Raw genomic sequence first — 72,089 nt, 5'->3', positions numbered from 1 at the left:
TTGGTGATGACACTAACAATGTGCTAAACTGGGGGTATGAAACCATCAATTAGTGTTCCGTACTGCTTCAAAAACAGATTTTAAGAAGATCACATCTTAGTAAGATTGTAATCGGTGATTCCAGCTAAATATTCAGTGTAACAAAACACTATTCTGAAACAGGTGATTGTGGGGGCAGTGCAAACTGCCAAACCATAACAACTGCATGTTGAGATTGTTTGTACTGTAACCAAGATGCCGGTCGGCCCCCCCCATGTCGATGCAGAATGACTGCAGTCCAAGTGAGCTGAATTGCCAGTGACCTGGGAAAGAGTGCTCCGAATACACAGCTACAGTGCAGCTTTAAAGCACAAACCATCCCCGCAGCGAAGCCTTCCAATGAAAACAGTGGACAGCAGTCAAAGTGGCTTTGTGGAACTGGCCTGGCTTGAATGTGGTCATTGCGTTCAATCAGGAACTCTTTCAGGATGGGACCCATGCTGGTATAAATACTAGGTTTACGTTTGGATGGAATCCATCCTTTTACTTGTATCAACATTGGCAGCACATTGTTGATTCATTCCAGAAAATCCAAGTTTTCAGTAGCATCACAATTTAACTGTAAACCTTAACATAATCCTTACTTTAAAGGCACTATCACGCAGCAAAATTGCTGTTCAGTCTCCCAGCAGGACGGAAATATATTTTCTAAACAACAGCTAAGATATTCATAGAGTGGAGACTGAATTACCAGACACATTGTCAACTTGAGCATGGGACGTAATTGGCTAAACCACGCAGGGGAACAAGTGCAGGGATTCTGCTCTTACACTTATCCAAATACAGTGTGGGAGGCTTTTTCTGCCTGCTATATCCTCATGTTTAGCTACTCAAGAACAAAAAAAGACATTTATTGCAGTGAAAGTGGATCCAGGTTAATCCCAACATCATCGCCACACAATCAGTGCAGGGTTTTCCTGGGTTTACAGCATAATCAGTCACAAAGAGCATAATGGTTGTTTTGTTTAATTTATGAACATTCTCATTTGAGGCCATCCCTTAACGACAATGTGTACTTGAAGAGTTACCATATGCTGATGTTTGGATTAGCATTTGCTTAACAAGTGACTGAGAAGCAGTTTGTTGCCTTGATGTCTGCAATTTGCCATTGCTGTTTCAGCGCCAGATAGTTAACAGAGGTGATAATCTAAATAGTGGTGCTGGTAAATCAGTAGACAGTACTGGTAAAAGAAACGATTGGGCTGCACATGCCAATGATTTACAGCACAGATACTTTGCATCCAATAAATTAGCCAGTATATGAAATGAATTTAGGCAAGGCTAGGCTAAAATACTGTATTCAAATATAGGAGATGAGACCATATCCAGTCTGCTTGTGATAAACTGCTGAGCACTATGTCATATGGCTTTTTTTGTTCTTTTTGGAAGCTAGATAAATTTGCGACCTCAGTAATAGTTTGTGTTTTAGGGAAGCCAGGTTTGAATTGTTTTGTAAGAAGTGTCTTTCTTGGTAGGACTGCACACTTCTTAAAATGTGAGCCAGCTATTTACTAACCATAATCTATAGGCATTAAAAATGATATACATTGTAAACTGTGTACTGCAATCCAAAAAAGTATCTCTTTCTTCTTACAGTTTCCTCTTTATTTAGGACTTCATATTATGATATTTGTTTTATGGCCATTCTTTTGCAAATTAGATTGGTTTCCCACTATTGCACTGTCCTCCTCATTAACCTTTTTAACACATACATCTTCATCTCTGTTACCTAATCTTCCATCATCAGTGAAGTCCCTGCTCTCAGTTTGCTTGTGATAGAGGATGTAAAACACAGTGGTTGAAGAAAATGTAAATATTTACAGAAAGTGTTTTGCTTGAGGGGATTAGGTGATGGGACAGGATAAGGCATTGTCTCGGACCTCTCACCTCTTAGGACTTTGGTCTCGGTTGAATTAATTGTCAATACAACCTCAGGGTTGTGTGTTTCAGCAGCAGGGCATACAGAGGTGGATTGTTCTATTGGTGTTCACACCCTCTCAGCACAGGTCAGTGCCTGCAAAGTAAGAGATAGCAGGCAGAATGAGACAGTAAAACAGAAAAGCTGGGCCGATTCATATTTATCACTATATGTGTTTTATTTTTTTTATAAATTAACATGCAATAAAGAAATAAAGGCTTATGTATGAATGTTTTCTAGAACAAAAAAATTGCATGCAGATCTATTCAGTGATGTCAATTCTGTACAGTCCACTATTTCGAAGCAAGGGCAAAAGCACAAGGAATTTCAAACAGGAATGAAACAACAATCTTTAACGACTCATACCATTAATTTAACTACGCTTTCCTGCAACTATGTTTTTTGTGCTAGTTTTATATCTACACAACATTTTATTTCCTCTCAGATAATTTGTCTTCAATAAAAAAAAATTAAAAATCTTTAATTTCAATAATAAACACAAATCAACATGAAATTATGCTGCAAATACCAAGCGATCCTTTAAGAATCCTGCTTCGTAGACGGGCATCTATCAAGTGCTTAACTTATGAAGTAGAATACAGCTGCTGGGATTTAACTGGTATATAGAGGCCAAGTTTTTCAATCTCATGAAGCCCCAGACTCAAGTCTCAATAGCTCTGCCTTGGAAGACCTTTGTTTGAACTCGCCTCAGTCAGCATTTTGCACTTTACCCAACTGTGACACCTTAGATTGTGCATTCCATTGCCCAGATATACACTTTTTTAACTGAAATAAGAATTTAATATGGGAAAAACCGTACAGCTTCACTCTGTTTTCAATCATTTGTCACAGATTAACTAGGGAAGTAGTTAACTCATCCATACCAATTAATAAAAAAAACATCATCAACCGTAGTGGGTCTGGAATCTGTACTTTGAACTGAGTGTAAAAAAGTTTTTCCTTAAAAAAAAAACAAAAAAACTTCATTTTCATGGCAGATTGCAATGTAGAGGATGTCTATAAAGTGCATATAGGTCACTATATTAAATCAGTGCTTTCAAAAATGAAAGTAAACTTCAGACCAACAGCTGAAATAATCATGCTCTGCAAACCTAATTTAATTAATCTAAATGGGCTTTAAAAAAATATTCATTAAAACAACACGCACACATTTTGATGAACTGGGACCATAGTGGTTAAAGAATGAAAGATTACCAGTCCCACACTGCTCCCCCACCGTGAGTTAACGAGTTTACATGGTCACCCACTTCAAGAGTTTCAGTCTCGTACAATAATATAAAAAAAGATTAAACTTTTTGTATAATCTGTTTCAGAGTCTCACACAAACCGAGGATTACAATTACAGAAGAGACAGCTTTTTCATGTCACTTGACTGCAGTTCAGCCAGTTATCAATAAACTGAAACAGGAAAACAGTTTGTAAAGATTAAACTACTCAAGGAAAAAAATAAATCCTCAGCTACTTCAGGAAGGCAAGTTCTGAAGTTTTTATAATAAATAAAATGACAAAAATGCTCTTCAACAATGACTTTTGTGTTTTAGCCATCTAACTAATCCCTAATCCCCAGGGATAAATTCTGAGGCACGAAAACCTGGTCCCGCCCACTGTCCACCCTCCTCTGTTTCTATGGTTACTTTAGTAAAGGGGTCCGTGTATTTTTACTGCTACCTTACTTACACAAAACATATCCCTGTCAGCGAAATGAGCTGCAGCTCTCGGAGGACCAGTGAATTAAAACACTAGTCACGTCCTGTGCTGTAGGTCACATGACCCAATTGCAAATGTTTCAAATTGAGTGCATAAAAAAACTAAAATATCTTTAACAGAAGAAAAGGGGGACCAGCCATAATGTTGCTGTTCTAACAAGAGGTATGAAAATTGATTTGTAAGTCTGAGTTTAGTTAATTTAGGCCCTTGCCACTTTTCTCTGTGTTATTTGGTTCAAAGACATGCCTGCAGTGAGACCTCTACAGAAATTCATTTATTATTGTGGAATTTAAATACCTTTAAGGGTGTGGTTGCTACAAGTTATGAATCAATGAGCTTATTAAACCAATAATTACAACAACAAAAAAATCCTTAAATTAGCCTATTGTAGTCTCAGAAAAAAACCATGATGTCAGTTCAATCCGATAGACAAACTTCCTCTCTCTTTGAAAAAGACAAAAGAAAATAAATTAATTTTAGAATAATAGCCTGTTTATAAGATTAAGATCGCCCTACTGTTCAAACAGATAGCTAAACCAATGTAAATACAACAAATTACATATATACAATACATTATTAAATGTTGCAGTGTGATGTGCTGGATTTAAGCTGGTATCAACAATTGTTGAAGAAGTTAGCTACATATTGACATGCAAATCAGCACTGATGTATGAACACAGATCATGATTATAATATAATTGTATTATCCTGACTGCACTATATTGCCTAGTTCCTCTTATAAAGTGCTGCACATTTTCCTCTCTAGTATCAAAATGAACCTCACCCTGTAATAGTTATCCTTCTACATTTAGTGTTTGGCAATATTTTTACAGCTGTACAAAATTCTAGTTTTATCATTTAGTCAGTAACCTATTGTTTTTTCATTATTTATTGAAAGTATTTTGAAGTCATTACCATCTTAATAACAGCCCACAAGCCTTATTATTTTTGCCATATTATTGTTGTTATTATTATTTATTTCTTAGCAGACGCCCTTATCCAGGGCGACTTGCAGTCGTAAACAAAAATAGTGTGCACCTGGAAGATTATATGGTGTGCCACAAATCACAGTTCTTTAAAACTCAATATAGAATTACTCCTAGTAGAGACAACTTTTTTATGAGAAAAAGCAGAACATTTTAAGAGTCATTGTGATGGGATGTGTGATTTCACTATGTAACACAATTTTTGTTCCTGAGTAGTAAGTGTTATTTCCTAATTGCTTATGCCTCAAAAGTATAGAAAATGGCTATTATTCCCCACAAACTTTGCTTTTGTGACCAGGACAGTGATATTTTGAAATTTACCTATTTCCAATGAGAAAACGGGCGAATTTGTGTCTTTTCGTTCACATAAAGTCAGAAAAAAACAACATATGAATCCAAATTAACATGTATTTATACTAAAGTAATACAAAAATGACTACAAAAGATTTAGAAGTGAGTAGTTTTTCTTTTTGGTTGGGGTAGTATGGGTTTCTCTCCTCAGCTCCACCTCTGAAATTGTCATCTGGATCTACAACGTCTTCCTCGCTCTCTGACTTGCTGCTCTCTTCTAAAGACGGCTGCTCTCTCTCCGGAGGAGTGGGTACGGGGAGCTCATGGCAGTGTGGCACCGGGGTGATGGATAAAGGAAGGTCCGGATACGTGATAGCAGGTGCATTCTTGCCAGTCCGACGTTTGGAAGGGTCCACCATGCAGAAGTAGCAGTTGCTTGAGTGGTCAGTGGGTTCCCGCCAAATTCTTGGGATAGCGAACTTCATGGCTCTCTTTTCCCCTCTGTACCATCCTACAAAAATACATTTATTTCACCCATGACTAATCTGTAAGAGATTCTCGCAACATTTTTCATACATGATATATTTTTTCAATAACATTGAAAATTGAAAAATGCGTCTGCCGGATGCTTGCAGCCTCTTGATGCCATCTCAGAAAAATGCAGATATGTATCCACTTAGGCAGCTGGAACTAAACTGAACTGGTGGGCTTAAGGCCCCTGTATTTATACTACTATTTATATTACTGGAAAGTTCTAGAAAGTTCTAGAAGTTACTCCAAGTTTACTCAGCACTGAATCTATCTGGAATGTTCTGGAAAATAGGTACATTTCAAAATATCACTGTCCTGGTCACAAAAGCAAAGTTTGTGGGGAATAATAGCCATTTTCTATACTTTTGAGGCATAAGCAGTTAGGAAATAACACTTACTACCCAGGAACCAAAAAACAAAAAAAAATTTGTTACACGGTTTACGTGACTTTCAAAGGTGATTTTTAATCTCAGGGTTTGTTGCCTTTAAACTTTTTTTTATTGTTTTACTTTGTATAAAAGTTATGGGACCCTGTCAAATTACAAATGACATAAGTTTTGGTGTATGCTACATAGATTAACTATGAAATCCAAACATGTTTATTTAAAAGTGTTTATTTCACGATCCTGCTTACAACGAGCACTGAACCGTACAGCCCCACATAGTTTACACGTTGCCACTTCTTTTTCTTTATGTGGCACAGGTATGGACAAATCAGTTTAATATCATCCTTGGCACAGGTTAGTTCTGCATATTTTCCTGGGGGTACACTTTATAGAATGTGCTCACCCATTGTGTTGCTGCCAGAATCACCACAACATTATTACTTAACATGTAATTCATGTTTGTGAAGACTGGGGAGTGTGGGTGTAGGAATAAACCACTTCCAAGCAGATCACACAAAAATAAAGCCAGTGGGTGACTATTAGAGCCATATTACAAGTACATGCTGGAGCCTAGTGCTTATATTAAACACACAGGTCACAAGTTAGATGCACATGAAACCACTTTTAAGAGTGTCAGTAAGGAAAAATTCACATGCCCCTGTTTTTAAATCACTCACGATGACAGGGATATATTTAAAACAAGTGGATTATCCTTTCAAATTTTTAATTATGTCTGGAAGTTTAGTTCAAATATGAAAAATGTTGAAAGCAGCCATCAATCTGAATGCATTATAACAAACAGGTCTATAAATTGCAAATCCTCTTTTCAGTCGGGCTTTGAAGGAATGATGAATGTTGCTTTTAGAAAGCAACATTTTTTTTTTTACCATACATTGTGCCAAAAAGACATGCATATCTGTTCAATGCCTCCAGTATGTTCATATAGCTATCGACATGAGATGACAAGGCAGTTTTAGCAGTAAACGCACGCTGTTTTCATATTGTACCTTTATATACATGTGTGCACCATTTCTCATAATCCCTCTTCATCTCACAGGATCAGGGCCTGATCTATAAACCTGTGAACAGAGGATGATGCAGTTCTGGACTGAGCCACCTAAGTGGCTATATTTCAGTTGACAAATAATATATATAACACTGAAAATTACATTTTGGCGTTTGGGCAAAGGCAATATCTCAATAAAAAAAACTAAGCCTAGGATTAAACTGATGACCTTGGCACCATCACTATTTTTCACAGTATTGACTTTGTTCTCTAGAAGATTCCTATAACAATTTTGCATATTGGGTGACATACTGATTTCTACTGCCTTCCTTTCAAGCATCAGGTAATGCATGCACAGTCTTCTTGCACTGCGTAACTTTGAAACATCTCAACAAAGCAAAAAAGTGACATCCGCTGCCTTCTCTGTACTCTGTATGCTGCTGTTAACGGGATTAAAAAAGTACTTTTCACCTCCACATAAAGAAATCATGAAAGAGAGAAAAAGTGAAGAAAAAATAAATAAAAACATGAGTGACACCCCATTGTCTGCAAGATCGTGCAAGGCGAGAACCTATGATGGTGTTGAGAAAAGCAATTTCCCTTGTCTCTTTAATAAGAAGAGCTGTGTGTGCTTGCCTGCCTACCACTGAAACAGGATCCCCACAGCAATGAGCATTTGTTTGTCTTGAGATTGGCACTTACACTTATCTTTCCTTAAGTACCTATGTGATAGAGTGCTGAAGCATGAAACATTTCATTTCAAGGCCAGTGCCAAGCAGTCCCCAGGCAGGAATTATTTTGGCAATGTCAGTCCCGTACATCGCTGGCCTATCAATGTATCTCCACCATACCCAATGCAGAGCTCTCCCTCACCCTCCTAACTTTAACAAGACATTCCCATCATACATACCACTGGGTATGCAGACTCTCAGAGCTGAGCCTGTTCAATTAAAGCCTTTGAGGTCTGAGATGCCATGCGTCACAGTGTATAAACAATCCTGACAATGTCAGGTAACAATAAAATGGCCCTATGCTGAATATTTCTATATTAAACTGCCTACAACACAGTCTAACACACCATCCTTAGATTAATGCTCAACTGTTGTTTGTTCTACAGTGCCATGACCCTGCCCATTGTGTGCAGGTACTGAGTTATGTTTTTATACTAGATAAGGTAAGATATGTTTAGGGGCATCATTAGAGACAGTGGCATCGCTAGGATTTTGTTGGTGTTTCTTTTCTTTTTTAATACAAAAACACATCTAAAAATGTCTGTTTAGAAAGCAGTGAGGAGCCAGTAAATGGGTTGCACCTAGTTGCATGTTTATGAACACCTAATTATTTACAATGATTTTCAGGAGAATGCACCACCGGTACTGACTAGGTAGTTGTATTAATGCTTGCAGACTTCATTCTTTAAATGCATTTCAATGCATTCAAAGAGAGAGTTTAGACTAGAGCTTCCAATTAAAATGGAAATATTTTGATCTATAAAAAATGTTTCATAAGCAACGACTTTTGTTAAAACACACTGAATACGAATAACTTAAAACAAAACAAAGCAGAGAGGATTAGTAAAAAAAAAGGTTGGCAGCAGTGTATCACGCTTCATTATAAAAATCTTTATCAAACTATTCTGCAGCAGACGCCTATAGGAACCAGATGTTTGTTGATTAAATGTACAAACAGTGCCAATATGGGCAGCGCTCTTTGCTTTGTAACAATTGTTCTCTAATTGAAATAGCTTTTTAAATGCCGTCTTTAATTTCTTTTATTCAATGCTTACTTTTGTCAATCACAAGTTCAATACCAATCAAGGAATAACAGATTGGAAACTGGTGCCAAACCACTGGTTACTGTGGGGGATTGACTGTATAGTTTACAATGAAGCAAACCAAGTGGGATTCTAATATTACACCACATAATCATTGTTTTGAATAGTTTTCTGCTGGGTTTAGCAGGAGGTCAGTTGCAGTATGTTTATTCAGGAATACATGGTTTTTTTTGCAGATAACGCATTCTAACACTGGAACAGTACATTGTAAATGCTGTATTGTTTCTGAGAGTTAGTTTATTATTGAAAAGAGTGGACATGCATACACATAGTGCAGAATTGCTGTGTTCTCTATACAGAAAAAAGAACAGTTAACGCGAGTTCATTGTGAACAGGGACAATGCTACAGTGATCAGACCTAGGGTAGCTAATAGGAAAATCCTGCGTCATTACTTGTTGTTTACTTCTTATGAATTCCATATACAATTCATATTTTAGTAATAGTCATAGGTAATAAGGTAACACTTAAAATTCTAGGGTAAATCTAAGATTTCAGCCCCAGAGTTAGAGGTAACACAAGTTGTACACCCTGCAACAATATACTGTCTGGCTAATCCCTCTTCAAAGAACTAACCATATATTGAAGTTGAACACATATACAAACGTCATACAAACTGAAAACAACAGTACAAATGATTCATGCTGTTAAAATACTATATCTCAAAATGGCTGTTAGCTTTAGTATAGTTTAGTCTTGCATTTAACATGAAATTGATACACAGCACCGCATAGCGCTCATTTGGCTAGGAGGTAAGACATTGCGTTGCAAAAATAAGGCTATTGACACTATGAGAACATGCCGTCTCATTTGGAGGCTTGGAACGTTGGATTTAAATTACAGAACTGGAAGGACAAGGTTACATTTGTGCTTCAGATGTGTTTAGGACAGTGGCACAGAGGAACTGTGCTGGTCCTTTGTGTAATGAGGTCTAGCAGCTCCTAACTGGCACAGAAATCAGCCTCACAGAACCACAGTATTCAGTTACTGCCGCTTGGCTGGCAGTAACTGAATAAAATCTACAGTGTATCAGCAACACCTCTATCAAATTCGACATGCCAAATGAAAATAGGCAGACACGATGGTTGCGGTTCAGCTGAATCAACTTTAATAACCACTGCTGTCTGACCTGGGAAAAAGTATCAGGTGTAATGCGATTATGGTTTGCCAGGTTTCGCCAGGATTGCCCCAGGCTTTACGGATTCCAATATGCCTTCCTTCTGTAACAGGGTGGAGGCTGGGCGTGAACCGGTGGTCACTCACTCCGCAAGCGCAAGGCTTGACTGAAGGTGTGATTATTGAGCTTGTAGAACTGACTCACCAGCAGGGGTCTAAATCTGTAACGGCATGCATCACCCAACACCGGCTGTTCCACAAGCAGACAGACCCCAACAGATTTAATCTTCCTGCATGTAACATGTCCACATTCACATCCATGCATTGCTGACAGACAGCAACAACACAGAGACAGTGAAGGACTAGTTCTACTGACTAATTAGATAACCCAGCATCTCTGAATTTGACAAGCAATACCGTTGCTTGTCAGCACTAATAGTATGTAAATATCCACTTGGTTGAATGCAGATTTTTCTAATAAGCTTAATACTGCAAAACATCAACCACCCTTTAACTTTGGAGATTCTGTGTCTTGAGAATAGTCTTATAAAATAACTGTACCAGTGTCTATCGTTCCGTATAATTAACTTTAGCATAAACCTTAACTAAAATAAAAAAATATTATGTGTGGCACTGATTAATAACTTGACTTTAACACACATGCAAACATAACAGTGACTAAAGAAAAGTGTAGTAGTGTGAATATAATTGTGATTTTCTGTAACACAAACAACTCAGTAATAATCCAACATCCCTTAAGGTCGCTCATGTTTTAAGGTGCTTGGATGTTTTCTGTAGTGTTTTACTTTAAGGTCAGCCCTACAATGACCACATACAGTACTCTAAGTGGTGCCAATAGATTTTGTGAACCATTTGTTTATGGTGGTGATAAATGTCGACAACGTGAACGTCAATACATTTATGTGTACTGTCCTTTTTTAAAAACCATGACAACAGATAATGTACAGGAACACTTACGTATGTATAACACCTGGAAAGTTGAACACTCCTTGAACTGTGTATTCAAGAATCTTTCAGGAAATAAACACCTCCATAGTCATTGAAAGGGTCTGAAAAGTACAGTGGTACAGTGGCTTGATAACATCTAGCATAGTTTGATAAAGGGTGACATAGTTATTGATCTCACTTGACAGGAGGAAATTGTCAGGTTGTGTTGGGAGGTTAATGTAATTACAGCATCAGATTGCTGGGTCAGCTAGTGCCTGGAATAGATGTCAAACAGAATGGTGCCATGAGGATACATAATGTTGTGGGGGCATAAATAATTCATTCTTACATTTTGCAAGAAATGACTGTGCACTTCAGAGCACATTATTCATTTAATGGCACCTCAATATATATATATATATATATATATATATATATATATATATATATATATATATATATATATATATATATTTACAGTCATGTTTACCTTTTTTTACAGTTATATACACCTTTTTTTTTAATTTTTTTTTTTAAACGAGATTTTCTGAAGTGTCGCATTTGAAGTATGATTCCATGCAATTCTAGAAATTTATTGAACCGAAGATCACTTAGTAATTAGTAATTCAGTGCACAACATCGACATGGTCAGATTGACTGTTTGTGACGGGAATTGATTCTTATAAAAAGGGAGGCCCATAAAACAGCTTCCCTTAGTATTTATTATCATTGACTGTGTTCATGTTGACAATAAAAAGGTTATTTTAAAACAATATCAGTACAGAAAAATTGTATTGTGATGTGTTTCCATGATTGCTAATAATAATAATAATAATAATAATAATAATAATAATAATAATAATAATAATAAAATAAATAAAAAGCAACCCAGCCTCACACATTACATCAGAATAGCATAGGCCTGTTGCAAATTGCAAATACAGTATTAATTTCATTTGTAATTATTTATACAGGTACCAGCTTAATTAGAGAATAAGAAATGCTAAACTTTAAATTGGTCCATTCATTTTTAAACAAAACGTGCTCAAAAGTATCCGCTTGCAACCAAACTGACAACTGTGGCCCATTTAGGGTGCTGTAATGTACAGTCTATAAATAAGCGCAGTTTGATTATCAAGTTTACATATCCTTTCTTGATGCCAAACTGCTTTATGTACAGTATAATCAGCAAAAAATAAAAAATAAATAAACATATATAAACTTGTTTAAACTAAAAGGATTTTTTTTAAAAATATAATTTACTTTAAATGGTTCCAGTACCCATAAAGTTGCTTAAAACCTCATTACATCACATTTATTTACACTCCGTGTTGAGGAAAATACATAAACAAAAATCAGCATTGTTTGGTCTATTTTTGCGCAGATGTACACCACATACATTTGTCTTTAAAAGATTTCCATCTCTGGTTTGCTTGTTTTTATTTTTCTCTGGGAGATACCATTTATCATATCAACGAGGATACACAAAAATATGCTAGGGTGTTATCCTTATTCTTAGTATTGCTGAGTCGTGCTAATATTTAAATACTTTCTAAAGATGGGTTGACAATGAATAAATAAAATGGAACTGAATTGATGTTGATGTTTGTTTTTCTGCTGAAATATGTGTGTTTAATCCTAGGCCACAACAAGCAAAGCCACATTCCAGAAACCCAGATTAACAGTTTAATTAGATGTGTACAAGTAGTTTTCGATTTTTAATACAGATAATTCATACTTTTTGAGCAATGGTTTTCAATACCAGTAGATCATTAAGAGTCTGACAACTTTTATTTTATACATTAACTACTTTATTAAGAATGCACTTGTTGGCTGTCTCTCTCTCTCTCTCTCTCTCTCTCTCTCTCTCTCTCTCTCTCTGTCCCCTTTATTATTTTACAATTTACAAGCTACGTATAAAAGACCATAAATAAATGACATAAGTTACATTACCTAAAATTCATCTAGCTCATATGCCATCCAAATACAGCAAACAACAACGAGAACAAAAATAAAATGTTAGGATTTCCATAATAAACTAAATTAAAATGCATCGTACAGTACGTTCTATTGGTTTTTTCCACAGTCCTTGCATATTCCTATTAGGGCCTTTTAAGGGATCCAAAAAAACAGAAGCAATTTATTTTGATTTAATTGGCTTTCAAGACACAGGTCTTTGAAGAATGCGATAAAAATAAAAATAAAATATTCTAAAAACTATAATATAGGTCATGTTCGAAACAACAGACAACATTTGGTATAACAGAAACAAAAATGCATTATTTTTTTATTTTTTTCCCCCCTTTCTTAGCCAGGTTCCTGCAGTCAGACCATTTGAACACAGTTGTCTATCCACTGAGCTCTGCTTTTTGCTCTGGTGTAAATTAAAGTTTTATTAACTGGCTTCTCCGCCCTGAGGCAGGCTAACACTGGATTAAAGAATGCAGTCTTTGAGCTGTCATTGAAAACAGTTTTCACCCATTTCAATGAAGGTAATCTGAAGGCAGTTAAAGCACACTATGACACTGTACTTATCTGTACATCAAGCCTGTTGTCCTTGCGATTATAATAATGGCACATACTGACTTGAGAACTGTACCTATACAACTTAAGTGACAGCTAACGTTTCAGGTTCTGTTTTCTAAATAAATAGACCTGATACATTAATAACACCTACAGCACTCTGAACACACGCTTGTCACACACCGATGCAGCAGTGACATGCAAAGAAAAGAATCATAGGAGCAGCTGCTGGGTTAGCTTTCTTTTATATTACATTCCTCTGGTAATTTCTTCTAGAATAGTTGCTGAACTTTAAATCCTTTTTTTTTTTTAACATTGAATTGAGGCTCTTTGGGAATTCTTTGTTGCTAGCTTGCAAGCACAGTCCCAGGATCCAGGGTAAAGTGGAGCAGTGTCCTGTGGGAGTTCAAAATGCTTTTTACTTCACTGTTGATTCCCTTTTTTTCTGTTCTGGAAAAAAAAAGGACTCCAACGCTGATGGGCTGAGGCAGTTGGGTTACTGTAAGAAAAAAATAAAAACACATTCATTAGGGTCAGATGAAGTCCAATTAAATCATACAGCATATAAATAATAATGTGTGTAAATAACAGAACTCTGGCTAAAGAAATATTTCCCAACCTTATTTGAGGGAAAAACTTAAAAGTAGCCAAATATTTCTGCTTATTTGGGAGTCTGAGCCACTTGTTCATACTCCAGACATGCTGAGGCCATATATCTGGTGTGCAAATCTAAAATTAAAAAGCTAAAAGGCTTAACAGACTCACTGATCCACAAAACACGCCACTTCTGTACTTAAAAGTAATTTTTGTTTTGCAATCAACACACCAATTAGATTCTCCCACTTATATTCTGCAACACAGAATTATGACTGAGGCAACAATTCTGCTATTTAGCTCACAAGCGTTAAGCTTACAGACGTAAGAAGCTACCCTGCCTCTGGTTAATTGTTCCAATGTTTTCCTAAGATGTGCACAGGTCCTGCAGATTTACTTCAGTAGTAAAATAAGACAATGGGTTTGAAGCGGTCAAATCAGATGAAGGGGATTGCAGTCGTCACGTGATACTGTTTGTCTTCCCCTCTCAAATTATAACAGTTCAAGACTTTCATTTTTTGTTGTTATTCCTGTATTCTGAGCCTGAATGGATCTGATGTTTAGCAGTGTCCACTGTAATCCTTTCAGTTAGTTTGCACAGATGCATAGCTAGTCTATCTACTACTGCCTATCAGCGCAAAGTTAAGTTGTTTGTATAGTAATAAGCCCATTAAGCTAAAGAAAACCTTTTTTCAAACTGTTTGTCTACCGTTTTGTTTAATAATTACTGAAGGTATAACACAGCTTCCACTATCATAACAACAACAATAATAATAATAATAATAATAATAATAATAATAATAATAATAATAATATGTCCTTGTATTTCCAAAGAAATTTCAAGGATAGCTGTTAATAAGAAAAACCATCACATTTTTTATTTTTTTTTTATTTATTTTTTATTATTGATCATTTTAGAAAAACAAAAAAAGTATTTTTATACACAGTGGAATTAATTAAAAACTGCAGAATATTCTAAAATAAATTACATTATCTCTTTATACCTTTCTTTTAAGAAATAATACAAAACATATAAAAAAAAATAACTGCATATTAAGAAATTCATATACTGCACAGAAGTAGTGACTGGACTATCATTTTACAGAATTAACTAGAATATGAATAATTCATTTTATTTGAAAAGGCATTCCACTCTGTTGTATGAAACTAAATGGAGATGCTAGATAAATGAAAAAAAAGAAACAGAAATCTAAAAATAAAATGTAATCTGTTTGCAAAGTTAACATGCAAACTACTTTGACAAACTTAAGGAATTGAAATACCTAGTTTGAAACACTATGGACTTCTTAGCAGCAATAGCCCATATTTTCTATAGTGTCTGTATGGTGGTCTGCTGACACTTGAAAAATGCATCTTTTCAGAACATTAAAACACTTTGGGATTATTCAGTAGGATGGTCGCTGTACTGCACAGAAAAAAAAATATTTGCCACTTTTTGACAAGCACCATCGCATATTATTCAAAAGTAGATTACAATTATTAAATACGTACCAAAATATACATTAAAATAAATACAAGGGTGTATTTTTATTCGTACTTCATTCACGAACCGTTAGCTTGTAAACACATTTTTTTTTACCAATCATTGTTAAAAATAATAATAATAATCACACATTCTCCCTACCACTTTTTAACTACAGTTTAACTATAGAAACTATAGTCCCAGGTGTGCTGGTGACACACCAGGGAAGCAATTAGGTTAAGAACTATATAATTTAAAACAAAAACACATTATTTACAGTATTCAATAATGCACCTATCTAATGCTCACCTTTTAAGATTATGACACTGGTTGGTTTTTCAAATGTAAAAGGCAAGACATTGCCACCAACATGCAACAGCCCCCTTTTGAGGGGATTTTTAGCAGAATTTTCCAGGTGAAGAAAAGTTTTGTTGCAGAATGCTAATCACAGGTAGAAACAAAACACAGTTTTTATAGTCTTGAGGTCTGGTCAGTGGAAGTCCAGACAGCTCTCTGGGTTCATTCAGCAAGGTTGTAGAGACATACAAAAGCAAAGGCAGTTTCCAGTAACCAAGGTAATCCAACATAGAAAGGCTCCACTGTAAAAAATTGACAAAATACTTCAGGCCAGGTCTAAGACTTCTCGGAATATCCTGAGGAAATGCTTCTGTCCAGCCCAAAGCCGTATCTCTATGGTTGATCCCACAAACATTACAGTGTTCAGAGTTCGGTGGTTCAGCCAGACACAATGTATGGCAGCAAATCAGAAATAGACATCTACAAAAAAAAAGGTTCACGGTTTTTCAACAAAGCACAACATGGATTACATGAATGATCTTTCGGCTTCCACCATTACGCTGCAGGCACTCCCAGTAAGTCCCCTTCAGTTCCAAACATCAAGCAAAAGACAAAAATATCTTTATATCAAAGGGCAAGGATGAAGTCATAAAAGTGCCTTTTTTCTTTTCTTTTCAATTAAAGTGCATGGATGAGGTAAACTAATTTCTTTTTTTTTTTCCATATAGAATCTTGAGATTATATTGTAGTGGCTCAGACAGGAACCATTCTGTCTTGCATTTGTTGCATCTGGGTCCTCATTCTCTGAACGCTGCTCAGGATCTTGTTTTGATGTGCAGCCGCTGCAATTCCGATTCTGTCAAGGTCGCTGGGAAACAGAACATACAAACTAAAATTAGATTCACGCGCCGTTACGTTCCCGTTAAGACCAGACTTGAATGCTCCCCACTTGGCTTTAGCAATAATAAATAGGACTTAATTTCAGTTTCAACAATCTTCAGCTAGACTGAATGGTGGGCTTGCTTACTTACTCTTGGTTCATGTGTACCACAGCTTCCAGAGTGGCATAGCCGGCAGCTGTGAAGTTATCTTTATATTTTTCCATCTTGATGGCCTGGAGCCAGTCACCTACAGTGCCCAATGAGGAGAATTCAGGACTGCTGGGGTCCAAAAGGGTGGTGTTAGGCCTGTGAACACAAAGCATAGTCTAGGTTAGTATAGGAATCTAGGTTGGAATGCAGTGCTGTAGTACAGGTTACACAGCAACCATTACATTACACCCCGTATTATTTAATACGGATTTCACAGAATCAATTGAAAAAATAAAATGACTGATTAAATGACTCCTGGCACTTCAGCCCATAAACAAAGTGCTTAATATAGGGTCAAACATAATAAGAACGAAATGTATAAGAGTGGCAAGATCATTTATTTTCCACCCTAAGGAAATTCTAATGTTAATAAACATGTATAGCATATGTGCTGCAATGCAACTATTTACATACTGCAGAGGCATTTATTTAATTAGCTGAGCAAAATGCAGAAGGAAAGGTTTTCAGGGAACCATATGTTAACCATCTTAATGTTCATGCTTGCACAAGTGAATTGCAGCAATCAAGCCCTCGAAAAAGGTATTTCATCTGCTCATATAACATCTAATGCTTGCTACTGCATGTTTTATTGATGGGGTTCCCAATCGGAAAGTAACATTTCTAGGGTACCCAACGCGAACGAACACCCTTTACAATACATAATGTAACACGTCATTAAATATTTAGAATTAGCACAGTTAGGTGGAATGTGGACAGACTGCTGGGGTTAAGGGATATGATTTCCTCCTCAATAATTTAACGAGCTATGGATTTATTTGCCAGCCCGCAGCTACACCACAATTAAAATGGCACTTTGGAGGACGTGCAGGCAGTCTGGCTCGCCGTTACAATTACTTGTCTGTGGTGCAAATAGTCACACTGGGGCCTTTGTGAACCCGCGTATCATAAAAGGCTGTAAATCTGCAGTGTGACATTGGCAGAGGTGACAGTCCCCCTCAGATGTTTTTACACTAACATACAAACATAATTAGCTCGCCCTTCTGTGCCTTTACACATTGTTGTTAGTGAAGTACAATTTCACAGTGTCTTCTTTTGCAGGGCCAAAATGTGAAACCCTATTCCTTGAAGATGATTGTAACATCTATTAGCGATTTTTGTTGAAGAACAAAATTAAACACCTACAAAGGAGACATGTTGAAACGATGATTTTATAGTTCCAGGCTATGCTGCAAATTGTTTACAGATACGTAATTCTACACAAAGCTAATAATTCACATATTTTGTTTTATTTTATTTAGATACATAAACATAATCAGTTAAGATGCTTAGACATGAATAATCAAATACATAAACTGTCTTCAGGACGGGAATGAAACTGCTGAGTTTATAGATCCTTGGTTGGGGCTGCTCATCTGAATTCAGGGCCAGTACATGAAGCTCTGCAAGCTGGCAAGGATCGAGGCATACGATTTTGTAAATACAGCAATTTACAGGCGTTCAGGCTTGCTTGTCACATCCAATCTACTCTCTAATGCATCACAGTTAGCAAACTGTCCTGACAGTGACCTTGTGTTCTCGGCTCCCGTCCTCTTCAGGCTGTTGGGGTTGCGGATCAGTTTGTCCAGCATGTTGACGATCTGTCCGAACTTGGGCCTGTCGCTGCGTTCCTTCTGCCAGGAGTCGAGCATCAGCTGGTGCAGGGCGACAGGGCAGTCCATGGGGGGAGGCAAGCGGTAGCCTTCCTCAATCGCTTTAATTACCTTGAGAGGAAAAAGAATCGCGGTTAAGCTGCTGTGTACATCTCAGGGTAGAAGTAGAAATTACTTGTGGAAGCTTACTGAAAAGAAACAGTATGATATACTGTTTACAGTAACTAAAAGCTGTCTACAGCTACACATTACTGTGCTTTGCTCGTTATTTATTTAATCACCTTCTGGTCAAAACAAAAAAACGTTAAAAGACCAACACACTTGTACTCATCTAGCATTAATTTTGCACTTGTGAAAACTTACATCCTGATTGGACATATCCCAGTACGGCCTCTCTCCATATGACATCACTTCCCACATAACGATTCCGTAGCTCCACACGTCGCTTGCCGAAGTGAACTTCCGATAAGCGATTGCTTCAGGGGCCGTCCACCTGATTGGGATTTTACCCCCCTGTAAATTTAACACACACACACGTTATTTAGCCTATTAAAATAACATTCTTTGTGTATTGTTTCTGCAGGGCCAAGTGACTTAGGTTCATAGTCAGAAAGTCTCCAGCGATCTTACCCGAGTGGTGTAGGCTGCCTCTGGGTCATCTTCCAGCACTCTGGACATGCCAAAGTCTGACACTTTACACACTAAGTTGCTGTTAACCAAAATGTTTCTTGCAGCCAGATCCCGATGGACATAACTCATGTCAGAGAGATACTTCATTCCAGAGGCTATTCCACGCAGGATTCCAACCAGCTGGATCACTGTAAACCTTCCATCATTTTTCTATAGAACACACAAACACAACACTGGTTACAAAAGCTTATCTAAATAGCCCATTGCATTGTATATTCAGTCTCGTTTCTGTTTTTTTTTTTTTTTGCATAGTTCTTGTAGATTATAGAAAACGATTTATTTTTATATAGATTGAAGAAACTTTTAAGAGCATTCCCGTAATTTGCTTTCTTCGTGGGGAAATCGAATTAAAAATAAATAAATAAATAAAACTCACACCAGATACATTAGCTAGATGCCTGAGACCAGCTGCAGGGGAGCTATTTGAATCTATCATCAGTTTGATGGATGACTTACCCTGAGGAACGCATCCAAGGACCCGTTCTCCATGTATTCGGTTATGATCATTACAGGTTTACCTAGAGTTGGGAAAAGGAGACATAATTATATAGCACACAATTCAGCTAATGAAATGAAAATGGGCAATGCACTACATCACTCTTGCACAGTCTAATTTCATTACAAAATGCCAAACTTGCGCCTCTGTAGGAGATGAATTATTAAAGAGCAAGTTTGCCTCCACCTGGCAGATTAACCCTTCAGTGATTTAGTTTTCTGGGATTTCTTTAAATCGGACCCAGTCCCAATGAAATACACAATCCCCCTAATTATTATTCATGCACACTGAAATGGAACTTTTCAAATTCCAGTTTATATCCGTAAATGCGTCTTGTATTTGTAATTTCAGGAAGCTGCATTCAAACATGCATCCTGCTTCATCCACACCACGTTATTAAACGTTACTACTTCGGAAAGCAAAAGTGTTTTTATTTTGGCAAAGACACACACTTTAACATCAGATGGATGAGGCTTTATGTTCTCTTAATGTTTTTTCAGTCCCAGGCCTATTTTGGAACATGGAGTGCATCTAGAAGAAGCATTTCTGTAGGATGTTTTATATATAATTACCACCATGTAAATAAAACAACTCAGAACAGCTCTGGGAAAACAAATCAAATCCAGGAACACCGTTCCTGTGGTAGCTTAATTAACCCGCCTCCAGCAAACAAAAACATTGTCAAGTAAATGAGCATAGGTAATTGCATCTTTCCCCATTCCCCAGTATTGATATACAATGCCATTGCCATGATCCAGCTTTGTTTGTATTCAAAGATGCTCGCAAAAGTTACTGGAGTGACAGTTAGAAATTAAGTTTGAAAATGCATGCCCCATGCCCACAATATCTTATTTGCATTTTCATTTTTTGTTTACCGAATACGCCAATTTATCCGAGCTATCAAGAATCAGACAGAGAGAGAAGAGATGAATGCCTTATTACCTGCCTGTGATTGGGAAAACTAACAGCATGATGAACCAATGCCTATTACAGCAGAGTGCTGCCTGCTGGGATGCACACAATGGCACACAATAGGTCAGCTCCCTCATATTGGAAATTTAAATGTTCGTTTTAATTTAGCAGAAGCTACATTATGCAGATGACAAGCCATTTATCACCACCAACTCAAAACGGCATTAACAGACGTGAGTGTAATGGGAAAGCCTCCCCCTTCCTCCTCAGCCTTTTTAAAAAGGAGTGTATCAAACATATTAATAATGAAAAAATACTAACTTGCCCTGGTTTAATACTGAACAGTTTTTTTTTTTAAATTCAAGTAATGGACTACAGGAGTCGCTGGTTCACGGTGAGCCGAGGACACCCTGGCCGACTTAAACCCTCCCTACCCCAGGCGGCGCTCGGCCAATTGTGCACCACACCCTGGGAACTCCTGTCCAAGGTCGGCAATGGAATAACAAGGACTCGAACCGGTGACGTCCAGGCTATAGGGCGCATCCTGCACTCCACGCGGAGCGCCTTTACTGGATGCACCACTTGGGAGCAAGTAATGGATTCTTAACAGATTCTACCAACAGACCTGAACTAGAGGTCAACATCTCCCGCACACTTCCCAGGCAGACACTGAGGGCAGACACTGAGGTTGCTGACACTGTGAGCTAGCAGACATTGTGAACTTTCAAACACCGCTTGCTGCTGGAAGCATCTCCTTCATTCCTGCTTACAACAGTGCTAGTCTCTAAAAGCCACAACGAAGATAAAGATCAGAAGCCAGTATAAAAGACAGGGATGAATTTGGTTACGATACACTGCACTGTTTCATCCATCTGCTTCACAATCAACCCAGTATTTCACATATACACGCACTGCACTTGCATCGGGTATACATTTCACAAGCTGCCTTGGAGATAGGATACCGCTTTAAACCCTAAACTCATTTAAAGCTGACAACAAGATTAATGACTAGTACTACATACAGATTTCCACCTATTAGCTATCAATAGCTCTGCTCCATCTGTCGTTTCACAGGGAAAATGCTGCAGATTGTGTTTCAAGTTGGCATCACAGCAAGCCCTGCGTTGGCTGCCAGAGTTCGACTTACATTTCGTTACAACTCCCTCCAGGTGGATAATGTTCGGGTGGTCAAACTGTCCCATGATGCTCGCTTCACTCAGGAAGTCCCGCCTCTGCTTATCGGTGTAGCCGGCCTTCAGGGTCTTGATAGCTACACAGATCTCTCTCTTGCCCGGCATTTTTAGGCGGCCACTGCACACCTCTCCAAATTCTCCTGTTTAAAAAATAAATAAAAATGTCAACCAAAAACATTCAGAAAAACTAACAAAAGTAAAGAATACTCCGTTTTATAAACAGAAAATGTCCCCTTACCGACTCCAATTACTTTTTCAATCTTAATGCAGGAGGCGTCGATTTCTTTGGCAAACTCGTGGACAGCCTGGTTGGGGTCTTCGTAGGTAAAGGGATCTACATATGTTCGGACACCTGCCAAGCAAATTGACATCACAGTTAGACAACATGTTAAAATGTGCACAGGTATTTAACCTGGGGAAAATACTACTCAAATCAAATCTTATACAGCCAATAGTTTTACAGCATAAGTACTTGGGGATCAGTCCCTGCTCAGGTGACTACAAAATGACTACTACTGGGTCATTTCTCCTCCATGTCCATTCACTACAAACCTCTATGCTTCTGTTTATATATATATATATATATATACACACACACATACACATATACATACATACATACACTGTATATATATAGCAAAGCAATTAATCATTTACCTTGGTGTAAATGTTTCTCTTCATCTGCGTCTTGCTTTGCCTTGCTGTACTTGCTGTGCCTGGTAACGGAAAACAACAAAAATAAATTATAAGACAAGAAGATTACTAACAGAGAAAAGAAGCTGCTCAAGTCTGAAGGCACTGAAGAGACCACTCCCTTTAACAGCAGATGTATGAAGCAGTGAACCTAATGACACTGAATTAAGAACATGCCTCCTTACACTCCACTGAAAGTCTTTACAATGTACTGTTGAAGCATATTGGTTGAAACTACACCTAGCATCCTTTATCTTAATGGTTTACAACTCTAGTCCACAGGGAGCATGAACAGCCCCGGCTTTATTTTGTTAGGGCTTATTAATATTCATTTGAATTCTGCATTGCATTTCACTGCACTTCTTCAATTATTAAAAATCTCACGGAGGGTGATGTGTTACAGTACTAATGTGTATGCTCCTCAGCAATCTGAACAATATATTACGTTTCATGTGTAATCCCCTCCCCCTGATAAAAACAGTATGCAGATTTAAAAAAAAGAATGCAGGGCCACCTGCTTTGTGAAAAGAAACACACAGCTTACTGTTCAGACATTTAATTACAATCTTAAGTGCTGGCCCCTCTCCTGCCCTACCTTTCTGACTGTCACCTGTTGACCCCCATGGGGCCTAAGGCAGTAGTGCCATATTGTATGGGGCAGAAAAGGATTTTAAAAATCGCCCTCATTAGTTAGTCTTAGAGCACAGAGGAGTCCATTGAAAGAGGTGGCAGGGGGTCGGGACTAAGAGGGAGGGGTGAATGGACTTCCAGAAGGTGAGTCACCTGTTGGAACCATGGAAGCTCTTTTGAAGAAAGAGTTTTGAGTTCAGGTAATTAGGGATGTGGATTTGGGGGTCGGGGGTCCAGGTAAGAATCTGCGAAACCCCAGGGATCAGGAAGGCCTGCAGGCCTCAAGGTGAGACGCGCAGTTCTTTGTCTTTAAAAAGCTCCTCCACAATACACAAGGGACGCCAGCAGCAGAAGTAACACTTTGTTGCTGAAAGCCTTAAATTATTCTCAAAATAAAGGTTGACCGCACGCTCTCAAGCAAAGTCCAGAAATTGACTTACTCAACTTTTTCAACTTTAGAGAACAAGACAATGAAGTTTCAGTTGAAGATTCATGGTCTGATTTCTAAAGTTGAAGAGTGCAGTCAACCTTTATTTCATGAATATATCTGTTTTTTTGACTATGCACCTCACCAGTTGTTGATGAGCGCTACACCTTTTTGTGATTAATGAAGCCTTAAATTGGAATCAATGGGGCCGTTGCACACCTAAAGCTCTCTGTGGGTGTATACTCTTGGAAATGCCTGAAGGGTGATTGGCAGCATAAAATAAAATAATAAACTACTACTAAAAGAAGATTTCCAAGGTAACTATGTTGACAACGTCATAGCTTAACTTACCCTTTTTTGTTTTTTGCTTGAATAAAACATTTATTCAGTTTCAATTTATTTCCTTAATTTTTTTTTAATTATTATTATTACCAGAAGAAACATCTTCTGAACTAGATAAGGCTGTCTCGGTTTAATTTATTGTCTTTCTCAAGATTCTCTACCCAATCTATTTTATAAGAGCATAAAGAAAAAATTGAAAACCAAGCGTATCCCAGCAGATTTGTTAAGATATATGCATGGGGTGTAGATTTATGTGGAACTCAGCAGTGGATCTATGCAAACAGTGCATGTTCCCTGGCAAATGAAGAATTGTGAGAAGCTGTATAAGCAAGTAAAAAATAGTTCAGATAGCTACCTTATAAATCAGATATCTAAAATAAAGATACCACTGCCCTTCACTGGAGATACCAGAGACCCAATACAACCTAAACACGTTTCCATTTAGTACACTTACTACTAACCTGTGTGACCACATTAAACATAACTGGCTTGATTACAGTACTCTCAGATCCACTGGGATCTGTATTCCAGTAACCTGACTTTACCTTTTCCTGTAAAATATACTTCTTTTTTATTTTTATTTTGTTTATACATATCAGCAGTGCTGTTTTCTGTAAAACACAGGAATTCCCACATGTTAGATTCTGGGAGCCATGAGATTGCTTTTGCAGTACAAGCCTGCACAGAAGGCTGTCACTCAGTGATGTCACTCAGTACTAAACAGGGCAGACATAGTTTGAGAGCTGCCGAGAGCACAGTTTAATAGGCTATCTTTTCTGCAGCAAGCCCTTGTGTCCTCCCCTTCAGAGCTATCTTTGTGTGTTCAAGATTCACCTAAATGCAATTTAAACATGAAGATAACTAAAGCAAAAACCCCAGTATGCCTGCCAGAGCCGCTCTTCTCAGCTACCTGGCTCCCAGCCAGCACAGCCCTGACAGGTTTACGGTTGATCCTTAAGAACAATCAATACGAGGCCAAGAGGTTGACATGTCATTTTCTAAAAAGTGATCCATGAAGGTCCAATCAGCAGGCCGCATTTATCGGCCCTTCAGAGCAGATTTTATTCATAGATTGGTGTGTGCGCGCGAGTGCAGAGGAAAACTCAGTGTAGCTCAGCTCTTTAAGATGGCCAGCCGTAATTAACATTCCAGCATATCTGGCTATCAGTCTTGTCTTATATAATAAAGCAATCAGTGGAGCCGGATGAAGTCTTAAGTTATCAAGTTTGACACTGCTATTTCCTTTTACAGTCGTTTTTTAATAAAGCTTGTCTCACTGTATTACATGCAGATGGGGGAGTGTAAAGTCTGAGGAATTGCAATTTGTCATTGTAAATTTGTGATTGTAAAAACCCACAAAGAGTATATTGTTCTTCAGATTACAGGGAAGAATCTACATAAATCGTTTTTTTTTTTGTTTTTTTTTTTTTTTAAACGTACAGCTGTAGCCAAAGGTTTTGCATCACCCTATAGAATTAACACATTTTGCTTCATAAAGTCAAATAAAGTTAACATATTGAATTACAATACTGCTTTGTAGTTTTCCCATCTACTTAAAAATGGAAAGATTTGACATTTCAAAATCTTAAATACTGTACTACGATTACGGCTTCCGGTAGTTTTCTAGTTTCTTTGATTACATGATGTTAAATAAAAATATCTAAATTATGTTCAATTAGTTTTTTTTATCATTATGTCTCAATTCTAAAATTCTAGGTGATGCAAAACTTTTGGCCATAGCTGCATTTAGCACAGGGAAGGCTTCAATAAGCAGTGATTATATTTAGTGAGTTGAGCTGGTCAGTGTCCTCTGTTTGGCACTGTAACATTGCTAAAGCGATTATAGCCCTAGATGAAGCCTCCTGTTGTAGTGCATTTGAAATCCCTTCCCGGTTTTACCTGAGCAAGGCACTTTGCAAAGGCCTGGTAAACAAGATGCTGAGAACCAAGGCCAGTTTTGTAGTAGGGATGTTCGTGGACATGACAATTAATCACTCTGTTCTGTTTACATTCCACCAAAGGGCTGTGAACAGAGGAGCTGTCACCCCTTACACAGTGCGGCACTGTAGGCAGAGGCCTCTGGAGAACCGCAGACCGACTGGAGGGAGAATTGAATCAATGAGAGAACAGGCTATTTTGATGCTAACACTCTCTTTTTCATGCAAATCGAAGATTTACTTCGGGGGGAAAGTTTTCTCCTCCTTCTCCTCCCAAACGCGTGAGAAGGAAACAACCTTGACTATAAGCCAATAAATGAGATGAGAGTTGAGCCCTACCTTCTGCTGATGACAAAGGCTGCGATGAGGATGATCACCAGGACCGCGCTTCCAGCCACTGAGACAAGCAGCACCGTGGGGCTGGCACCATCCCCTACGATAGCAGAGGGAACTGAAAGAGACCAAACGAGGAGAAGCAAGGGTTACACCGTGCCTTTTCAAGCATACAGACCACCATTAGGAGTACTAAAGTGGTTCGGCTGTAAGGATTTTTACTCATTTTTGGTTACTTACCCGAGTTTGTCATGAGCTCAAAAGGTGTGCTGAAGTCCCCGTAGCCAGCAGCTGTTCTGGCACGCACGTGGAACACGTATGAGGTCAGGGGGTTGAGGCCTTTGATGTCGGTGTTCCGAGCTGAGGTCTTTATGATCCGGTAGCTGCGCTCGTTCTGGTCCTTGAAAGGGAAAGGCGGTGGAGGATCAGGTAGAAGCTGGGCCAAGGTATATCCAGTTGGCAAACTTTGCTGCTTGTTTTCATTACTTTTGTGTTAACACTTCCACTGCAAATCTCTCGGGACCTGAATACTGAAAATAATTACCTAGATGCCACAAACCATGGAAGCTGCCTCGGGGAGCCTTACCTTTTCATAGTACTTGACTTCATATTCCAGGATGACCCCGTTCAGTCTCTCAGGCTCCTGCCAGACGAGGGACACTGTGTGTTTTGTGATACTTTTAGCCTGAATGGAGGTGACAGGAGAAGGAGCTGCAAAAGATACCAGAAGAGAAGCCTCATCAGTCCCGTCATTTCTTTTTACTTTGAATTACAATTTGTCACACAAACCACAGGAGATTTTTGAGCCTCCAGTCTGTTATCTTAAGACCGCAAATTTACAAGCATAACATCAAACAAGCCAATTCCATAATTGTTCATGAAACACTGCCTTTCAACAAGAAAGTGAGGCTAATCATGAGGGCACACGCTTTTTCTGCATGTATGTCACTTCTTTAAACGAAGCTACTCTTTTGCAGAAAGTCTGTCATTGATTTCTGAGTTGGCTGTCTGTCCCTTGGCTACAGAGCTGCCTCTGTGTGGATAACCTGAGTTGCTATCTTAGTTATTGATGTGGATATCGGATCAACAGAAGAACAAGGGGGTATTATGTACCACGGCTCCATTAAACTCTAAATGTTATCTAAGCCATTTATTGTTTTTAGATACAGTGCAAGACGGTCCTTAGTTATAATCAGACCATTTTTAAAAAGCCTATAGATAGTGTCCTATGAGACCTGGATTGTAATGAACAACAACTTCTAGGTCTTTAAAAAAAACTAAATCAATAAACACCAGTAAATGTCATTGCAATACTCTGTCCAGCCCCTATTACAGAGGAACTGCAGTATTTTAAACTTCCACAGTACAGCTAGAATTAAAGCAATTCAATTTCAAAGTGGCGCTATTATTAAAACATTCTAAGTTTATTCTAGGCTGAAATGTGTCACTCCCCTGATCTGCTTTTAGGACTGTGCTCCCTGCAGTTATTAACAAAGCCTTGTCCTGCCTCTCGCTTCCTGAACAACCTGCAATTAAACACCTTGTAAAGATTTATTAAGCTCCCCCACACCCCCACCAGAAACTCGCAGGCTCCACAGACAAGCCAGCCTGCACTGTGGACCTCCGGGCCAGTGCCGCGAAGCCACTTCTCAAGGGGTGCTGAAACAGAACAGCTTGCAGAGGAGATCCCTGACAGTGACAAGGGTTTCATTAAATCAGGTTAAACTGAGAAAACCACAGGAAGCAAACAGACACAATTAGGGGCGACCAGAGGTGGAATGCGTTCTGGAACACGGAGAGACACCAGTCCCTGGCAGCACCTTCTCTTACTCCCTCTCACTTCTTATACAGTTTTACTCTTGAAGGGTGACTAAAGGTAATCTTGAGCAGCGAAGGCAGATTTCTGTACAGGAAACAGTTCCATTGGTTTTGAGAAAACACATTGGAAAACTAGTAAAAAAATAATGAATTGCCACCTTCTGGAAGCTCAAAAGATGGTTGTACTTTAATAATAACATGAAGTGTGCTGACAATAAAACAGCTGTTATCCTTGTAATATATTGTAGGGATCCTATCAACTGATTTTTTTAAAATGATTTATGCATTTTCTAAACTCTTATTTTTTATTTAACATTATCTGATGCACAGCTTTTTTTCATCAGGTAGCGTGCCATTATTCTTTCCAGTTATGATTAACACAGTTTACATTTGGATTCTTTATGTATAACAGAAACCTGCACTTATTCCCTACACCTTTGAAATATAACATGGTGCTACGCGTCTGCGGGCAGTCATAAACCCGCTCAACAAAAGCAGGTTTTGTCAGATGCCAGCAAATATTCCTGATGTTAGGTTTGGGTTTTACATTCCTCAGCCGGCCTGCACTCCACTTAACATAAACACAGCCTGTTTTGTTCCTGCTTGCTCACTAAGAAGTGAATCTAACGGCAGCTTTTTTTTTCTCGAAGTTTATACAATGATACTTCTAGCCTGTGCCAACAGAAATATGTCGGTCATTTGCGTACATTTCCTTCTGATTGCGATTGTTGACTTAAGGTAAACAGGAAAACAAGTCTGTTTCAATTTGAGGGCCAGTCCACAATGACAGATGTTCGATACACACACCAGTCCTGGCCACTGCATATAAAAGGGCTAAAGGTTTCACTAAGTTAATTGGAGCAAACCATTAAGCAAGCAACTGAGGTTTTAGCACAAGTGAACACATTCATAATAAGATTTTAAAAACATGTATTTAAATCAGACCTTTTTGAAGTAGGATGGTCTTCTCATAAATGCCATACCAAGATTATCTAATAATAAAGCAGACTAAAAATATGGCCTTGTCTGAGTTTATAACGGGAACAAATTGATTTGTTAATTTTTTTTTTAATATGGCCCATTTTCTTTTTTTTTTTTTTACTCAACAAATTCCGGCTTTTAACAGGAGATTGTGTTTAAAGTAGCCTAACTCACATAAAATACATCATACATCATGCTGCTGAAAACACTTTCTGTACGACATGCAAATGTATTTAGTCAGAGTAAGTCATCCTGGTGTTAAATGTGTTATGGCTGTATTAAACAATTAGGCCACACCGTTTGTGTTCCTCAGATCAATCATGTCATAACAAATCGACAAATAAAATGAATTTGAGAAGCTCAGGGGATTGAAGATGATAAAATAATACAGGATTTCTTGCTGAGTGAAGCATGCATGTTTATTATATATATATATATATATATATATATATATATATATATATTACACACACACACACACACACACACACACTCATGAGGAGGAATTTGAACATTCAGATTAGAAGAAAAAAGTATACCAGTTTCTCCAACGCCAATGTCTCCAAGCATAATCTAGCAGTAAAAATGTACAGTGCCAGCATTCCAGTCCAGTTTCTAACTTACTGAAATACGTTAGATAAATTGTAAATAATGTAAAGTACACCTGAAAATTCTTTAGCATGAGCTACAGTACAACCAACTTAATGTATGTCGTGGAATTTTGTATCTGTAGTACTTCTGTGAGGAAACCAGTGCAGTAGAGACAAGTGGCCAAACAATTTCTTTATTATAAGTTTGCAAACCTGAGAACACTCTCAGCACACATGGTGCTAGACAAACATCGAGCAGAGTTCTGACTGCGCAGAGCCAGTAAACGTAATATATACCTCGCAACCTACAGTTATTGCGAGCCAATCACAGAAGCTTAACTCAACATACATCAGGTAGCAACAGCTTGGAAGATCAAGAGGAGACCAATCATATACAACAAAAACAACTTCGTCCTACATGCAAGCATCCTGTACTGTCTTAATATCTTAACTAAACTCAGTGACATTTCTTAAGAAATGTCACGGATGCAGCTTGCGGTTACAAAGTGAAGAGAGCTTCCTCTCTCTAACTAGCAGTTAAAACTTTCCACTCCAAATAAGGTCAGCCTCTGCACCTGCTAAGAGAAAATGAGGACACACACACAACAACAATTCTTATTATGATTTTAAACTAACCACTTTCATAAAGCGCAAACTATATAAATTGGTATATCTCTGGTTCTATATACCCTAAAATCTTGATACACGTTATTTTAATGCACATGACAAGGTTAATGGAATGCATAGCAAACTATTCTTCCATATGTAAGCCGCGAACTAAAAGTTACGGGGGGGGGGGATTCATTTAATGGAAGCATATTTCCTGTCATGAGAACCAATAAAATGTTTTATTCTCCGTTTGAGGGAATCCTCTGTTTCCCCCCCCCCCCCCCCATTTTATTCCACAGGCTTTTTTTTCACTGAATATTAAAAGCAGGTTTGGTTACCCAACCAGTGTGCGTCCCAGGGGAACAGTAATGCAGAGGGTTTCTTTTTGGAACAAGCCCAATGAAAGCATTGAAGCAAAACCTGGACTTCAGCCTTTGGTGTGTGTCTTTTGTAGAGTGGAGTTCTCTCTTTTTGATTGGAGGGGCATCTTGCCGTGGCATCTAGACTAAAGGGGGAAGGAAAACTGTCTAAACAGTGTCTGACTGGACTGGCAAAGGGATCTGCCAAAGCCTTTCAGCTTCAGGATGCCCGTTTGATTGCAGCGCAGGGGAATACAAAGCAGGCCTGGGGTCCATTAGAATTGTAATTACAACCACAGCTACAGCAGAATGGTTTGCTGAAATTGCCATTGAAATTACAATGCTATTGTGTTTAATTACAATTTCAGTTACAATGATGCTGCAGTAATTACAATTACACTAAAAAGTAACCTAAACAACTCCAAACACTCACGTTTACTCTATTTATTCTAAATAACCAAACAATAAACACAATTACAAATACATACGATATAACTGATGATTATATAAAATGACTTCAGATGGTTTCAGACCAGTTTCAACTGGGGAAAGATGACAAGAATGCAAGGGAGGAAAACTGAACCTTATTGATGTTTATGTTTATACATGTGTAACATTTATGAGAAATACTGCCGTTACTGATAGTGTTTGGTGTGGCAACATCAAAGGTGAGGTCTGGAATGTTAAACAGATGGGAAAAGCCAGTCTGACTGTCCCAGCGTTTAATTCATAAGTGATTGTTTTACTTTTTCTTTTCTTTCTTTTTTTTTGCCAAAAAATGGTTTAGACAATACAGAGGCACCAAATTGCGCCATTTGTATTTCTAAGAGTCAACCTGTTCTCTGATTAAACTCAGTCATTACAATAAATCTACAAGCAGTGAGCCTTTTTCTGATATATAGCCCACATTGTACACTATACACTAATACAGGGAAAATGAGTGTAAAAGTAATCTCAATGCAGCACTTTCCATTAGGCAGGAACAATGTACCACAGCTGAGAAATAAAAACAAATGCTGCCTCGACGTAAACCTTGGAGCAGCGACTGGTGGCTAGGGCAACTTGCATTCTTACAGTAATTGTTTCGAATGTCTGACCTCTTTCAAAAGGACTCCCAGTCAGAGAGTGGGCAGCTTCTCTGTTTAAACTGTAAGCAAAGCTTGTGTCCTCAGGCCATGGCTCATAAAAATAAAATAAAACACATTTACAGCCCGCCGCGTTTCAAAGAGAGGAACTTATTTCACTACAGTTTTTATGGCTTGGGATTTGTCAGGGAATGTGTGATTTATGAAAGAGATTGTTCATGGTACAGTGTTGATTTTCCACCATGCTCCCCACTGTCTGTATAGTTGTAACCTTATCCCTAATCAAGGTTTTTTGGAAACGTGGCTCTAAAAACGTGCAGCAGATTGACTTGTGTGTCTTTTGAAATGCTGATAATGTAAGAAAAGACGATAAATTGCTCCGTTATGATAAAGATTAGAGCGGGGAAAACCAAATTGTCTTGGAAGAAGAAAAATGTTTTAAACAGTAATCAACCCATGTATAGTTTCCAGCTTTCTTAACTACTATATCCTGTTATCCCAATTCCATTTGATGGTCTGTTTCATGCAAAAAAAAAAAAAAGCAAAGACGATCGAATTTCATAGTCATTATGAAGGAGACATTTTAAAAGAAATGCACGTGAGATTATGAGAACAAGGCCCCATCTTTGTCTTAATTCATGGTTTGTGACAGTGAGCTTTTCGTTTTTTACAATTGCATTTGTTTTTCTTCCTACCCCCCCTGTATTAGGTCCTAGCCTGTCTACGGTGACTCACCTGCTTGGTTGGTTGTCACGGTGACGGACACGGCCTGGTCGCTGCTGGGGCTCTGCTTGGAGACTCCGTTCACGGCCCAAACCTCGAAGGTGTAGTTGGTGTGGGCCTGGAGGTCGGTGATGAACACCTTGGTGCTCTTTAGGCTGAGCTGCTGGGGGCTGAAGTGGAGGCCACTCCCGCACGGCCGGCAGCGGGACAGGTCCACGCCGCAGCGCTTGCACACCACGTTGTAGGTGATGTCATGACGGCCGCCCGTGTACTGAGGCGTGCTCCACTCCAGGTTCACGGAGGTCTCGTTCACGTTGGAGATTAGGTTCTGAGGGGAGGAAGGGGGCCCTAGCAAAGATAAACACAGAAGAACAGGGGAAGTTATTAACATACATACACGGCTGTCTGCGCAGGGGAAATATAACAGCTGCAAACTAAGTTAATTAGCAGATATGCAGTGGTTATGTTTTGTTGAGGCCCTTAAGGTATTCCCAAGCCAGAAAAATTAGAATAAGAAATGTAAACTCTTGTGTATGAGAAGTGATGAATTACGTCATGTCTACGTCTACACTTGAATGTATTTGTATTTGCTTGCGATTGTAAGTCGCCCTGGATAAGGGCGTCTGCTAAGAAATAAATAATAATAATAATAATAATAATAATACGTTCCTGTTTTGCTCAGGCTACACAGGGTAAAGGATAAAGGTATAGAAAGAGCAGCCGCACGTTGCTGTCCGTGTCGGGCGGTACCCCCTCCAAACAATTAAGGGCATTAAGGGCATTAAGGGCAACAGGAGCAGGGGCTTTCTAGAATTCACTGCTAAAGGGCTAAAGACATTCTTAGACTTTGTGTCCACTTTGTTCACATGGGGGAAAAAAAAGAATTCCCCTGCACCAAAGCAGAAGTCAGTAATTAGTATGTGGGACAGGGCAGTATCTAAACAAGGGGCTGATGAAGCGGAAAACTGGGAGAGCAGATGCAAGAAGGACTAAGGGGACGAGTGACACAGAGAAAGATCTGGTCCCAGCACTGAGGGGAGAGGAGCAGGGGAGTCACCTAATGGAAGAGCGAAGCAAGAGGACAAACAATGGCACTTTCATTGCCTTTCCTGAAGCCTTTATTATCCCGAGCTCATTAAACTGGCGATGTTGTTAACGCTGAAGAACCCAGAATACTATCTTGCTAAATAATTAACCCCCATTTTTTTTTTTTTTTTTTTTAAGGTGCTCTACTACTAAGTAGAGATATTATGTTTCCTTGCCTCTAGTTTTAATTGAATTACAGATTTTTTTTTTTTTAACCTAACACAATCACAGTGTCCAGGAGAATTTTTGTGGAACTGTAAATTAACAGTGTATCTAATGTCAACATCCTGAATGTAAAGAGTTGATTCAGGAAAAACGCAGAGTGGCCACAGAGATTTTATCAATGAATGACCCCCTCAGCCTGCATTGAACTGATACACAAGTTATATACACAGTGCAAAGAGCGACGTGTTGTTTGTGTTAATAAAGCGTGCCTCTTTCTTTTTGAGGGCTGCGTATGTGGCTGACACTAATTGCTGGCTCTGCTCAGACCCGAAATGGCTCTAGCAGAGCAAGAGGCTGCCCAGCACAAACCCTGCTATTAAGGTCATATTAGTTGTTAATTGTTAAGTTGCACTGGAATTCCCGTTCATTTGCCAGTTTGTGATGCCAAGTTCACCCAGCCTTCAAATACAGCATGCATGCCGTTCCAGACATGGAACAGACGTTTCTAGTGTATTCTTGATTTGAATATCAGGAATTAGATTCTTAAGGAAATTACACCTGCCTGTTCTGTTTCTTTCTTTCTTTTATTTTATTATCAGACCGCTACTTGAAACTGATTGCACAGGAGGCTCACCCAAGGCAGGTATAAATAATGTGGCAAATAATAAATTGAAAGGCTTAGGAAAGCACTGTTTGAAACATTGTTTCATCATGCTATACCCGTTGACCTGAGAAAAATGAGGCAACATTTTTTTCAGTTCATTACGCTGATGAGGAAAGAAGCTTTCAAAAGCAACAGGTCAGGGGAAAAGAACCCAAAGGTCAACACTGCTCGAGTTGTTTCCTAGTAGAGTAAAGTGACAAAATGGTATTGCTTTTTCAGAAACGTGATGGGAAGGAGAAAGTGACTGTCTTTCTGTAACTTGTGGGCTCATTTGATTTTGTCTCCAAAAACAAAATTTTGTTTTGGCAACTGAACGTGCTCACCGGCTTGCGAAACCCCAGCATCCACAGTCAAGTCAAAACACAGTTTCCTACGCTGCTACTAATTTGGTTCAGTCTTGCTTACGAATTCTTGATTTTACAACCCACTGAAGCAGAGTCTATCTTTGACCAGAGGAATGAATCTTTGATGCAGTGTTTTATTTCTTCATTAGCTCGCTGTCACATTGAGTGATTACTAAAGGCAACCTAGAATGAGAATTTAGAAGTTAAAGAGAGGGTAATGAACAGGAACGCACACCTGATTATCATGGTTGTAAGCACAAAGGGAATTAAAAACAGGTCACCTGGTGTCAGGAAGCAGTACCAGCGCCGCTCTGGTGGCAGTGACAAGCATAGCAGACATTCACATACAGCAAACAGAAATTAAATAGAAAAATACTTTTTAATTGTACAACTCACTGGTGCAAGGCATAGAAGCAGGATCGGTTTCAGCTCTGAAGTACCCTTTATCGCAAGTGCAAGACGTAGATCCTTCACGGACAGAGTAGCTGTGCTGTGGACACTTGGAGCAGCCGGCATCAGTCGATAGGGCTCTGTAATAACCGACTTTACAAGCTAGCAGACAAGAAAGAAAGAATTATGCATTATTTATACAGCTTGAATTTATACATCGTAACATGTTCCTGAACTCAAAGGGAGGAGGTAAACAGTATATTGCGTAGGCTGCTCTGATGGGCTTTTTCAAACAAAACGTGTAGTTGAATATTTTTTTTATTTTTTTTATGGTTCATGTTAAATTGCTCCTGTTACACGGTTATTATTCAATAGGAAATCTGCAACTCAAACACTATTGTAGGAGTACCGGGCAAGTCTATCTCAGCCAGAATTTGATTGCTTAACATTTTATTATGAGGCTAATTTTCTCCAGCAATGATAATCCCGTAAGAATGCTTTCAAAAATAGACATGTTAATAGTTTATATTTATCAATTAACAAAATGCAAAGTGAGTGAACAGAAGAAAAATCTACATCAAATCAATATTTGGTGTGACCACCCTTTCCCTTCAAAACAGCATCAATTCTTCTAGGTACACTTGCACACAGTTTTTGAAGGAACTCGGGAGGTAGGTTGGCCCAAACATCTTGGAGAACTAACCACAGTTCTTCTGTGGATTTAGGTAGCCTCAGTTGCTTCTCTCTCTTCAAGTAATCCCAGACAGACTCGATGATGTTGAGATCAGGGATCTGTGGGGTCCATACCATAACCTCCAGGACTCCTTGTTCTTCTTTACGCTGAAGATAGTTCTTAATGACTTTCGCTGTATGTTTGGGGTCGTTGTCATGCTGCAGAATAAATTTGGGGCCAATCAGATGCCTCCCTGATGGTATTGCATGATGGATAAGTATCTGCCTGTACTTCTCAGCATTGAGGAGACCATTAATTCTGACCAAATCCCCAACTCCATTTGCAGAAAAGCAACCCCAAACTTGCAAGGAATCTCCACCATGCTTCACTGTTGCCTGCAGACACTCATTCGTGTACCGCTCTCCAGCCCTTCGTGCATAGCTGAGTCGCTTGGCCTTGTTTCCACGTCGGAGGTATGGCTTTTTGGCCGCAAGTCTTCCATGAAGGCCACTTCTGACCAGACTTCTCTGGACAGTAGATGGGTGTACCAGGGTCCCACTGTTTTCTGCCAATTCTGAGCTGATGGCACTGCTGGACATCTTCCGATTGCGAAGGGAAGTAAGCATGATGTGTCTTTCATCTGCTGCAGTAAGTTTCCTTGGCCGACCACTGCGTCTACGGTCCTCAACGTTGCCCGTTTCTTTGTGCTTCTTCAAAAGAGCTTGGACAGCACATCTGGAAACCCCTGTCTGCCTTGAAATTTCTGCCTGGGAGAGACCTTGCTGATGCAGTATAACTACCTTGTGTCTTGTTGCTGTGCTCGGTCTTGCCATGGTGTATGACTTTTGACAGTAAACTGACTTCAGCAACCTCACCTTGTTAGCTGAGTTTGGCTGTTCCTCACCCAGTTTTATTCCTCCTACACAGCTGTTTCTGTTTCAGTTAATGATTGTGTTTCAACCTACATATTGAATTGATGACCATTAGCATCTGTTTGGTATAATTGTTTAATCATACACCTGACTATATGCCTACAAAATCCCTGACTTTGTGCACGTGTACCTAGAAGAATTGATGCTGTTTTGAAGGCAAAGGGTGGTCACACCAAATATGGATTTGATTTAGATTTTTCTTCTGTTCACTCACTTTGCATTTAGTTAATTGATAAATATAATCTATTAACATGTCTATTTTTGAAAGCATTCTTACTTTACAGTATTTTTTCACACCTGCCTAAAACTTTTGCACAGTACTGTTAAATATATATATATATATATATATATATATATATATATATATATATATATATATATATATATATACACACATACACACACACACACACACACACACACACACATACAGGGCTGTACCAAGGGGGTGCGAGCAGTGCGGCCGCACAGGGCGCTGACCTGAAGGGGGCGCCGATTGGCTGACGAATAGATAGAATAGAATTTTTTTTTCCCTGATCGTTACTGCAATAAAAAATGGGACCAAAGAAGAAACCATCAGCAGCTGAGTACAGAGAGCTGAAAAAGCAACACAAAAGAAAAGGAATGCAAACTATCAAGCCCGTGGAAGAACTGGCTCCAAACCTGCAGAGTCAGAGGACGCTACAATGTCTCAACAAGCAGCACAGGGTGAGAACAAAAACAAAATATTTGTGGAGAGCACATTAAGTAAGTAAGTAAGTAAGTATGCTAGTAATGTCTTTCTCATACTAATCACGTAGATTAACACACTACAGTATAAGCTAAACTGATATGAATTTTTTTTTTTTTACGAACATCTATATTACCCATGCTTTAAATGAAACTTATAAATCAAAAACGAATACATTACAAACATACAGTACTTACATTTATGTAGCCTAAAGTTTAAAAATAAGTTACCCTACAATGCAAAATAGAAAGTACATTTGTAGGCTCTAGGTTTGTTTTCTATTGGTGCATTCCATTGAACATTTACAAAGATTTTGAACCCACTTTCTTTTTTCTTTTGTTTTTTTTATTCGCTGACTGCAAGTTCCGGAGGGGGGGGGGGCGCTGGATTTATATCTCGCACCGGGCACCAAAGATTGGTACGGCTCTGTGTATATATATATATATATATATATATATATATATATATATATATATAATCTCTAGTGTATTAAATAAAAGAGTTTCATTTATTTGTTTTCAGTACTATTAAATTGTAACATGCATGACACATTTATGACTTCAGATATTTCGATAGCCCATAATTAAATTAGGTTTAAAATTTCAAGGTGTTTTTTTTGGCTTAAGCGCTACAGCCTTCAGGGGTTTTTCTTTTCTTCGTTTTTTCACCCAGCTAGGAAGAAAGGCAAAGTGAGGGAAAAATCTGTCCTCTGCAGTTCAGAAGAAAAAAAAAGGAGCCAGACCCAGAGTGTAAACAAGCAGCCAGTTGAGTAAGATCTGTCTGTCAAGCGGCACAATCGCAGGACGTATAGTTGCACGGCCTGCCAAACATGGATATCTCTGATGTCTGCGATGCAAGGGCTGAGGTTTAAGATTTTAGGGTGGAAAAAATATATAAATATCAAAAAACACTCTTGCTAATTTGGCTTTTCAGACATTTTCTGAAACTGAACACTGTATAAATAATGATCCTAGATTCAGTAAATTATGACTTGTCAAAAGCTATTGGAACTTCATGCAGGCTCTTGGCTAGTCACACAGCAGTGGCTAACAAGTCTATTTCTGAGGCCCCCCGACAAATATTGGAGCTTGCAGATCAGGGAATGCTGGGCTGCCACCACAAGAGCATAGCTTAATGCTATCATTAAGACCAGCATACAATGCTCAATGAAAAGCATATGTATAGGTCTATACAGGGCTTCACGGTGGAACTACCATTTTCTGAGCTCTTGATATTATATTACAGGGACATTTTGTTTTTTGATTTTTTTTTCAATGGAACCTGAAAGCAAATCCTGAATTCACTGCAAACAATAAAAGAGTATTCAAAAGCGAAAGAGCCCTTCTTTTTATTGGATGCAGTGGACCAGACTTTTTTTTTTCCTGTTTAGGTTTTAGCTAATACTGCGGTGCCTGTAAGAGGATTAACCCAAATGTGTAACACCAACTACAAGTTGGCTTCCTTGGGTCTTCTCAGTAATCTTCTTAAAGTTATGACTGCAGACTCGTTTTCCTCGGTTTACCCACGGCTATAAGAGTTTAATCTTTTTGTTTTGTTTTGCTTTATACTCTCCTTCTAGGCTTCCAACATTTAAAAAAAAAAAAAACTAGGAGATTATTTTTTCACCTCCGACAATAAAAACAAAAAAAACCCTTTTATTTTAAATATACTGGGCTGTGACCTTTGTGGGGGTGTCTTTATTGTGCCAAACAGTCCCTCACTGTTTCGATAATTTATTTTGCCAGGAGATCTGTGTGCAAGTTAATTGTGGTCTCTGGTTGTCCAGGCAGACCCCTTTGATTATCTATCTGTCCCACAGTATGAAGCACTCGGAGGAGCTGTGGGATTGTACAGCTGTTCATGGGTCTAAAATGTTCAGCCAAGCTTAATAATGGTCCAGCTGTCCCAGTGGCAAGTACTTTTGACCAAAAACATCGTTCCCCCTGGTCCCTCTTGTCATGAATACAACAGGCCCACCAGTGGCCACCCTAATACCTGTGGGACAATGCCTTCATGGGCCGTTGGCAGTGTAAGAACAAATGCTTTTTAATGGAAGTGTGAGGAGGGGGCAGATTCTGGACTGAACTGATGATTTCTTTTGAAAATTAAGACATTCTGGCTGGGCGTAATTACTTTCCTCTTTAATTCTATTCAGGACAATTAATCCAACCCTCTTTGGCAACAAAAGGGACAATGTATTTTTTTTTAAGCTTTGTTAAAAACATTTCCCAAAATGTATTCATTTGCCTTTTAATAACATTTGGAGAAAAAAAAAAAAATTCTTCACATCTGGCAAAGACTACTACCACCAAGAGGCATTTTGAAAAGCCTTTCAACACTTTTCCCCCTGAAATTCATAAAATAAATAATGAAATACTCTTGTCTTTATGTCTGTTTTGAGAAAAGAAAATGTGCCAATTTATCAGACTTAATTTCCTGACTAAAAAATGAATTCTCTTGTGTGTGAATACACACACACACACACACACACACACACCAGTCCAACAATGCGTACAGTCACATACAGTGCTGGCACAGAAAACTGTATTATAAAATGTTTATGTGAAACTACTAGGACCGTTAACGGAGTGTTTGACACTTAATGAGCTTTTTTCCTTTTGTATATACACGTCTGATACTTGTACTCCTCTCTAAGCTGGCAAAAGAAATGGTGAAAACCATGATCTCCATCTCAAAGCCCCAGTGAGGCAGCCCAGGATTATCCCTGATCTCCTGAATCTTAACAGATCTTTAAAAAAAACATTAAACTGCTAAATTAAGATGAAGGCTCTGATAGGTCACAGTAGCTGCCAGTGCAAAACAAAGGCTGGTTCTGTTTTATCTGAAGATCCCGACCCACAAGGAAAAAAATACACAGCTACCGGGCGCTTCCTAGTTTCCTAGCTTCCTATATATATAGAATACAATGCTATCGATGCCTATACACTAGTGACTGCTGGTAACATGAGCATGATATCTGCAAGGGTGGGTGGTCTGGGCAGTAAAAGCATATTTCTGGGAAAACCTGTAACTAATGTGGTTCGGATTGATTCACCTGTCAGGTTTGTAATGACAGCAATGCTGGCAGGCTGTGGGGAATCCAGTGTCAGTTATCACTGTTTTACTTGTTATCCACCAAATAAATAAATAAATAAAACACTTCAAGTGCCAAACTGAGATGTGAGATCAAAGCCAAATGAGAGAAGTCAAATGAACCAAATGACTCCTGACATCTGGCACACCAAACAGCCTAGTTAAACCTGTCACTGTTATTATTGTTATTATTATTATTAGTAGTAACAACAACAACAACAACAACAATAATAATAGTTTATGTCAGTAATGCTATACCTGTATTCACTTTGCAGAAGACATTCCAAAACCTTGTCAGATTTAATAAAGGCCTGGCGGTTTTGCTAATCTGGGTTTTGAAGGGCAAATTCACAGCACTGATGCATGCAAAAAACATTAATTGCACCCCAGGCCAGCTCATTGGCAAAGCATGTAAAATGCTAGCTACACTACACCAAGCCGACAAACACTTGATTACTTGTGGCAAAAGGAGCCACTCCACTTTCCGGCCTGGATCTGTCAATTATCTTTTGATTTTTTTTGTAGGGGGTTTTTTTTTGTGAATACTAATCTCATTGAAATGCTAAAGCGATTCGCATTCACAAAGTCCACCAACGTATCTTTATAAAATCATCAAACTCTAAAACGAATGCCAAGCAATGGTTAATGTGCTTACTGCTGCTCGCACAACTGATTTCTGAAAGAAGAGTTATCAATTTCACACCTTAAGGTGAGGAAGGCCATGTAAGCAATGGCGTTGGCAAGTCCTGCATTCTTCTTTTTTCTAATCTGTAACAGTTTGGTTGCTGTGAAAGGGCTCAGAGTCGGAAGAGCTTGCAGGTAAATTCCTGAGCCCTTTCAAGTCCAGCTGATTTGCACTGATGACTTGTAAGCCTCTTTAGGTTTCTGTTTCACGGATTATTAATGAGCATGAATGTTCTTCTTTGACAGTATTGCACATTAGTAAGCAGATTAATCCAGAGATGGGGTTGGACTGTGGTGCACAGCATATAAAAGACTGAGACGGATCTAATGGGGAAAAAAAATCAATAAGAATCATATACATCAATGGCAGTTGCATAAGAATATCCCTTGTCCAATAAGAATAGAGGAATAGTCTGTTACTATGGGGTCATCTTCTCCTATCAAGGGCTGCCTCTTAAAGTAAGTGAATGGTTCTTCCTTTCTCTGAGATACAATTAGTGATTCATAAGAGCTCAGTTATAATACGACATGGCACTCATGGCTGCCTGCAAATGGTAGGTGACAAAAAAGCACTTCTCTGCCATTCCTTTTTGTAAGAATAAACCACCAACTGGTTCCAAGTGCCTGTGCCAGTGTTGAAATTAAGTAACACGAAATCTGCATTTATCATCTTCTAGATGCCGTCTGGAATTAAAAATGTATTTTAAAAAAAGAAAACCACAGCTCTCAAGCAGAGTAAAATCCAAACTTTTCTGTTATCACTGGTGCCAATGAAGCGATCATGTTCCCATTCACATGTATTCACGGTTGTTCCCATCCTGAATGGGCAATATTTAAATTTAATTGACTGTAACTATTAACACAGTGATATCACAAAGATTGCTATTGTCCCCTTGAAAGGTTGGCACTGGGAAGCATTGCGGTATCAGTAGCAGGGCTAAATTTACATGCCATAAAACAAACAGAATGATCTTTGTGTTTAATGTGTTACTCTGTGGGGGCAGAGTATTTGAGCCTTGCATCAGTGCCAAGTTCACAGGGCGGTGCCCGTTACCTGTTTTCAAGTAACAGGGCCGCAGGTAGCACTTTCAACAAGCTTTTGTAACTGGACAGGGGCCGCTAAAGAAATGAGTGAATTATGAAAACAATGGTGACGGAGCTCAGTATCCTGCATGGGAGATTCTGCATGAAATCAAGGGGGATGCAAGATTCCATTCCCAATGAGGTCCTCCTGCACAGCTGGCTTTTCAAACTATTCAAACAATAGCTTTATTGTACCTATTTAATACAAGCCCCTCTTATCTCTGGGCTTGAATATAAATCTGGTGTTCACTCTGATAAGACCAGGCCACCTATTCAACACATGCGAGACACATCGGCTTCCGTCAAAACTTGTAGCTGCAAGCAGATTACAGATATTATCCTAGCGTTAGCAAGCATACCTTTCCCTAATCTGAAGTGGGTGGCTTTGGGCAGGTGAGTTTACTGGGGGGGAGGGGGGTAGATGGAGGTCGATGTTGCAATGCATAGATTACTACAGGAATTTGGAAGCAAGCGAATCAAGGAGGGCTATTTGTCTGCTACACTTTCTAAAACCTTTTCAGAAAAACTAGCAGGGCATATCTGAATGGTTTGAACTTGCTTCTTAATGTAGACAACTTTCAACTAGCACCTTCCATCAGTGTACTTTTTTAACAAAATGATTATAAATACACCTCAGCTTTAATTCTTTAGCAGTTCATCGACTAGAAGGGATTACAGATATTGTTCTCCTTTGCACCACAGTTAAAGTAATCTGGAGCTATACTTGTATTCTGAGTATATTATTATTTGTTTATTTAGCAGACGCCTTTATCCAAGGCAACTTACAGAGACTAGGGTGTGTGATCTATGCATCAGCTGCAGAGTCACTTACAACTACGTCTCACCCGAAAGACGGAGCACAAGGAGGTTAAGTATAGAGATCTACCCATTTGATAAGGGAAGGGGAAAGGAAAGGCAATGTTCAGGAACCGAGTGCCTCCTCCCCCAACACACACACACACACACACACACACACACGATCTGCAGATACTTATCCATGCCAATACTCATTTACTGTGTGCAATAATGACTCAGATTCCATGCGAAATGCAAGCTGCAACTCTAAAAAAAGTCAGCAGTATTGTATATGAGATACTTGCCCCTGTTTCTAACTGTGCTATCTATTCTTCAGTTACTTTGTATTTCCTTTTATATTGTAATGTCCCTTTTATTTGTGCTGGAGTCGAAAGAGCCCTGTTTGTGCAATATGTATGTAATTCTGCTGTTTATCTACTGTATATCATTGACAGTTAAAAGGAAATCTGGTTATTGTACTTTGACTGGTGAAGCCTGTATTATTATTTATTTCTTAGCAGACACCCTTATCCAGGGCGACTTACAATTGTTATAAGTTATCACGTTATTTTTACATACAATTACCCATTTATACAGTTGGGTTTTTACTGGAGCAATCTAGGCAAAGTACCTTGCTCAAGGGTACAGCAGCAGTGTCCCCCACCTGGGATTGAACCAACGACCCTCCGGTCAAGAGTCGAGAGCCCTAACCACTACTCCACACTGCAGCCCTCTATGCTGTGAGACTACTGTATTTTACATTACTCATCTTTAAAAGCCTGGAGATCATCCATCTGAATGAAAATAAAATCCCATTGAAACTGTGTCAGCTGTTAGGCCAAATTGCTGTCATTAACCCCTGCTCTACCCTGCTTGAACCTGAAACATGGTATGATGGTTAATGGGTTTCAGTTACAACGAGCTGCAAAGCATATCTTATAACATTAATAAAAACAATAAAAATAATCCAGTCACGAAACACAATTTCCAAGGTTTTTATAGCCACACAGCACAAATGTCTAACTTATCTAGGTTACAGAAATGTGTCATACATGGAATTGGTTTTCTTAGTTAAATTACCTCTTGGTTAAATTTACTAGGAAACATAAGTCATTGGTTTTCAAATGACCAGCTATCTCTTCAAATCAATGGTGGTAAAATGTATGTCAATGTAATGCTCTCTTAATGAGTGCTTTGACACCACTATATATTGATTTCTCTTAAAGTGGGGTTATGACTTACAAGACAATTGTTGTATAAGGATACCCTAGTAAGTGTCCTCCTCTAACCTCCTTCATCATCTCTACAAGATCAAATGCCTTCTTTGAAAAGCTGTTGGATTTGTATTCATAAGCCGTACTTCACTTTCAGTAAAGTGATGGTCTAGTTGTTAATTGGAAATTCTGAGGATTTGGGATGAATGAGCTCATTCTTTGATGATCTGATGCTCTTTAAGCAATGAAAAAAAAAATTAAATAAAAAAGACAAACTTAGCGCAATTGTCTTGATGTCTACAAATTAAACAGATTCTGGAGTTTCTAAGCCTTTTACTTTATCTCCAAAAAGGCGTGTTTTTCTTTGTACATGCCAAGAATAACTCAAGAAACATGTCTTGCATTACAAAAGATAAAGGATGCGATATTATAAAGCTTAATTACTCTCCAGCTGAATTAATTGCAAATTAGACCTTCAACTGCAATACTTCATTTCACATTTAGCACTGTGCAAACTGTTTACATAATTGCTTTACTCCACCAGATAAAGTTCAACGACATAAGCCAGAAATAATTGTCTATATATCTTATTTACTGAAGTAAGTTATGCAGCCTGTCTGAGCAAGGTCCCTCCGATTAAAGTCTTTTCTTATTAAAATGTGCATCCATTTGAAACGTTCGCTGATCAGATTAGTCTTCTTTTTTCTTTCTTTTTCTATAAATTGGGAGTCTGATTTTCGGCAAAGCCTTTGATTCTTTGGGGATTTCGCTGTGTAAAAGACCACCTACAGCCTATTCGGATTTAGTCAGCTCTGATAAAATCAAGACAGATGAAACACAGCCACTTGTTAACTGGTTTGCAATCAGTGTATACTGTAAATAAAGCAATGGTCTGCAGATAGGGTTCTAATGCAAATGGGCTTCTCTTTGTGTTCATGAAATCATTGCAGAAGTAGACAACAGGAGCCTTTAAAAATGGAAAAATAAATACGGGTGCATTTGTCTTCCATGCTAGTTGAAATTGGTCTATCTTAATCTTGTTTTCTGCACGCATATCCTAAGGGAAATGTCAAGAGAATATAAATCTGGGAAGAAGGCACTGTATATAACAGAATGAGATTTCTAGCAAGCTGACCTTGCTGTTTTTTGTTTTTAAAGGATTTTTCTGTTCCTAAGTTTACATTCATAGAACGTTTATTCCTCCCACCCTAATCATCTCCATAAGCAAAAGGACGACCCTGTCCTTTTGTGGCTGTCATTTCCTTTTAAGTAATTTCCGAATGAACTACTCCAGCTTTTCCTTGGATTAGCACTTTGCAGCTAGATCAAGCTGTCTGTGTAGTGCACCGCTATTGACAATATCTTTCCGCTCATTGGCCCAGCTGTCAGAACCTTTCTGGAGCTCCCAAACCAACTAAAACCAGCATACAGCAAGAGAGAGAGAGAGAGACAGAGAGAAGAAATGGTATTGATTCAGGGCTTTTGACATGCTAATTTGCTTAGTGACTGCTTTAATCACTCTCTCAGTCTGGCTTCAAAGGGTAGTCTTTTTCAAAGTGGGAATGTAGTTTATTTTTTTATTTTTTCGACAGAAGAGTGCACCGATTCACAGAGCAGGCAGAACTCAAGACATCAACTTCAGCAGCAGATACTACATGGAGCACATTCAATTAGAAAAATGAGAACGAAGACCCGGGAGAAATGAAAACCGACAGGTTACTTTCTTCAGGAGTAGCACTATTGTCAGCCTGTTATAGTTTGACAGGGAAAGTAATTGTTAAAAATGCACCACTTGACAGAAATAAAAAATCTATTGTTATTGATGGGTTAGTGTATTAGTAGGATATTCAACTGTGGTAAACCAATTAAGGGAAAGGTTAGTTAGGAATCTCTGTAGACTCGAGGAAAAGAAGTAGAGATCGCTACAGCCAAACAAGTTAAAAATAGCTCTGCGCTTTTCTGGCAGACTACCCAAAGCATAACATATCCGCAGTTAAACATATTGGTCACACTCTGAAACAAGCGCCTGCTCAGGTTGAATGAATGTCAGAGGGAGAGTTTAATGTGAAAAGTGTGGAATACTATGATAGATGCTTGGTATTAATTCAATAGGACATCTCCTGTTCACTCAAGTGTAGTTACATTTGAGTTACTAACAGACATTCGAATGTGTGAGGTACAGACATTCCACTTCTGAGCACATTCAAATCCCCTAGATGGCAGTTAAGGGTGCAGAGGTATACAAAACATGATTTTGTTTTACACAGATCTCTTGGTTTAACAATGTATTTATAATTGCCAATGCAAAACCAGTTTTTGATAAATATATTTAAAATAAAGCATAATTCCAATAGGAAACCTAACTAGGTCCAATAACTCTGGTACACTGTTTAGATATTTTCTTTTGTTGTTGTTGTTTCTGGCATTTCGCCTGAATCACACTCGGGGGCACTTATCTGTTTGAAGAGGCGTGTAGATTAGTGACTCAAAACGCAGATGAATCAATACCAATTAATTACTGACATTAACATTCATTATACAATCTGAACTACAGCAATAATAATCTGATTATTCAATTTAATTTCATAGGCACTTTCTTCTAATTGACAAATCTCCTGATCAGTGTTCGAAGTAGCTGCTGTGACATTGAAAGTACAAGAAGACATACTGGTCTGGTAGGTGCAGCCATTTATATAAATATTACCAGTAGGCCCGACTCATTTTTCAAATGCAGTCCATGTTGCTGCCATTGGGGGCTCACTTTAACCTTCACGGGTACACCCACAGGTAACTGCCTTTTTCGAATCATCAAAAATGAAAATAGTTTTCCGTTAACCCTCTGATCTCTGAGAAGTGAGCCAGACTAAGAACCAACGGAGCCACACGAGAACGAGACAAATGCTGAACAGCGGGGGGCCTCCCATCAAAGCAGCCCTTGCCACTTGAGTGGACAGCTTCTGGGGAGAAAGCAGCGGAAGCAGGTTAAAAGGCCGTGGACCCAAAACGTAAAGGACATATGAAGAAAATGAGAAAGAGGCCTGGAAATATGTGGCTCCCTACTGCTCAGTGATGCACATTTCCCACATCCCCGCAGCTCAGTGCTTTTTCAAGGAGCAAAATTAAAGAGTATTTTAACCTGCATTAGAAGACTTTGACAGTGGTTGTAAGTACAGAAGCACCCTTAAAGCTCGGATGACATCCCAGATATGATTTGTTTTGTTTTATTTTTATAAAAGGGGCTCCCTTATAGAGCCTATAGTTGTACCCTACCTTTCCATTTGCTATAATGACCATTTGTCCAAAGCTGTAATTATGGTTAACCATACCATTTGATTTCATGAGGCCAACAATGAACAGGAGGGCCTAGTGTGGGGGATACGAATGTGTATGATTTATACACAACACAGACAAATGGGATTATATGGTACATTTAAATAAACTACAGCGTATTGTGTAGACAAAAAATAAAAAAAATTACAACAATACAGGCAAGTCCCATATGCAGGAAAAAATGTAGAGTATATTATCTGAATTTATTTATTGAACTGCTATATAAAATACTAAGTGAAATGCAACCAGATTAAATCACAGTCTTGCTTTATCTAACCCCCCCTGCCCTGTTCTTCTGACAGGTCATAAACATACAGTATGCATAACTTTCCTGTCAAATCCATCAAAAACTGACTTGGATGAATGCTGTCACAATCCTGTCAGCGTCGTTCTGAGACAGGAAAACAGGTGTGTGAATGCAAAATGCAACATGAACATACATTCAAACTCTACTTTGGGGGCTGTGGCAGTCACTGGCAATGAGATGCAGCCTGAAATATGCATCTCTTAAACAGCAGTTGAATCAGACCAGAATAAATTTGCATGAAATCCAAATCACCCGGAGAATGGGGGGGGGGGGGCTGTGGTTTCCAAAGGAAGCTCGTATCTTCATTGTGAAAGTGGATAGGGGCGTGCTAGTTTGAATGCAGGTTTATACAGCGGATGCAAATGAGGAATCTGCTCGGAACGAAGGGCAAAACTTTTCCAGACAGCTGACAATCCCCATTGAGAGGGAGAGAGTCTCATAACCAGCAACAGAGGGATTGTGATGGGAATCATCATACTCTGTTCCCATGGAGCTACAACACGGTTTGAATATTCATAACAAAGCACATTTTGGCAAGGGGTGACCATTGTTTCAGAGTAATAAAAGAGGATGGGATTTCACCTGCTCACCGAAAACAAAAAAACAGCACTTGAGTGTATATATATATATATATATATATATATATATATATATATATATATATATATATATATATATAAAAGAATGCTACAATCAGACATTGGTATACACAGGATAAATGCTTATCAAGGTATTTAATGTGGCACCCGGCTTATTGTAATATAATAATAGCCAAATTGTTTTGCTGTTTTGTATAAGTTGTCTTGATTTAAATGGATAAACTTGCCGGGAATTAATTCTAAATAAAGCCATCAGCAGATTTGAACTTGGACATATAACACAAAACATATTAAATCTGGCAAATAATGTTTAATGCATGTCATATACATGTTATATTGCCCCATATAGAGACAGACACGCCACAGATACTGATATGGGCATGAATATCTCAGTCTGGGTGTGGTATGTATGCAAATGCATTGATTGCCCTGAGTGGCATCTAAAACTTTTGAAAACTGTTCATAATGGTCCATTCACAGGTGCTTTTCATTCTGTAATGGTTTGTGAGCATTCAGTGTGAAATTATTTCCCTGCACTGTATATAATATTTCCAAGGATCCTGGACCTGGGTGCCCTGGTTAATTACATTGGATTCTTCCTTTCAAGCTCAAAGGACCATCAGCTCTACCATCTCCATAAAACTTTGGGCATCAAACAAGCATAATAGCAGGGAACCTTAATTAAACTCTGTTCTCCTCTGATAAAAATGAATGGCTCTCCTCGGTGATCACAGTCATGCTTCAAAGCACAGAAGATAAAAGCAATCACATCATTCAAGTGATTATTTCTTAGGGAAACGGTTATCAAACAACAACATGTAGAGGAGAAACTCCAAATATGAAAGGACTATGGAAATGATGTCTGTTTAAACATTGTTTTAATCGGCTCTGTGCCGCACTCCAAAAACAAACACAGCTTATATGCTGATGATGTCTGTTCCAACATCTCGTACTGGAAGGTCTAAAAGTAACTCCAGACTGGCAGTTAAAGTCATACACATCTAGCAACCCGTTTCTTTGACTCTTAACAAACTGCTCAATAGGTTTTGAAAACTCTTCAAGACGTGTTAGTTTTGTTAAGGGACGCCATTTTTTTGTGGGGTTGGGGGGACCACTTTGGGTGCAGCTGCCTTAGACAATGGCATCTGCCACCTCGAACAAGCTGACATGCCTCCCAATTCTTTGCAGCCATTAACACGTCCTGCTGGAGGTGACAACTGCAAGAGGAAGTGTGGTTCGGTACCCAGTGGACTCAGAGACCCCAGCAGATGACCAGCGCTGGAGCAGGCAACAGAAACTCCTCCCCTAGCATCTCCTGTCTCTCCAGCCAGCCTGGCCTTTGTCAAACCTTGAGATCTTAATCAATCTTCACTATGACCTCCTCTGACAGGAGGAAGATGGATGAGGATGTGGGGCACCTTTGACCTTCTCCGGTATTTGTCCTGCTAGCGTTCTCCTATGGCCAAACAATAGGGGTGGGACCTATTGATAACGGCTGGAGCCCCGGTCAGTGTTGTTTCAATAGACTTTGCAGGGACTGGGGCTCCCCGTTGTGATGTCTTGTCACTTCCAGCACATTGAAAGTGAACTGCTCTATTTGCCGAGCCTCTCAACTAGTTGCATATGGAAATATTAAATAGATAATCATTGCTTTTCAGACTGGGACAAAAAACAACCTTTAACCCCCTAAGCACACATCGCTGAGAGCTCTGGATATGGTTTGATTTACCACAGCAGTGTTTAAGATTATATTGCAGGTCACTCAGGCTATTTCTCATTATTAGTTTTAGATGAACTGGCCTTTCAAAATACGAGAGAATTAAATGACAAACTCTGATGTTTTCTATGGTTCTATATGATGAGACAATGTTTGATGCACACTGTAGTTTTTTAAAAGCCATGGAGCAATATGTGCTGCACCCAATACATGTTTATTATCCCTATCGCTGTAGAGAAAAGCAAGATAAAAGATAAAGCAATCCTGTGAACAGTACAAACAGAAACCTGTTTTTAAACATCCCAGATAACAAGGAGAAATTCTTGCAGAGTCTTACAATAGAGTTAATGCCACTTAGTAAAACAGTGCATTCCAATTCATGACACAAACTCAAATGTAGAAAGCAACCAAGCTTTGCTGGTATTTTTTGTCCCCTTCAGATTAAAGAATCCCATTCAATCTCCATTTGAAAAGAGCTTCTGTCTCCATAATTTACAACCTCACTCGAAGTTCCCTTTGAGAAAATGCAGCAAGAAATAAAAACCAGGCTAGCCCTGGCCAGTGAGACACACTGGGATTGGCTGGTGACGTTCGAGAACATGTTCGTGAGATGCACTCTGAAGCTGTCCTGCCATCTGTACTGTAGGAAAAGCTCACCAGCAACAAAATAATAACGACCCCTTTTCAATTAAAACGTATTTGTCATGCAGTTAGTTTACCAAGATTGGACCCCCCCCCCCCCCCCCCCCAAAAAAAAAGAGAGCAGTGTGTTCAGGGTCCCATTAATAAACCAGCACTGAACCCCAAGGAACACGGAGCAGTGCAATAAAACAAATTGATTACAAGCTTTCGCCCTGATAATACCACAATGCCATAATCAGGTGGGAGTGGTGATGTTACATGTAATTAAAGGCAATTAGTTGAAGTAATAAGTATATGCTTGAAAAGTTGACTAGAATCCTCTAGAATTCACTGTGAAAACTCTACGCTTGAGCGAGAACCTTTACCACGAAGAGACACATTTCCCTTTGTCCAAAAAAATTCCCTGTGTTTTGAACTACAATTGTATTTCCAAGCCTACAATGTAACTTTAACTTAGGCCATTAGCAGTAAACAAAATTTTCTTGCAATTGTCTAATTGATTTTCCATATATTACATGTAAATGACAGAAGGCTAGAAGACTTAAAATTTTTTTTTTGCTGTAGTTTATTTTTTGTTTTTAGTATCCTAATGTGGAATCTGTAAACTACAGGCTAATTGCAATTTTGAAACACAGCATTTAATTATTGAATACAGCTGAATGATACAGAGAATGAAAATCAGCAGTAGACTGATTTGTTTTAAATTCAGAATTTAAAAAAAATCTAGATTAAGAATACATTGTAGCTGTTATTTCTCACTTTACATAAGTGTTCCAGCCCCTCAGGCTAGTCATGTCTTTAGCAAAAACAGCAATTGATTAAAACACTATAGGTACAGAGAGCTCTCCTTTTAATTAACTAAAACCAGACAATAGGTGTCAGCCTACTGTTGCTTGATGTAAATCAGCGCTTGCTCTGTCAGGATTATGCTAGTTTAGCACAAGCCACCTGGAGCTGTGTGAATTGTTCATTAAACTCCACCGTCCCATTTGTCCCATCCCAAAGGGGCAACTAATTACTGGGCTTTAGTCTATTTAGCCTCATCATAGATTCAATTATATGCGGCCTTCAAACAAATAAAAAACAAATAAAGAAATCAATAATTGGCCAGTGATAAACCCACCTTGGCACTCTCCGTTGCGTTCCTCGTAGCCAGGATTGCACAGGCAGTTACCGATGGGCACCAGCCACTCCCCGTCCGCGCCGCAGTACATTTTCGGTACGTCTTTCTCCTCCGAGTTGTTGACGCAGGAGCCCCGCACTTCCACCAGCGACGATGTGTCTGCCCCCGTGATGGTATCGGGGAACTGCGCCAGGTTGCGCACAGTCATGGGGCACTTCTTATAAAACACCCGCACCGACACCAGAGCGATGCAAGCCCCCACGTCCTGAAACGCCAAGTAAAAGCCCTTCCTGGTCAGCGGCCCCACGCCCCGCACCTCCGTGTTCAGCTTCATGATCCGATCCCCGATGTCTACCTGCGTGAAGCTCTCGTCGGCCGCGATGGTGTCAATCTTCCCAAACTGGTTCTCCCGGATGTAGCGCTCTTTATCATTGTTGGACTCGTAGTAGTAAAGGTTGAATGTCTCTTTGCAAGTCCCGGTGACACCGGGCAGGCTGTTGCAGTCCCGGAGAGTGAACTTTATTTCAATATACACTCGCTGGGCTCCCCCGCGGGGGATCCAATCAGTCCGCAGCCAATTGTTTTGACTCTGTTCCATCACATTGCATACCTGGTATGTACGAATAGGTATGTTTTTCTCATCCATAATGCTTACTTCCTCCCACTGAAAACCAATAAACAGGTTAGGTGTTAGACGGGCAGAATGATGAATAACAATACCAATAACCTAATAACGGCCTTGTGTAAAACAGGCACAAGCCTGTGAACTTCAGTGGGCTTAAGCAGTGGCTAGAAAAATGTACAATTATGCGTGCATTTAGAATTGAATTCTTTGTGTTGAAACATTTTCTTTTCTATTTGTTGCATATAGATGAATAAGAGCTCTTAACTTTGGTGTGCTTGTGTTACTGAGAACCCTTGTACTTTGTTTTATTTACTTTGTTTATTAAAACCAATACATAATGGATGCACCCACTTATTCATTCTAGGGTAGTTAGCACCTCTGAATTCTGGTGTAAAGCAGACAACATCTTGGTGCTTGCTTAGTGATACTAGGGAATATAAAAATGAATACCTAGGGAGAATAAACTCTAGTAACTCTCTACCAGAGTAAAACACAACATCTTGTTAGCAAGTAGAAAAGGCTCCTCTAATTCAAAGCTGTATGAAGGGATATTCCGTGTCAGAGAAGCACCAGAAACTGGAATCTGTCATGTCCATCTCAAAGCCTCTCGGAATAGTATCACGACCAGTAAACATTTAAACCAAGGGGCCCTGTCTTATTCACACCAAATTGCTAAATAAGCCAGCAAGCTAAGTGTTATATAGCAATTAAACCCCCCCAAAAAGGTGCAAAGGGGAATTCTGGATGTTTGTAGTCTGTGTGATTTTGTTGTGCTTCAATTTAAAAGATAACTACTGCATTGCAATGAAGAAAGAACAATCTTTTGAAGCCAAGCATTGCAGACAGACTATGTAATGTTACATTTTTCACAATGGGTTTAAAAATAGTGCTCACTTCCAGAGAGTATTAATGAAACCACACTGCAGCAGAAGAGACACTTCCCAGCACTAAATTAAACAGGGCCCCCGGTTAAAAACTACTTTGCATGTCAGAATGGGAATATGCTATTAATCAAACTCACCGTTTGATTATTTGCTCATTAACCAGTTCTAATAATTTATAATCTGCACTGAGGTCCTCCTGAGGTGAAGTAATAAAAAATGAAAAGAATCTGTCTAAACCAATGCGGGCGCAGAATGAAGGGAAGCCTGGCTTTCGCTGAGATAAAGCTGTACCTTTCCCAATTGTCAGTGAATAAGGGCAATTGCTTGCAATCAAGGCTGAATGCGTGCTGTCCACACTGCCAGGGGCCTGTCAGTCACTCCTGCCAGGGATAAAGGAACTCTGGGGATGGCATAGTGTGCACAGGCACAGCTCAAATGAACTACAGCCAAGTTCAGGGGGAACCAACAAAAGGGCCAGACAATGCTCTGTGTTCTACAATACTGCTAATTCAAGGCACTGTACAGAATACTGAACAAATAGAGATGGGATTAGGACCCTTCCCTGTATTTCCTTTTTAATGCTCTATTTCTTCTGCTCCGTTGTTTATGAATGAAAGATGTAGGAAGTGTGGGGTGAGTGGGGGTTGCTTTTTCCAAGGTTTAAAAGCAAATGCATACATGTTTCAGATGGAAATATATTAAAATATATTACAAACTGTTTTAAGCTGTGGGCTGCCTATAATTTAGTTTGTATGCAACACTTTTTTCTTCATATTTTAAAGACATAAGGGTTACACTATCAGTACTAATTAGTCCCTGTGTTCAATCAACGCACACCTCAAGGTCTATTTGGTTATTCATTGGGTCTGAAGCAGAGCAGTTGCATACTATGTTACCTTATCAGGGGTTATATAGATACACTAATTACGGTAGACCTGTCCATACCGCTTTTTATTTTACCCAGCTCACATTCTTTATCATTTTTTTAATCACGCCTCTCGGCAATAACAAACGCTCTTCGCTTTTCTCCGCTATGTGCTTCTGTGATTTGAAAATCGCTTTCCCCCTGTCCCTTTCACAGAGGCAGTGTAAAGTTTCCCCGACAAAGAACTATTCACTTCACGTCCATTGGGGAAACCTGGCGCTTTTATCACAATCTATTTGATCAAATCTAACCATTGCGAAGCAATCACTATTTTTAACACAGTTTTTAAAACTGTTAAGTACGGCACTTACCCCTCCTTCTGTGGGGCTAGCTACCCATCCGAGCTCCCCCTGCACTGATCTGGAATCCAGCAACGTTACTGAGAAAAAGAAAGAAACAAGATTAAGGCAAATGATCAGGCGACCATTATACCATTTCATCATTTCATGAGTGATGTTTTAAGAATAGATTTAGAAACAGTGTGTAGCTAAAAACAAAAAAAACAACAACAAATAAATAAAACACACGGTACATCCGCGTCTTTTTTTTTTTTTTTACTAGAAAGTTACATTTGACGTGAGTTAATTGGCAATATATTCTTTCTGAGGATCGCACGTTAACACAGAATTGTTTAAAAACTTCATGGTTAGGGTTGCTTTTTTATTTGTTTCACCAGCTACTCACATTGCTGCTCCCGCATTAGTAGATATAGAAATAGAAATAACATTAGAGGATATACTGTACATACATTTTAAAAGACAACAATAATAATAATAATAATAATAATAATAATAATAATAATAATAATAATAATAATAATAATATGATAGCGAAATGTGTTCAGAATAAATTGGCCTATTGAACTTTCGGTAGGTCTGCGGGCGACAATATAGAACTTAATATATAAAACAATTGAAACATCTCATCGGGGTTCCCGGAGAGCAGCCAGCAACAGCCTTTATTTTAGCACACAGGTTTCAATCCCTAAATATATTTTGGGCGCCTTGGGATTTTTATTTGCTATATAGATTTGTTGCCTCCGAAAATAATAATAATAATAATAATAATAATAATAATAATAATAATAATAATAATAATAATGTAGCCTACGCGTCGTTTAATGTAATACGGATTTAAAAGTCTTGGCATGTATAAACCGAATCTTTTAAGAATGGAAAAGAAAACGTGACTTTAATGTTGAACGGCAAATTGAGAAGAGTCTCGGACGTTTTTTTCTCAATACATGTTGACATTTTCATCGCGACGATTATCAACTTTCGTAAAAATAATTTAAAAAAATAATAAAAAGGCGGCGGCTACATTTCTTAACTGTAGTTTTAATATAGAAATAAAATTATTGCTGTGGCTGCCTGTCAACGAGCAAAATAATAGTAAGCACGGATAGAGCGAGGATAGGCTACCTTTAATGAAGTTTAGATACAATATTTTGTTGCAGTTAATCGATTGCACTTTTTACCAAATTTGCAAAAACACACACACACACACACTATATATATATATATATATATATATATATATATATATATATATATATATATATATATATACTAGATGCGCCAGTCTATACATGCAAAACCCACTGTAAAGGTGTAACTCAGAGTGCACGTTTGATGTTAGTGGAATGGTGATAATCAAATATTCAAATGGCTAGGTTAATGGATACCTATACTCCAGTACTGTACTGTGTGAAAAAAAACTCAAAGCTTAGTATATATGGTAAGTGTAGGCTACAAGTGTAACTGTAGCTTATCATCCGATTCCTATCCCTGTTTTGCCAAAAACTGCCGATCTCAAAAAATCCAAGCGATGAAAAGTGATGACTAAATGTGACTAAAAAGAAATAAAAGTAAATGATGCACTTTTACTTGCTGGGATAATCAGAGAGATATCTGAGTGATTAAAACGTGCAGCGGTTAACTTTATCCTTCCGTCAACCTGCCCGGAGTTACCACGCCAATCAGCGGGGATCACGGGCACAAGAAAGATCAACTCCCGACCCCGAGGTCCACAAACTCCTAGAAACGACTCTTACCTTCATTGGATGGATAGATCCGTGCGGGGCAAACAAATGAAGAAATCCCAAATAGAAGACAGGTCGTAAAGTATAACATCCAAGCCATATCTGTCCTTGACTGCTGGCTTTCTTCTGCGTGTGTCTTGCTTTTTTGTCTTCGTACTACACAGATCCAGCTCTATGTCTTTCCCAATGGAATAAGTGATTGAAGCTGCAGAGCAGTAAACTGTGGAGACATTGTCAAGGGGCGTTTCTCAACCCTGTGACGCGCCTATCAATCCCCACAAAGCCCAAATAATCATTAACTGGACCCCTCCCCTTGTCTATCAACCTGATCGGTCGCAATAAACATTCTAAACAACGTAATCCAAACCCTTCGCAATCATCATTACTCGAACTAGAACAGGGCAATCTCTTCCTGTGGACACGTGTATTTGCACAGGAGCGCTTTATGTAACGATTCCTTTGATTTGTAGATTATAGTTTTGTAGACCGAAACTATAAATCAATTCAATTGAGTTAATTGTTAAACGTTTTTTTTTTTTTTTTTTTTGGCTTCGTCAGTTATGCTTTAGCGCTCGTGCCTGATTTTAGATTGTCACAATTCATAGGGGACTGTTGAAAACCTCAGTCCGTTAGAAATTAGGAATATAATTTTGTATTGTAGACAATATAGAAATCCAGTCTAAAAATTCAAAACTAAAAACGAATCCATATTTAAAAAAAAAAAAATAATAATAATTAACATAGCACAACCACAATACCCTTTAGACATTTATAAACTAAAGCTCATGTAACACCGGTCCTCTTGTAACCCATAGCGTTTAGATTGTTGCAGAGAATATATCTTGAATATATCTTGTGATTCTGGCTTCTTTAACCTGTTGTGTGTGAGTCTTGCTGATGCATGCTTCGAGTAAAACAACGGAGCAAGACTATAAAGAATGAAGAAAGGGACTGGCTAACAATACCATCAAATGGTAATTATATGCCAAGGAACTGGGGGCTTTTTTTATTTGATCTAATGCAGCACCATGCATGAACACTATTATTTGGTACACTAAAAAAAAATACACTAAAAGTATTGTAATTTGATACAATTTGTGTAACACAAACAACATTGTTCTTACTTCGAGGTTTACCAGAACATTTCACATACATTAACACAAAATAAATAGACTAATACACAGTATCGGTTGTAATGATGCAGTATATATGGCTTTCAGGCTATTGTAAAAAAAAAAAATAATAATATATATATCAGGTTTTGCAGCCTGGTCTTGGAATATGCACCTATGCAGTAAATAGCGTCGCTCGCACTTTTATCCTGAAAAGACTTAAACCAATGGTGCCACCTAGTGGTCACATTTTACATTCACTGTCTTGAGGGCTGGTAGCAAGTGAGTACAGTGCGTGTGCACACTGTGATTTGAGTCACCGTATCTTTAATTTAATTTTCCCGTCACGTCCACCTACACAGCCCCTGTCCATCTCGCCAAAGCACTGAATGTGCCATTTGGGGACAGGCCCCATCACCCTAGAGGGTTAGCTTAGTGTTCTTTTAAAGCTTCCCGAGACTCCCCACGAACAACATTGAAGTCGGGAGAGGAGCGGGGACGGGAGGCAGGAGACAACTGACTTCTTCCCTCGGCATGCAGTCCGCTGCAGCTCAGCAGAAACCAACAACAAGCACATTGTATTCACTAAACGCCTTCGCACAGAACTCTGCACACATAGCCAACTCCTACACTAGTTTTGATTTTGCACACTGCAGGAAAGTCAATCATTTTAGCGTCAGAGGCATATTGTACAGGGCTCTGTGGGGCGGGGGGTACAAATATACAAAATCTCCTATATCGTCGTTACAGGAACGGGGGTATCATAGTCTGTCACATTTCAGCCTCGTATAGACTTTTTTCAGGTTTATCCTAAAGTGTATTGGATTGTCAAGGACCTTATTTAATAAAATAAGTAGATCATGGTACCTGGAAATGGGCAGATTAAGAAAATCAGTAGTTAGGTAGAATAACTCATGTGCTTGTTTGGTTTCACTTGCACTGGTCTGAGTCTACCTTTAGGATGTGGTTGGTTTTTGAGCCAGGGCTGGATTTCATCTTAATGCAGGGCAGTTTTTGTATATCACAAGAACTGAAGGGTATCCAGCAGCTATCAGTATCTAGCTGTGAATGTCTGTGAGGAGCAGAAAGATTGTATCATACAAACAACCAGCCTTTCCGGGTGACTCTTTAAAAGCTTAATGCATTCAAGTTCATATTGAGTTTAGTTTACTTAGTTCTGCAATTTGCTGAATAAAGAATATTTTAAGCATACTATTAAGGTATTGGCAAGCTTAGTTTAATTATCTTCCATGTAATGTTATTTGCCCGTCATGTTTTTTATGTGTATGTTACATTTTGAGAGGCCACAAAGGAAAATAATCAAGGTTTTTAATAAAGAAAGCAATGACACTAAATATTCCATAAACTTCAGTTTGCACTTCTTTGTAGTTGTACAGTTTTAAAATAACAGTATTATTATTATTATTATTATTATTATTATTATTATTATTATTATTATTATTATTATTATTATTATTGTTGTTGTTGTTTTTGTCCCAAATTATATATATATATATATATATATATATATATATATATATATATATATATATATATATATATATATATATATAGCTTGAATAAAGTTTTTAGTTTTTGTGAAACTTTAATGTTAAAATAAAGTAGTATAAATAACAGTCTTAGTTTTAAATAGTTTGAACAACTGTTTATTTTGGTTTTAATACATGTTTTCACCAATTAATTTTTTTTTTACACAGGACTAGAACATAATGTGGCAAATCCTATTTCCAAAAGATTTTTTAAATGCATTTAACTGATACTATACACTTTTTTCTATAACAATACACTCTCTTTAGTTTTGTAAAATAATATCAGTCCTATTGTGGAACAAAATATATAGTTTTGCTTATAAAAGTTTCTTGTAAAACATAACTATGACGGATTGCTTGTGCAGTAAAAAATATAAAAGTAAAAACCATTAAAATCTAAGCAACTTTGTACATTAAATAAAAAATAATAAAACAAATCCCTTAATGCGAAACACACTGTAGTGCTGTCTGAGTCATAAACAAGAGTTGCAGTTGTAGTCATAAATCTGGTTTTGATTTTAAATGTAAACTTTTATGTGGATCTGCAAACAATCAAAATGATACTGAGGAAAGCAAATACTTGGAAGTCATAGTAAATGCATATATATTTTGTGATGCAATTAGAAAAGGTTTGTTATTACTACTTTTAATATACCGTTCATGCTATATTTGGCAATTCTGATTATTCATGTGGTATTTGTGTATTAGTATTTCTAATTGCATTTTGGGTTCTATGTTTATAATACAGGACAATTTGTTTGGTATTTGGCAAATAGTTATATAAAGTAAAAGAAAAAGTTGTTTATCTGGCATTTCCAAGTGGTTTTATCATATTCGTATTATTGCTGTTATTGTTAATTTTTTCTTTTTTTTAAAAAGGTTCGACAAAACAGTTTTTTTCACAGACTTTGAAAAGTTGAGTGATGTAAAAGTCAGAACTAATGTTTTTAGAAACTCAATAAAAAGAAACTAATAACAAAAAAAATGCAGAAATTGTATTTAATTACAATGTAGCTCTCAGGGGTTCACTGTTGGTAGAAAACTGAAGTTGAATCCATTGGATTACAGGACTAGTCCATTTTGCTCCAGTCTTTGGAGATATAGATTTGGGCTGTGAAGAGCTTTTAAATAAAGCAAATTGTTTTTGATTTTTTTTCCCCCTCTGGAAGGAAATATTCGATCTGTCGAATAAAAAACATTAGAAAAAACTTGGTTCAAACTTTATTATTCTGTAATATTAAAGTATGCAAATAAAAAAAAAAAATCTGAAAATATAACTAAATAAATGTAGATACCATAGAGCTTTAGAAGTTTAGAATATTAAGCATGTTACTGTTTGTTGTTATTTTATTTTATTGTTAGTTTTAGTTAAAAAAAAAAAAAAACTGAATTTAATCTGAATAGATTAAACGAGCAGGTGACCATCTATCAATGCCTCTTTGAGGTTGAGTTTTTGACTGTATTGTTGCCATACTGTTGCTGGGGCAAAACAATCCCTGCGTAATTATGAGATCATGCAGCATCTGCTGTATCAGGGCTTCTGCTTACAATCGATTGTCAGTCCATGTCAAAGAATGAATGCGCCTTAAGTGTACGATAGGATGCGCAACAATAAAGCACACATTAGCTAAAGAGGGGGTAGCAGCACGGCCGAGGCATGCTGGCCAATAGGAGCCATGATGGGGAGAACATCGATGGCAAAGCCCATGAAGTGGAGGTGCTGGGGGGGGGGGGGGGGGTGACCCGCTGCGGGCGGTGGAGACATCGGGGGCACCGGCCGCATGAAGGCTGTTGTTTTTAGGTATTTGTGTCACCGTTTTGATTGATTACTTTCAGATAATTCCCATTATGTCACGTATCTGAGAAATCCCCTTTAGCCTGAGCATCTTTCTTGTTTCCCCGAAGTGAGTCGCAGATGGCATCTGCCCACACATCTGCATTGTGTGGCGCTCTCACAGAGGCCTCCACTGTTTGTGGGGACGGGCGCAGCTCCTGTTTGTGTCAGCTGCATTCCATTGCAGGGCTCAAAAAAGAGTAGGGCTTCCTGCATTTCTCAACCACTTTTGCTTTTTTGTTCGGTCTGTTTTGCTTGGTTGTTGTTATCTTATTTGAACTTCTGGTATGTGAGGTAAGTAACCAAACCATATAGAATTAAACCCCTAATAGAACAAAGAACACCAAACTCCTTGTTGACTGGTTGACACTGTGTGGGTTGGTGAGAACCAAACAAAGGAGAGGTTTTGGAGGTTTAGCAATGAAAAAAAAATAGAACTCTGAAACTGGTATTGGCTGATGCTGTGGAACACTGAGGAGCAGTATTGGAAGGCCCCAGGCAATGGCTGAAGACAGACCTTACTAAATACACATACACCTAATTAGTACACAATGTTCTACCATATTGCTTTGAAGAGTTGAAAATGGATGGGGAATAGATAGTGGTGCAGCATGCAGATAGAGCTTGTAGGCACAGGCCCTTCTTCTACTCGTAATGCACACTCATGGTGTGTCCTGTAGGGTATACAATAAAGCACAGTCTACTGTAACATAGTATTCTGATCATTTCAGAGCAATAAGTTATAAGCTACTGAAATATTCTTTTATATTTTATTAACTAAAGTGCAACTTTTCCAGTTATGTTGCCAAACATTTTGTAAACTCGTTGTTTAAGATTAAAAACCCATATTCTTTATGGTTCTCTGTTTTATATATATAACCCTTCAGCACAGCTCAGAAAGTAATACTGTTTGTCATCCTTCAAGGCGAAACAGTCTGCATCATATAAAACTTTCATCAGGCAATAGCGTAAAAGCATAATAATAAACCATGACTGGGGAGTGCTTTGTTATACCAGGGATTTTTCTTCCTTCCCTGCTGATTTGTTGAATAAAAGGAGGAATAGAAAACCTTGATAAATACACCAGCGGATGACAAACTCAACCTTGTTGTCCTGCTGGGGAGATTTCCCAGTGTGCAATAAATGGAGCAGCACTTACAATTCTCATGTACCAAAGTCCTCAGCTCCATTGAACTATACACTGCCCAGATTATAATCCTCTGTAGCATAAGCTAGTGCAAGATAAACTCAAAACATTTAGCAACATAATATTACACTTTAATGTACCAAATATGTACCGGTATGTATATAATTAAATTGCGAACATGGCGACAGATGCTTGTGACACAAAAAAAAGCGTGATCACAAGTATTTTGTTTTAAAAAATGTATGTTATTCATTTGATAATTGCAATCTTGTGTTAAATATGTACTGCAAAATAAAATACAAAATATATGTAAAACCTGCGACTTATGTACTGAGAATTACTGGGTATATAAGTAACTCGCACTCCAGTGAACAGAGAATCAGTTCTGATTTCATTCAGGATGATCTGCAACAGAATGGATCTCTCACAATTCAGTCTGTACTGGACAGTTCTGCCCATTTGAGTTTTCAGTTCAAGTTTAGAAGAAAGATAAAAATGAAAGAATGCAAGAATCTTAATGAACCAATTCCACTTCAAATTAAGTCTACTGTCTTCCAGCTAATGAATTAACCTAACACTCAAGTCAGGCTGAGTGGGATCACAGCTTTAATCTACTCAAAGAAGTCAAATTTTGTATTCCTTTTATGACAGCAGTTCAATACCATGTGCCATACAGTGCACTCTAGAACATCTCCTAGTGTCTTGCATCTACTATCGAAAGATCAGTGGAGCTGTATGAGGCTTGAAATGTAAACAGGAACATAACAGCCTTTTATTAGCTATATTAACCCAGAGCAGTGATGTAGGGAAGACGAGAGAAAATGCCAAGTATTTCTGAGTGTGTGCTTCAAGGTACCATGTATAAGCAGAGCTTTTGATCCTCAATTGCTACTTGGTAGGAAGATAAAAATGTGTTTTAATGGCGCCCACTTCTAGCCTTCTGCAGTGCAATCTAGATTTGAATGTGGCTGAGAGAACAACAGGAAGTACATTTCAAGGCATTGCATTGCTTTTATTAGTCAGTCATTGTATACAGTATACAAATTACATTTTGGACAATGCACCTCATATAGTTTGATTACATATTGCATACACAGTATGTTATGGATAGCCACAGTTTTAAGATCAGCTGCTATTTTCGAAAGTCTCTTAACTATGCATTCTTTTGTTTTGTTGAACAAAAAAAAACATTGAGTATGGTATTATTTGCATAAATAAATAGGAAAGTGTAAATTAATTTAATACTCCTGTAAATGGTTTTATGTGCTATTGTCAAACATTTAGCATCTTGATGCTGCTGGATTGCAGAGTCAGAAGTGTTCAAATATGAAATGATTACCTCCCCGGTTCACACATTATATATTTTTTGTCATACTGCAAGCGATTTTAAGATGGAAATGTAATGTGAACTGCTACTCCAAAGACGTGATTAAGTGATAAAGTACAAGTGATTTGAGAGCTATTTAGCAGAAGGTTTGTGCTGAACCTTCAATTACAATTGTACACATGGGAGAATTCTTATCCTGCATACATAACCTAAAAAAAACTGCTGCTCGGTGTCATTTTACACTTCCGATACTGCATGCTCAAGGGTTTAACATCAGCGTGACCACCAGTCCAGAACGGTTTCTTTATAAAAAATTGAAAAGTAGAAGCAATAGGGATTTTGAACAGCCTGTGATCCTTGACAAATACAATGTGCATACAGGTACAAAAATGAATATTTTCTTAGGGGAGGGGGGGTTGGTAGTACCCAAAAAAACTGGATCTGTGACTTTAAGTTGTGGAGTGATTAAAATGTTAAAGGCATAGCAAAGTGTCCCTGAGCTCCCTGACAGCTGTCAAGAGTTATTGAACTGAAGAGAGCTCTATAGGTAAACTGCTCTGTTGTGTCACAGAGGAGTTTTCTCCATTTCACACAAGCATCTGTTGCCACGTTTGCAAACCCCCCTCCTCTAGCACTGCCAATTTGGTTGCAAACCTATTCTGCTACATTTAAAGACCTGCAGCAGTGCCTGAGTTGTGATTTAAATAAAGAGGGGCTCTTGATTGTTTGTTTGTTTGTGCTCAGAGCAAATGATTACAGAAGACAACTCAAAAGGCTTGCCATTAGATATTCTGTGTTGCAGCGACAGCTAGTGATTGCATTGAAATTACTTTGTGTACCTTTTGATTAAATGGATAGCTATCTTGGTGTTGGTTAATTTCTTTTTGTTTCTATTTATTTTCCCTAGCAGAAACAACGGTACCTTCTACCCAATTAAATTGAAATGTATTTTAAGTCGGCAGATGGCATATGAAATGATATTACAGAGAAAGACTGACACATTTATAATGGGTTATTTAATTGCATACCGTACCTCTACGCATGGAGACAAACCTCTTGTTATCACAAGCCTAAGAATAAAACTGATTAGGTTTCTAAAGCTGTCTTATAATTGAAAAGGCTTTTGCAGAGCTCAAAGTCTACAAACAACTGACAAAAATCAGTCATCTTAGTGACAAATATTGGTCTAGCTGCTCCTAAAGTCTTTATGTAGGAGCAAAGTCAATTCCCTGTTAGTAATGAGTTGATCTAGTTAACACTGAAGTATCACGAGGAAAGTCAGTGTCCACTACTTCAGCATACAGCTGACAGTGGAAAGAAAGCAGGCAGTAGAAAGTTTTTCTTTACCGTCCTTACAGGATCAAGTATTACAGGCTAGTTGGTAATTGATCTGTTCTAACTCAGATGAGAGTGATAATATATAAGTGTGGTGTGCAGACCTTAGTCTGAAAAGGCACGTCATCAGTTCATATAAGCTCAGCAGCTAATTAGATAGAAGCAAACACGAACATACAGTATGTGCCAGCTAAGTCAAACTGGAACTGATCAGCAATTTTCTTAATTGTATCATTCGGAGCGCAAGGATGTGGTTTTTCAAATTGTGATTGCTGGCTTTACTGTTGTGGCAGATATTGAGGATTTACAGCGAAAAAGGCAGATGTCATAATTAAAACAGCTATCTGGAAAGTGTGAAAATTAAAACCAGACACGGGGGCAAAAACCTATATATATATATATATATATTTTTTTTTTTGTAAATCGCAAAAGGAAAACATAATTACACATTCTAAAACTAAGACGAAACAACTTAAGTTTACTTATAAGACCCTAAATTAATTCTTTATTTCTGGTTCAGTAACTTAATTGTATTTTTAAGGACATTTATCTTTTCCGAAAAATATGTGCTCATGACAATTTGGAATAAAAAGCTTTGAGAATCTTTGAGAACATCTTGAATCCTGTACAGTATTTACTTAATAATTGGTAAATCTGTACTTTACACTACTTTTGCAGTTATAGTTTAGTTATACTAAATGCTTTCAGAGCATCCACACTTTGAGTCGCATCGGTTGTATAGAGAATATCATTTTAATCCCTCTGGGACACTGAACGGCAATTTTGCAACCTGATAGTTACTTTATGGTTAGGATTAAGGATTGGTTAGGTTTATGTGAAGATGCTCTTGGAAGTGTATAGTCGATGTTTTTCTGGGTGTAGCGATAACGTCTACTTTCTTTATGCTTGAGAAGTGCATTTTGAAAAAGCTTTCTCTTCATCCAAACCAAAAGGGTAACCAAAATCCAAGCTCTAGTCCCCTGTGTGTAATATATACGCCTCAGCCCAGCCAGGTGAAGAATAACCTTTCCCAATAGGTGCTACAGTACAAAATAACAAATAGGATTGACCAGGCAGGGGATTTTCCTACCACAAGCTGGAATACTGATATTTATTTGCATAAGTCTTGGGTTTTATCCATGGCTACTGAGCTGCCATGCGGCCACATCTTACTTCATTTCATGGTACAGTGCAGAGGGAAAGTATAGCAAATGTTACGCTCTGTTTACCCCACAAAGTAGCTCAGTTCAACATGGCGTTTTATACAAATACGAGTCCCTTTTAGACTCTACATTTTAAAGGCACAGGCAAGTTGCTAATACGTTTCACTGAAAGGTTCTGGGGTTAATACAAGGGTCATATTTTAATTGGCAGTAGATACCAATTGATTGTATGTCACAGTAATCATTATTGAAAGGCTCACCTTTGCGGTTCTATAAGCTTCGATATTTTCATTTAAAATCGTGCTGTGCAAGCACTGTTTAGCCATGGGAGATTGCTATTCTTTTATTCCACTTGGAGTTCATCTTGGAGCGTATTCATCTTAATAAAGCACATTCTGCTTTCAGTGGTTTTATAAGTGGAATAATAATTACATATTATATTTAAAACTGAACACGACTTTAAGTATTTTGGTAGTGTTTACTGTAAACTTTTTTTTGTTGGTTGTTTTTTTCTTTATTTCTGTTTAGTTTTTTTAACACAAATCTGCATGCATTTTTTCTACTGTAGAAATCTTTCCAGTAACCTAAATACTGTCATCCTCCTTATTTTAAAAGAGGCCTGTTTTGCTTGCCAGGTTTGCTCGATGTGTGTTTAATTTTCATGGAGGACTGTTCTATCAGCTATCTCTGCTGCGTGGGTTAGAAGTCATGTTTGATGTCTGCCCTTATTTTGTCTGTTCAGCCATAGATAACACTGTATGGATTGCTATGGCATTTGCTGGTGCCTCATTCTTCCGCTCCACATGTTCTGATTAATGTTTAAACCAGACTCCCACGCTCCAAATATCTGCACATCAGTATGACAATCTCGAAAGTTTTCTGCTCAGAACAGAACACACGCAGGCACACATACATCCACAAACACAACCGTTGAAAATAGTCATTTTAAATTTCTCAATTTTTTTTCTTCATAAAATGTTAAATTATTTTAAACCTGTCCACCTTCCCCCTCCCCTCCCACTCCTATTTACATCATGTTTCACCAAGAGAATAAAACCCTGCATGTTAGGACTTGCCAAAAGTTATCTTCTGCACTGCTCTACCATATTATCATCCCATGTGTTTATATCATTTTCATTGAGAAGTGGTTCAGATAGTCTCTGTGTTTATAAATCATTTCTAAAGTTTCACGGACCCTGACTAGCACTAATCTTCAACTACCTAATGTTAACTCAGATAAGGTACTCCAAAATAATCGGGGTCAGTGAAAACTCCCCCCTAAAGTCTGAAGTCTGCCAGGAAGCTTCAGCAGGTATGGGGTAGCATATAAATCACTCCCCCCCCACTTTCCTTCTCCAGTGCTGCTTGGTTTTACACATCGTGGACTAGCTTCCCAAGGCTATTTACTCCAAATCGTCATTAGCACTTTTTTTTTCAGAAAGGAGAAACACACACATAATTAAAGATACCAAATCAGATACAAACAACAAATACTTTTAAATCAGGATCTCGTAAGTATAGTATTACTTTTTTTTGGTTTTAGTTTTCTTTTAGAATTGCAATGGTGTTTTTTTCCCCATTAAAGATAAAAAAAGAAATGGTGCTAATGATGATTTGGAATAAATTGCTTTGAAAATCTCGTTCCTTCCCTCTTCCTGCAGTATGCCTTGCAGTTTGTGCAGCAGTAATGGAACTCATTACTCGCTACCGTGCAGACACGTACTTCAGTGACGTTTGAGCACTGGGTTTTACCAGAACACTGACCTACCTGTTTACAAAGCACACAATTCCTCCCTTCTTGACACCTGCCTGCCACTGTGTCACTCTGTGAAATAGGCTCCAGCCACCCTTGATGTGATATGCATAACTATGTAGGTCCGTCTCTGTAAAATAACAAAAATGCCATTGAGGGGCATTACACATTCAAACCTAAGTGCAGTAAGAGTGTGCAGTCGTCTACCAATTTACATTTGCTAGTTAGAATACTGTTTGCATAATGATCAACATTAATTCTGAGGAGATATGTCTTCCTAATTACAAAAAAGCATGAAAACACTTCAGCCTATTTCCCATCCTCTTTCCCTGTCAATTTGAATGAGTATAAATATAAAAAGCAATCTCTTAATTCAATGCAATTCACTTACTTGAACATTTATAACAAAAATACACACACACATATATATATATATATATATATATATATATATATATATATATATATATATATATATATATATATATATATATATATATATATATCAAGCAACTGTGTAACAGTTTCAGGTGTTTTTTTTTAATGTTAAAACCTTGATAAAACCTGTCTGTCCACAATAGTATAACCAAAGACCTTGGGAGATTGGTTTTTAGTGTCTTTTTTGAGTAATTAAATACAATGTGGTATTCATGAAATTGTTCATTTTACTGCTGTTGGCTTCTTTAACAGCAGTCTATAAATGTTTCATGAATACAAAACTGCATTTAATCCATAAAAAAAAACTTTAAATGACTTCTTAAAACTTGATGAATGGGGCCAACTATTTCATATATTCTTGGGTTTTCTAGTCTTCCCAGAACCCTCATGCCTTCACACTGTGTAACTGATGCACACGCTCACCAACACAGCAGAACCACATGCATGCAATAAATAAATAAAATAAGGTTATTATTTATTCCAGATACATGTTATTACGTGCCCCAGTTGTTCGGTTCACTAATAATGTGACAGATACAATGATAATAGTGTAGAAAAAAAGAGATATAGTGTTGATAACCATTCCCAATCTTGCTTTAGTCTTTTCACTTCACCGTACATGTGATTCTTCAATTTATTCAGCATTTTCAAAGCTAGATGTTTCTCTAGTTTTTCTTCTTGCTGGTATGACTATGGGAACTTATGGGAACATGCGAGAGCTGCGATTGCAAACACACTGAAGCGCCTCTCGCTTATTCTTCAGAGAGCCAATTACAGCAGGAACAATCCCAGTCAAATTAGTTTAAGTTGAATCTGGATAGTGTTATTTCTGTGGAACCCAAGCCTTATGCACATAATAATTCAATATGTCACTGAGCCCTGAAGCCCATTGTCCCTCAATCATCTCACATTAGCGGAGCCCTTAAGTCACCCCTCTTGCACAAAGACAACATTTTGAAACACATTCTACATTCTGCGGGATAATCTGTATTATGTTAAAAGTGGAAGGTTAGATCAATTTAATTACAGCCACACTTCCAGTAAGAGCCAGACTGTAGGTACATATTGCAATCCGCAAGCCTGACTGGCACTCCTAACAGATATTCAAATAAATGTGTGAATAGGGGTATGAGGAAGGGTTGGGAAATGGCTGCTCATATAAAAGGAAAAGCATGAATGGATTATTACTTTAAAATCCCTTCTACTTATTACCATAAACTGATACCGTACTGTATGTACTGAAAGAATATTATTAAACATATACGAGCGTTGCTTTTCGTTGTTTATTTTTTAAAGTCATGTCTGTCAAGATACATTTCAGGTACAGTTAAAATTATGTTGCATATTACAGAGAAAACTCTGCTGAAAATGTGATAGATCATATTCTGACAAATGAACGAATGCATTTTCATCAACTCTCACCGTGAGTCATTTATTTCCAGTCCTGGGTCACTGAATCATGAGATTAACTGATAAATTCCATCTCCTTTACTGTCAAACTAAATTACATTCAGTACTAAAATGAGTAAGAATTACCTCATGATCAAGAGCATGATCAGGGTCTGAATGCTGATGTGGGAAGGAGCTCTACCTGGAGATAGCAATTAGCATATCGAATTGCTTAGAAGAAAAACAGTGCGCAGTATTACCAAATTACAAAAAATGACTGCTGTGACATGAACTATTTCTGATTTGATCAAGTCGAACCGGTAGAGTCTAGAAGTAAGTGAATCTATTTAATTTGTTCATTGCCTAACAGTTCCCTTGTTTGGGTCTGTAGAACAGACTGGATCAAAGTAGAAGAAAAAATGTCATCCCAAGCTTTTCCAATCCAGTGGACTTGGTTAAAAGCTTAATCAGATTATATACATCATTAATATAAATAACGCTTCGAATCAAATGCTTCTTCATAATACACGGTTAATGGTCTTTAAAGACAGCAGTAACACATTTATTGTTTTTTGTTGGTAAATGGCACACCAAATTGCCAGGTTATTGAAATGTTATCTGAAATGAGCTTCTTTTGGTGTGACGGTCAGCTTTGTATTAAGATATCTAGCTGACTGTACAATGGGGAATCTTGTTAAAAGCAGCTCTCAGGGTTCCTGGTGTGGCTGTGATCGCACAGGAGGGCTGATTGATTGCTTCTGTCGGTGGTGGGGGTGCAGCTTGGGTCCCAAAAGGAAGGATTAGTACAAGTGGCCGCAGAAGTCATTGGACCAGCTCTTGAAATTTAAGCTCTTGAAAACGTAACAACTTTTGTGGGAAAAAAAAAAAATCAATTCAGAAGAGTATTTGCATGGTGTATAGTGGAAGCAGTGCTTGAGATAAATGATAATATCTCTCCATATAAAAATAAGGGCAAATAAGAAATGTTTTTTATAAATATATGCACAATGTTATTCTTTGTGTTTGTTTGTTTGTTTTCTATTCAATTACAGTAACTAAAACTGATACTCAGCGTTTACTTTCAGAATCATGATTTATGACAGACATGCTTCAGCAACCAAAGTAGACTTAATAGAATAGAAATAAGCTATTAAATCAACATTTCAAAGGATTAACGAGTGGATATGCTGTCAATTTTCTAAACAAATATTATGAAATGTATACCATTACATGAAGTGAATGAAGGACTCTGGGCGAAATATAGTTGCTTTTTAATGATATGCAATACTGTGGAGTGTATATACTTGCAGGCTACTTTCTTTTAGACGTTTTCCTTTATGTAAATATTCACCAGCATCACCATAATGCTAATGAAGCCTCACACTTTCACCTTAATTAATGAACTCAGGTGTGTATACAGTAACAGCGTGCTGCTCACTAAAGAGGTGTCACTTTACTTAAGGCCAGCTTTTCTTGACAATTTAGCTCCACCAGTCGCTAACCTCATTGAGAGGATTTCAAGAGCATCCAGTTGCGCATTTTTTTTTTTTTAAACTTTAACCCACAACAAATATTAAAGAGAAGACAATACCCATTGCTTGTCCAATTCGTTTCACAGAGTAGCCGTCTGCCGTGTGGGTGCATGCATTCGCTGCTGAGTGTGCATTCCGATGTGTCTACGAGTTAGTCACTGATGCACTGTAAAATGTTATGGCCCAACGATTAGGAGTAGACTTTGCAGTGTTTACTGTGCGGCACAGTACTGACTTCCTTCTGAAGTGTAATTTGCACCCGTTGCTTCGACAACTGGGAACTACCACCTGAGGTGTGTCATTGATTGGCTCATCCAAATCGTATTACAATGTGTGACTTCCTTAAGGGCGGCAATCGTGGATAAGCTGAAAGTAGGCAAATAGCCACTGCAACCTTTAGATCGCTGCACTACTGATAACTGCCAAGAGCTGGAATAGCACTTAACAGATTCAAATACCTTATGCCTTTTAATCCAGGCAATAATTATCAGCCTTCGCACAAGGTATAAGAAAGTGCTTTTCAATCATTGCCCCACGCTGCAGAACAGAAGCAAACAGGGTGTAAATCAGTTTAAGAGCACACTTCAGTATTCAATGCACTGTAGTTTACAGCTCCCAAATGACCTTCATATATTATCCTTAGATGTAGAGGTGTATAATTGTGCTGGGGAAAAGCCTGAATAATGAGACAGAGAATGGCAGCCACAGTATGGTGTTTTCATCAGTTGAAACAAAATAATCCAGACACCAGCCTCAAGGAATACATACAAGGAAGATGACTATAACATTAATAGATAGACAACAGTTCACATTTTAAAGGGTTTAAAAAATAATAATAGAAACTGGAAAAAAAATTAAAACTAAAAATGAACATGGAGATAATGTTGTTCTACACGATAGGAGCATCTGTTTGTCTTGCAGGTACGATCCCAACTATAATACATTTGTATTCCACTGGTAGACAATTGCAAAAATGAATTACATATTGATATCTCCCTATAATTAAAAAAATGTGTTGAAGAAATGTCCTTTGTGATTGGAGACATCCGAAAGAGCTTATGCAACTCTGCGAAGATCCAGCGCTGCTATAAGTGTGGACACACAACAGGTATTTTTTTACCCGAGTGTGGGTGATAACATTTCAAAACTGAGATGTGGCAGTATAGACATAAGAATCTATTGGCTAAGGCAGAATGGGAAAGTTAAAGGACTGCAACATGTTTTCATTCTGAATGAGTTCTGCACCTGTGGTAAGGTATGCACATT

The 72,089-nt window shown here is 38.2% G+C and overlaps 1 protein-coding gene across 2 annotated transcripts; it reads right to left on the bottom strand.

Moving 5' to 3' along the window:
- Positions 1–14,771: 14,771 nt before the first annotated feature.
- LOC117423353 (ephrin type-A receptor 4-like) lies at positions 14,772–56,647 on the bottom strand. 2 transcript variants are annotated; one of them, XM_058990378.1, is made up of 17 exons: positions 56,256–56,582; positions 54,514–54,581; positions 51,769–52,432; positions 34,853–35,008; positions 32,210–32,545; positions 26,619–26,743; positions 26,273–26,432; positions 26,039–26,150; positions 22,328–22,386; positions 21,909–22,022; positions 21,625–21,810; positions 19,526–19,587; positions 19,010–19,219; positions 18,743–18,892; positions 18,297–18,490; positions 16,710–16,865; positions 14,772–16,546 (listed from the first exon to the last, which is right to left on the bottom strand). In XM_058990378.1, the coding sequence occupies exons 1-17, from the start codon at positions 56,341–56,343 to the stop codon at positions 16,432–16,434; spliced, it is 2,955 nt and encodes a 984-aa protein (XP_058846361.1). In that variant the 5' UTR covers positions 56,344–56,582; the 3' UTR covers positions 14,772–16,431. The 2 variants fall into 2 exon arrangements, with proteins under 2 accessions (XP_058846361.1, XP_058846362.1); XM_058990379.1 differs by lacking the exons at positions 14,772–16,546; positions 16,710–16,865; positions 18,297–18,490; ... (7 more) ...; positions 26,273–26,432; positions 26,619–26,743 and adding an exon at positions 30,322–30,535 and having other exon boundaries at positions 56,256–56,647.
- Between the last annotated feature and the right edge of the window lie 15,442 nt (positions 56,648–72,089).

This window comes from Acipenser ruthenus, chromosome 17, assembly GCF_902713425.1.
Source record: "Acipenser ruthenus chromosome 17, fAciRut3.2 maternal haplotype, whole genome shotgun sequence".
Taxonomy (NCBI): Eukaryota; Metazoa; Chordata; class Actinopteri; order Acipenseriformes; family Acipenseridae; genus Acipenser; species Acipenser ruthenus.
The sequence above is the reverse complement of the archived record's forward strand: the minus strand, read 5'-3'. Positions and strand labels throughout refer to the sequence as shown.

What these genes read in the sequence shown, in the direction of transcription:
- LOC117423353 (XM_058990378.1), bottom strand. Translation starts at nt 56,343, where the DNA reads ATGGCTTGGATGTTATACTTTACGACCTGTCTTCTATTTGGGATTTCT. An exon ending in GATCTATCCATCCAATGAAG is followed by an intron (nt 54,582 to 56,255) that starts GTAAGAGTCGTT and finishes TCTTTTTCTCAG; the next exon opens with TAACGTTGCTGGATTCCAGA. An exon ending in CGTGACAACCAACCAAGCAG is followed by an intron (nt 26,744 to 32,209) that starts GTGAGTCACCGT and finishes TATCTTTTGCAG; the next exon opens with CTCCTTCTCCTGTCACCTCC.